Below are 69,053 nucleotides of genomic sequence, written 5' to 3' on the forward strand. Positions count from 1 at the left end.
CTCTATTGCCCCTCGGTCCCGTACGGTTGTGGTTGGATGAGGAATAATTGGTATCCACTCTTAAAACAAGCTTTACCTTTCACGTACAAAATGTTGGTGGTGGATGATCAATTTATTTCATCACCATTTGGTGTAAATTAAAGGTAACGCGTTAAATAAAAAAAAAAAAAAAACTTTTGATTAAATATTATTTTGTGATCGAAAAGTTTTGAATTTATTTCCATTTGGATGCTATTATACTATATAGAGTATTGTTACTTTTAGTTTTTATTTGATAGATTTTTTTTTTTTTTTTTAGGATCAAAAGCTTTATTTAAAGATTAAAATTTTTTTTATTAAAAAATGAAGGTGTTTAATAAGAGTTAATAAATACTTGTTGATTAAAAATTTTTTTTTTTAAACTGTTTAAGAGAAGATCAAATTTTGAGCTCTTTTAAAATATTTTTTTTTAACTTATATAAAAATCCAATGAGCATTTAATGTAGCTCTTGAGTTTACAACTAAATACTTATTATTTTTTTAATAAAAAATTCTTTTTTCAAAAAAAATTATTATAGAAAATTTTATAGTTTAAAACTCTATTTTTATCAGTTATACTAAATTGGCACTTAAGTGAAACAAAGCTTTCTTTTTGCCAAACATTGAAAATAAAAAAGTATTGCATAAAATTGTAAGAGAATTATCACATAAAAGAAGCAAAAATTGTAAACATTTTTAAAAACAAGTTTAGATAAGTAGTTAACATTCAGATTTTTGCTAGAAAAAATAATGATTTTTGTCTTTGCGGTTGTATCAAAATAGACATAACTCGTTGGTTTGAACAGATCATGTAATATTGACACAGAAAAAAGAAAAAAAAATCTCAACTTTTAGAAGAAAGAGAAAAGGAAAAAAGAAAAAGGAAAAGAAAACTTAGGAATATTGAATTAATCCGTTTTTAATGACTAATAAGTTAATGGTTTTAGTATTATTGTACAAATAAAAAAAATATATTGTTGATGACCACATACCGCAATACGATAATAATAAAATAAAAAAATAAAAAGAAAAACCCAAAAGAACTTGGAGGACTGCACATGTTTCATACTTGGATTGGCAACTATTTCCATTGGAAATTTGAATACCTTACTAACTTTTTTTTTTTTTTTTCCTCCTACATTTTGGTTCGTCCTTATCCTTAATTCCTGATCTTTATTTTATTACATTTTTGTTTTGGATATTGATCTTATTTATTACATGTATCTTCTGTCTATATATATCACCAATCACCTTTTTCCTTTCCCCACTGTTTTCCTCACATTTTTTTCCCGTTAATTTTACTCTTCCTTAATTCAGCTCTTTGAAGTCTCTATTTTTTGTCCCTCAATTTCTCGTGGCCTAAAAATCTTAAAGCCAGCCTCCTTCATTTGGTTGAACGAGGAAGTTTGATAATGGGCAGGTCTCCTTGCTGTGATAAAGTAGGCTTGAAAAAAGGACCATGGACTCCTGAAGAAGACCAGAAGCTTTTGGCTTACATTGAAGAATATGGCCATGGAAGCTGGCGTGCTCTGCCTGCAAAAGCTGGTCATTCAAACAGCCTTTTCATCCATTCACAGACAAATATATTATATACATATATATATATATATATATACTATGTTTTATAATAAAATGTCATCCTACTGTTCTTGCTGTGCATACACCAGTAATTACATGTAATTAGGATGAAATATTTTACGGACTACTTGTAGTCAGGCATCCGCATCCATTGCCCAACAGAAAAAAGACTATACATATATATTATTGTTTTTTCAACTTGTTTCCATGATCTGGTTATTGAATTTTGGGTGTAACTATTATGCAGGGCTTCAAAGATGTGGGAAGAGTTGTAGATTGCGATGGACAAACTACCTCAGACCCGATATCAAAAGAGGAAAGTTCAGTTTGCAAGAAGAACAAACCATCATTCAACTTCATGCTCTTCTTGGAAACAGGTACTACTTCTCTCTTCATAAAATTTTGGTATAATGGGCCCAAGACATATAATTTCGATAATATAATCCGTGAATTACGTATAATTGGATGTTAAACAAGGCCATATGCTGTACATTAGGTGGTCGGCCATAGCAACTCACTTGCCAAAGAGGACGGACAACGAGATCAAGAACTACTGGAACACTCATCTGAAGAAAAGGTTAATGAAGATGGGTATCGACCCGGTGACCCACAAGCCCAAAACGGATGCTCTCGGCTCCGGTAGCTGTAACCCCAAGGACGCCGCCAACCTCAGTCATATGGCTCAGTGGGAGAGCGCTCGACTCGAAGCCGAAGCCAGACTTGTTAGGGAATCCAATCTGGTAACCAATCCTCTTCAGCACCAACTCGGCTCTTCCTCCTCTTCTACCACCACTCAGCTCATCAACAAGCCCGCCACCGGAGCTCCGCCGCGGCCACTGCCGTTGCCGTGCCTCGACGTGCTCAAAGCATGGCAAGGGGCATGGACAAAACGGACTAGAGAGAATTGTACTGCTTCATTTCCGGGCATGATGGACATGGATGACCTGGAATCTCCGACATCCACGTTGAATTTTCCGGATAGCTCGTTTCCGGTTCAGACAGTAGGGTTCGGAGAAAATGCCGTCCGAGCTCTCGAGTTCTCCAAAAGTACGGTACTCACGTGCGAATCCTCACATGGTTGGAAATTGAACCAGCAGCACCAGCACCAGCATGTCAATATGCCGGAGCTTAAAGAGAGGCTGGATAACAACACGGCTGCTTTGCACGACATGCCGTTGTCGTATGGGTGTACGGACGGCAATGCATGGTTTATAGACAGTTTTAGGACAGGGAACGACCAGAATGTGAGTCCTCTGCCTCCTATTTCGAACATTATGGAAGGTTTGGCGGATATGTTTGCTTATAACAGTACAGCCGGCGAGCAGAATAGTTCGGTGGTGGCCGCAGAGAGTTCCGACAATGGCACTTTTGAAGAGAATAAAAGCTATTGGAATAGCATACTGAATAATTTGGTGAACACTTCGTCATCTGGGTCCCCTGTGTTTTAATTGGAAAGTATTGTCTAGTCTAGCTTTGGACATGACCGATAACATTAAGAATGATTAGCAACTTTAATTAATTAGTGTACTAATAAGGGAACAAAATATTTTAAATAACAAATTAAGTCACTAAATTTAGATATTCGCTGACTAATTAAAAATAATATATATATATATATATATTTATTGTCGATTTCCTTTCTAGTTTTTATATAACCGAATCTTTTTTTTTTTTAATGTCATATTTATTTATTTATTTTAAGATTAAGCTAAATCCATTTGGAATTGATTAGTGGCTCAATTAATTAATAAAAGCATCTAGCTACTGTCCAATTGGGGGTGGTAATACCGTGTTAGTCATGGCTTTAGAAATGCTGCTTTTGGCAGTTTCTGAAAGTTTGTATTTAATTAGTTTTCTGTTAGGATTTCAGGTTTCAAGAAGAGTTGAAACATAAACAAAAGGCATCTCAAGCAGAACTAACCTCACTCAAGTTTGTTTATGCAATTGTAGCACTAGATCCAAATTTGATGGAATTGAGAGAGAAAGAATAGAGAATAGTGCTAAATAGAAAATATATATACATATATATAGAATTTTGATTTTGGGAGCTTTGATTTTGGTTATGTAGTGCATTTTATGGTAGAAAATATTGATGTAGTATAAAACTAAACTAAATAGAGATAAAGACGGAAATATATAAAAATTTTAATTTCTTTTAAAAATCAATATTATTTAAATACTATATGAAAATTTAATTTATTTTCATTAAATAGTTCATTTTCTTTTACTAAATTTTTAGTATAAAAGAAATAAAACTAAAATTTTAAATTAATATTGCTATAGGTGATTTGCTAATTTTACTTTTATATAGTAAATGTTAAATGTGAATAAGTAATCCACTAAATCACTAAATCATTATTAATATGCATGTATATATATATATATATATTTATGTATATCCCATGTATACGTTGAATTAATCTTGACGCAGTTAATTGAGGGGTCAGCAGTGTAGTGTTATAAAAGGATTGATTTCCATCTCCTCCAGGCTCCGTCAGATGGAAGATATGCAAAGTCGAGTAAAAAACAAGAGAGCCCTTTGTGTGATTAAGCTAAGGGACAGTGGACAGTATATCCTAATTTAGCCAAGTATTTTATATGCAATAAGTGTATTCCAACTATGAGGTGGCTTTTTTCAACCCAAAAAAAAAAAAAAAAAAAAAAAAAAAGACTATCAGTGTAGTGTAGTATAGTGTAGTCTTTTTTTTTTATTTTTTTTTTATTTTTTTTATAATATATATATATATATATTATATAAATGAAAACTATGATTAGGCTTTAATTTGGTTAATTTTACACCAATTTTTATAAAATACTAATAGATAATAATTGCATCTCACCGTTTTTTTGAAGAGATGTACAAGCTACAAATAAATGCATAGAGAGAGCATCCATTGGCACATTAATGTCTCACTGACAGACTGATCGAGGAAAAGAAAACCAATCTCTCCCTGCAAGTGCCAGTCATAACTAGTTAGAAGATGCTTCGGGTTATGAAAATATAGGATAGATATATTAACTCTGATTTTCTGTCCCTTCAGTTGTATCTCGAATTCTGTCCCATATATTATAAATTGAGACATGATTTAAAATCCATTTTCGTCTACCCTTGAGTCATGGCCCATCTTTTTCGAGCTAAGAAAAATAGAATATAAAGTAAAAAAGATTGAGAGATTATGAAAAATATTTGTATTATTAGAATATTTAGATGTGTTATAAATGAGAGTTTAATTTTTTATATAGAGAATTCGTATATTAAAAAAATATAATATTCTAAATATGTATATATGATATACATCTAAATGAGGTTTTAGAATATTTTATTAAATATTTATAAAGATTATTCTAGAGAGAATTCTATCTACATTAATCTAGAATTTTTTTGAATTTTTTAAAATCTTCTAAACTTCTTTTGAATTTTCATGAAGAATGTAGAATTTTCCAATTAAACCTAAAGGTTTGTACCCCTTTTGCACATAACGTGAGACTTGCCTCTCTTTCTCTTACTCCATTTGTTCTCCGTTTCCTAACAATTCTATTGAATGTTAGGAATTTTGTTTTATTTTATTTTATTTTTTTTCAAAAAAGCTACCTTCGTGGTTTTTGTTAATTTATTTATATTTTTTCTCCTTTGAAACCCTCAGCCATTTTTTTCCTAAAGCACTTTCCTCTACCGCCATTATTTGTTAAGTTAACAAAATAATGAACCGATTAGAACGATTCATAAGCTAATAAATTAATTTTCAGTTTCTTAAGACCATTTGTATCCTTACAACAAGAAGAAGAAGAAGAAGAAGGAGAAGAGTAAAAATCAGTGTTAATATGGCTTCACACTGTAACCAAAAAAAAATATATATATATATACATATATATATATATATATAAAAGCTTCAAGAGAAAAAAAAGTGCTCAAGGCTTATTTGATGGCAGAGTGTAATTGAGAAAACATAAGTCTACTGCGATGGATTGAGCTGAAAAAAAAAAACAGTCTACTGTGATGGGATTGTAAATAAACGGAAAGCAAAGTCAACAAGCTGAGTTAAAAAAGTGAGATTAAAAGAAGATGGGGTGGAGCTTTTAAATGAGATTTGCAATTATAATTGATAGGATGGAATTGTAGACAAGAAAAAAGGGATTGAAAATCTCCATTCATATTATATATACTACCTTTTGAAACTTTCACTCAAGTTTCTTTTTTTCTTTTTTTTTTTTTCCTCTAGTGTTGTAATGTATCTCCTAAATTAATTTTGACGGATAGAGTTTGATAAAATTGATTGGATTGTATTGAATTTAAAAGTGAATATAAATAAAATATATCTAAGTCAAAAATTGTTAATCAAATTTGTAAAAATAAAAAATAACACCCAAAGTATATTGTTTTGGTTTTTTTTTTTTAAATGAAATTTTATTCAAAAAAATTGATTTACTAGCAATTTCAAAATAAGCCGATCAATTTTGCTAAGTTCCACCAAAAAAAAAGAAAAATCCTTAAATAAGGGAAAAATCAACATTTGTATCAAAGTTAAGGGGGGGACATCCCTAAAAAAAATAAAAAATAAAAAAATAAAAAAAAAAAGGTGGAGAGCAAATTAACACTTAAGTGAAATTCAGGGAGGTATTGTGTAATTTTTCCCAAGAAAATATATATATGTATATGAAATTATATTTTATCACTAATTCTTTTGATATGTTTGTAATTATGAGAATATGAGAAGCATTAGTGTACAGGATCCTATCAAAATTCTTAAGTTAAATGTGCTCTCGGTCTCGTGTTATACATTTATTTTTTGTATGATCTCATGTTGTGCATTTATCTAGTTTTTTGTGAAATGAGGTTAGTTTAGTGGTATATTTTTAAATAAATTTTCCTTTGAAATTTTATTATTTGCAATTTTTTCCATTTAAAATTCAAGGCATATCGTCCATTAATAGTAATTTGATAAAAAAAATAAATAGATAAATCATAATAAACGATCTCTTGAACTTCCCTTATATTTTGAAAATTTTTCACATTTACCATTCTATTTTTATGTTTTAATTGTAGAAACTTCGCTCATAATTTGGAACTTTTGTACATACTCACTTTTACCTTTTCATTTTTTCATAAACTTTCCTTTAAATTTTTATTAATTATTTGCATTCCTTTTAAAAGTACAAATATAAATAAACTATTAAACTTTCCTTTGAATTTTTATTATTTGCAATTTCTTCCGTTTAAAAATATAAAATAGAAAATTGGATCAAAATTGATGGTTGAACCAAAAATAATAAAAAAAGTAAGAGTTAGAGTTTTTTTTTTTTTTTTAATCATTTTCAATAATTACTCTTTTATGTCGATGTCTCGGATCCACAGCATGATTTATTAACTATGTTAATATCATTTGATAACATCTAGAAACTTAAAAAAAATTAATTTTAATAATATTGTTGTTGTTGTTGTTATTATTATTATTATCATAAAATTTGTATTTCATATTCTATTAATGAAATGGTGAATTTAAGTTTTTCTATAAGCTTTTCCACTTAAAAATTTTAATCCGGTGTTTTACTTTATTCTTAAAAAATGAAGAAACTTAAAAAATGAAGAAAATGTAAAGAAAGCATGCAAAAGATATCAAACCGTACGGGAAGTTTCCCCCCAAAAAAAAAAAAAATATATATATATATATATATATATGATGATGATAGGGCAAAACGTTCAAACTAGAAGTGTAGTTTGTAAAGTTATCTAGCAAGAAAGAGAAAACCTCTAGCCATTAGCGGATTTGGCATGGTCCCGCTAATTTAGAATTATATTAATAGCTCATCTGTTTTCAAAAATTTTTCAGAGTTTTTCTTATTTTGCCTCCACATTTAGTGTTTGTTTGACAGAGTTTTATTTTGGGTCAAAAGCTTTACTTGAAGATTAAAGATTTTTTTGTTAAAAAATAAAAATGTTTGGCAAAAAATTAACAAATACTTGTAGAAAAAAAAAAACACAGCTTTATAAAACTGTTTTAGATTTTATGTTTTTTCAGAAATTTTTATTTTTATTTTTTTTAACTTATCTGGAAATCTAATGAACATTTAATATAGTTATTTCAGTTTATATGGAAACTTATTGAGCATTTAATATAGCTTTTTTATTTACAGTTAAATACTTATTAACTTTTTGATAATAATTCTTTTTCAAAATAATCTATTATATAAATTTCTATGGACTAAAGTTCTATTTTTACCAATTATATCAATCAGACCTTTAAAAGACTATCTTTCAAATTTTAATATTTATTAAGAATTAATCACTCTCTTGTTTGAATTTGATCACAAATTCAATGGTTACTAAATATTTTATAAATATATATACACTGATAATCCTAAATTTTATATGTGTAAGATTCATTCACTTTATTTTAGCACTTGTGCCCTCATTGTTTACAAAACCGCACTCCGCCCTATCTGTAACTATAAAGTTTTGGAACTTGATTGTGTGTCAATTTGACACACTTTATTTGCAGCTTTTTAGCATAACTATATATACTTCGCATGATTAATGACTTCTTTTTTTTTTTCTTTTTTTCTTTTTTTTAAATTTTTATTTCCTCAAAATGGTAAACAGGTTTATGGATATCTCCATATCCCTACACTGTTCATATCTACATCACCGAGTTAAACTATTCATCAGCTAATTCCTTTGGGGAGACAAAAAGAACAGAAGTACTTGGTACAAACACGGCAGATCAATGTCTCATTGGAAGCAGAAAAAGCGAGCTAGCTTTCATATATGTACAGATAATTCAAAGACAGATTCCAAGTTTTTGGCTTTCTCATTCTCACATGGGTTCTTTATGATCCATATGTACAATTATTGATCCCTCCTCTTAATTATTATTGTTGTTTAGTCCACTATGCCTCATTGAGCTTCAGCTTGACTGGAATCATCTAAACAATGTCAGGTTTTGAATCGCTTTAGGCTTGTAGATGGGCTCCTCAGATGGATTTTTCTACTACATATAATTCCTCAATTTTAATGATTATCCCTATCTTCCATTTGCTTTTGATGCACTATAGTACTAGTGAATAGTTCCGGGACCAAATTTCAGTGCCGGAATTTGGCATTGTGTAACTCTAGTTAGCTACTGTGTAGGGGAAGAAATTTGCTTTTGTACTTGCTACTTAGCTTCGTAATTATTATGCACAGAATGCAAATTGTTCTTTTATTATGCTTTTTCACCAATGTACTGGCTTCAACTGGCTTGAGAAGTCAGAAATATCACTGTCTGAGAAGGGTATTGCTAAGCGTCTTAGATTGATAGCCTAGAGAAGCCAATAACTATAATTTCCATTTTAGCGTATCATATTTGAAGAGATAGTTGATTTTGTTTCTGTATAAGTTTAGTTTGAAACGAAATTTCAATTCAGGGCTTTGTGAAAGTATACTTTGCTGGTTGTGGGAAAAACCAGCAAGGTTGCTGGCGGCTTCAACATGGCCACAAATTTTTAAAGCTCTACATAAATCTCATAATAAAAGGATAATTTTAGTAATATGAATACAAAATGAATAACATGTCACAAATTATTAAATCTGTGTTAAGCGTCACTAAATCTGCTGGCATATCAAAAACATCAGCAAACAACCTTTGCTGGTTTTTCAAATGGCAGCACTGTAGACCCTCTCATTTTGGCTGTTATCTTCTACTAATGAAATTCTCCTTTGAAAAATAAAACACTAAGAATGTTAAGCTACAAGTGTTTCTTTTCTTTTTCTCTCCCTTATTTTCCAGGAAAACCTCCAACTGAGCAGTTGATTTTCTTCGGAATAAAGTTCATTATTAATCCAAAGAATTTTTACCAGCTTCCACATGGCAAGATTGGATTGGGCTTCTGTACTTTGTTGCTATTCAGTTCTTGGGCTACACTCTCAAAATCCCAATGCTAGTTCTAAAGCAAGACCAAGCCCATGACCGTTGATGACATCAGTGATGAGATTTTCAACCGATTCATATACTGTGCTAGTCATCTCTCAAATGACTTTTTATGATGATGTTTATGCTTTTAAACCTCTTGGAACCATTATCAATTCAAATTTACACGTCGAAAGTACAATGAGAACTCATACTTTTTCTCAATGAGGTCGAAGTAATTCAAAATATTAACAATCTTGTACTTATGATCTATTTTATGTTAGACAACGATTAAAATCTGTACAGAACAAGTGGATTGAACTTCAACGCTCATTTTCACGAAGTTCACCTAAATCAGCAAGCAATTGACTCGTTACATTCAGTGCCCTTGGGATCACCCAGTTGATGATGACAATGGTCTTTCAACCCGCATATTCTCAGTGACAATGACACTAGTGTTTTAACCTAGATTCTAAGTTCGATCAAGCCCAAATATATATATATATATATATATATATAAATCTTCCCTTCCCAATTTAACATATGTCAAAAAATTAATAAGATTGCCTCGTCACAGTTTAGCTTCAAAGAAAGTGGGAATATTATATTACGATATAAACATGTAACAGAATAAACATTTAAAATCTTACAAGTGGAAACCTGTCCATTTTCTAAAACTTCCAACATCACTTCCTTGAGACAAAGCCATACCAATCCCTGTTCTTCCTCCATTCCCAACACCTCTATAATACATCCTCCATTCATCTTCTTCTCCATCCATATGAACCAAACATGGAGATCCAACCCCTTTGTTGTCCCACCCATTTCCCATTGATGGCTTTAGAACACCCTCATCTTGAAACCTGGTCCAATCTTTCAATCCATCAGGAGACACTGCCAAACCAATACTCCTCTTTCCTTTTGCATCAACACCTTCGTATGCCATCAAATATTTCCCATCTTTTCTATTCCTCACCACCCTTGGATTAAGCACACCAAATTCATCAAAGCAACCACTTTTTCCTCCCCCAATTATCTTCCCCAATTTCACCCATCTAATTCCATCCCTTGACCTTGCAATTCCAATGCCAAATTGCCCATTTTCAATGTCCAATGAATGGTAATACATTCTGAGGTCACCACTGGTATGGAAAACAACCTGTGGGGATGCAATAAACAAAGAATCCCATTCTTTTTCTAATCCTACATCAAATAGAGCTCCACTGTGATGCTCACCTTCAATTCTAGCCCAGTGTCTACCATCTTGACTTATTGCCAAACCAGGCAGAGACTTGAAAATCTTCCCACCAGAACCTCCATCATTGTGAAACCTTTCTGGGTTTTCCAAACTTATTTCCAAAGAATTACCAAAATTCTCAGCTTTTTCTGAAGTATAACCAGTGTAGTAGAGCCAATAAACGGCACTTGACGATCTAACTTTTGTACTGGACATTATCACAACCTCAGAGGGTCTAATGCTCAGAGTATCAAATGCCCACCAATCTTTCCCACAGTTCATCACCGAACCCACATCGCTGCTCGATTGAATAGCTCCCCTACCTCGCTCCCAGTGAATTCCATTGCTTGAAACTGCTAATCCGATTGAATCCAAACCTGGGTTTGAATTTGAATCGGATTTCCCATAGTACCACATATACCACCTCTCTTCCTCATCGCTGAGGAACCTCTTCACAACCGGTGACCCAATTTCTGCACTGTCCCATGAACTTGTCACACCCAAATCGAAAACCAACCCTCCTGAAGAAGAAGAAGTAGAAGAAGATGGTGATGATAAAGTAGAAGAAGGTGTTTCATTCGAATCGGGTTTTAATGCTTCTGGGTCTTTGGAGTTTAAATCCATATCAATGGTGGGATTTTGGTCCTTTACATTGTCAGTATTGGTGTCTGGTTTTGAGGAGCAGCGGGTGAGAGAAAGGTCATTGTTTCTGGGGTTAGAATTTGGGACATAAAGTGTGAGGAGGTTTGGTTTGGTATTGGAAGGCCTTGGTGCAGAGAAGTTAATAGGGTTAGCGACTCTGCGGGTGGTTGAAGTTGCTAGGAAGTTGAGGGCTTTCATTGTTGAAGCTGCTACTGAAGTTGCATCCATGGCTGCGGAGAAGGAGGAAGAAGAAGCCAAGTAATTGTGGATTGAATGGTGTGCAAAAGAGTAGCAGGGTCAAAGCCAATATGTGAGCCTTTTTAATGAGACAAAGACGAGACTGTGGGGACAGTACACCGAAGTACACAAGATATCAAGTAATTGATTGGATTTATTTATTTATTATTTATTTATTCTTTTTCACTCTGAGCTTCAACGCAAGAAAAAAATAAAATAAATTATAGCTGGCACATAAAGAACTTTTCAAAAGTTTTAGCAAATTAATTGTTATTCTCTGAAAAAAAAAATAAAAAGAAATATTAATTTACCAAATCTACAGTCAAAATAACTTTTGCTTTTTTTTTTTTTTTTGGCGGGGGTGCGGGGGAAAGAAAGATTAATTACAATTTAATATTGGAGATTGCACTTTGAACCACATAATTTTAAATATTACAATTTAAGCCTTAAAATTTCCACTTATGGCATTTTTGATACATTCAATTTTATTTTATTTTGCAAATATTGGTTAATGTACAATCTAAATTAGAAGCTAGAAAAATACAAATGTTTGAAACTAAATAGCCTAAATAGTAACAAATTCAAATTCGATAGAGTAAATTGTAACAAATTGTATTATAATATTTGGGAAAGTGGATCAAATGTTAACATTATTTAAAACAAAAATCATATTGGGTTGAAATGCAACAAATTAATATTTGATAGCTAAAAAATATAACATTTTAAACTTAAGTGTCCAAAGTACAATTCTCTCAACCTAGAGAATGTTAAATGCAATTAAAAAAAAGAAAATAATAATAATAAAGGCAAATGAAGTAAGTATACTGAGGCTTCTTTTGAACAGTAACAGTGAAAGTCTTTATTTAAGAATCGATCTTTACCCCCTTTTTTATTTTATGTTTTTTCTCTTTTCCTTCTTATGGAGAATGAAATGAAAATGTTTTCTTACAGAATGGGTAAAGTATATCATATACGGAGCAGAAGGCTAACTCTTGTCAATTTTCATTCCAAGCCCCTTTACCTTTTACTTTTTCATTTCGGCAGGGGAACCCATTTTTCTTTTTCTTTTTCTTTTTTTTTGTTATGATATATATGTATATATATATATATATATATATTTAAACTTTCGGCACCTTTTAACCATTAGATAAAAAGGAAATGCTTCGTTTCAAAAGCATTGAAGGCGGATAATATTTTAAACATTTCCTTATAATCTTGAAAATAGTTAAAAATAAGCGCTAATTCCCCACTTTTCCGTTAACCCTTTGAGGCCCAGTGGACTTTCTAAAAGAACCCAACTAGGCTAAATTTCTTGGACCCAACAATAAGGGGAATTTAACCCAATACCCATAAAAGAATGGGTTATCGATATTTATCATTTTCTTTTTTATTTTTATTTTATTTATTTACCTTCGATCAAACTAAAAAATTATGTATTTTCCTTTTCTCCTTCCGAAAAGCATTCAATCTCTGCATCTCTGCTTTTTTTTTTTTTTTTCTTTTTTTCCCCTTCTTCTTCCAGCAAAATCCACACACAATCCTATTGGAAAAAAAAAAAAAAAAAAAACAAACAATCCTGCTCCATCTGTGCTTTCCATTTATTTTCGATTTCTATTTTATATATTTTTTTATCTATGCATAAAAATTAAAAAAATAAAAACAAAAACAAAAAAAAAGCATGAATACCTATCGAAAAAGAATCCCCAGTAATTCTCAATATCTCTCAATATCACAGTAGCAATAATGGAGGACATTAACATCAACACCAACCATAACCTATATTCCAAATCCCATTCCAAACCCAAACTCACGCTTTCCTCTTCTTCTTCTGCATGGCCTGCTCCTTCTTCATCTTCATATTCATCTTGTTTCTTCTTCCTACTCTCACCCCCTTGCACACTCTCTTCTTAAACTGCATCCCTCTAATCTATGGAAGATTCGGTTTGTGCAAACCCAGACCCATGTCTGCTAGCTTCTGTGTTTTTGTGCTTTTCAGAGAATTTATGGGTTAAAGGTACAATTGGTATATTTAAAAAAAGGTGGGTAGATAAAAAAAAATTTGAAAGCAGAAAGCAGATTTCATTAGAGTCGTTTAAATAGGGATATTGGGCCAAATTCCCTCAACAATAATTAGGTCAACTTATTGCCAAATCCATATCACGTAAAGCTCATAAACTCATAATTTATACCGTTATAAAACCCCATGGATTCAGTATAGTAATCCTAAAGCTTTTGAACCCTTAACATGTGTTTGGTAGGAAAGATGGAAAGTTGGAAGTATAGGTAGGATGAATAAAAAAATAGGAGTAAGAAAAATATTATATTATCATCTCTTCTTGTTTGGTATGAAATGAAAACAAAAAGATATGAATCTTTAAAAATTAAGACTTCAAAAAAGCAAATGACTTTCCATCCTTCTAGTTATTTTTGCTCCTCTCCTTCCTTTCCATTCACTTTTCTCTCCTTCCAAACATAATCTTAGATATTTAAAAAAAAAAAAATTAAAAAAAAAAAAGATTTGCTCACGGGAAAGATTGAAACCCTGCTTTACTTAGGAATACACTATACAGCATTTAACAAAGCAACAGAAAATTACCAATGTCTAGTAAATTACCAAAATAATATCATTCATCTCTCCCGCATTAACAGTGGTTATTTATTATCTTGACACTACCAACTGGTTAACAATTATTGTGAGCCTTATCAATTCGTCCTAACACCTTAATACTTATTGTGAAGTCAATTTGTCAAACACTAATTTAACAATTTTTTCGAAAGCGTGAAAGCAATTGGAAGGTACAAACTCGTACATGGTATTCATAAAGCAGAACAGTATATCCAACATAAAACCAAATTCCTCTGCATATCAGATAAACATATTTCTAACTCTATTAATTTCCAACTGACAGCTTTATATCTTTCCTCTAACAAAGCAGCAGAAATAGTGAGTGGAGCTTTCCTTTCTTTCTGCTTGTCTTCAGGTGTTGTTTGATAGGTTGGGTTCTCAGAAGGTGGTAGATTTCACAAAGGGAAAAGAACAAAATGATGTGGTGCTCGATGAGTTGAAGATTATGCTGGAAAGAAGCAAATCAGAAATCCGACTGTAAAGTGATGGCTTCATGGGCTTAAAGAAGCTACCTATGATGCAGAAGACGTGATAGACCAAATCAACAATGAAGCTTTGCAGTGCCAGATAGAAGTTGAACATGGATGTAAAACATCTCAGGTACTGAATCTCTTCCTAACTTGGTTGTATAACCCGAAAATTGTATTCTTGATAAACTTCAATATATTGTTCAACAAAAAGATGACCTTTGTTTGAAAGAAGAAGTTGAAAAAAGGTCTTCGATCTGATTGCCATCAACTTTGTTAGAAGATTATGATGTTTATGGAAGGGAGTGTAGCAAAGAGGCCACTTTTAAGTTGTTGGTATTGGATGACTTCACTGAGAAGAAAATATCTATGATTTCCACAGGTGGCACAGGTGGAACTGGCAAGACGACTCTTGTTCAGCTCGTTTACAATGACAGTAGAGTAAATACTATGATCCAAAGCATGAATTATTGTATCAGATGACTTTGATGTTACTACATTAACCAAAACAATTGCTCCCAAACATGCTATGTTAAAGATCCATATCAGCTTCAAGTTAGATTGAAGGAGATTTTGGAAGGGAAAAATTTCCTTCTTGTTATGGATGATGTTTGGAATGAAATTGACGATGTGGAGTGCTTTAAAGAGCGCTTTTGATCTCATTGTGACAACAAGAAGAACATGATCATCATGTTTGAGTTTGACAGAGAATTCTAGACAAAAACCTAAATATGACCATCTGCTAGGAGTTTGGCAAACTAGAAAGAACCTCAGAGTATGTTTTCCTTGATGGTGGTAGCAAAACAGAGAAGGTTCTTGGCTCACAAGACTAATTTGTTGGCTTAGCCATCTCAGTTTTAATGTCTTAACACCATGCCCGTCAAGCAGAACTTGCGAAACTTAAAACTATATTCAACTAAATTTAAAGTTTATCAATGAGTATCAGCAATCAAAGAAAGGGAAAGATAGATTACCCTAACCAAGTGAATACTTACCTCAAAACTAGATAAAAGTGAACAACAGTCGCATTTTCATCTAAAATGCAACAACTACTTAAGATATCAGATTATAAAAATACTCAAAAATACATCTATCACCACCACTTGTGGTGGAATATCATTCATCACTCCCACATAAACTGTGATGATCACTACCGTGCACATCAAGAAAAACAAGTGACTCTACCCACAGCATCAAAACTTAAAAATTGACCATCAAAGATAAAAATAAGACGCATAAAAAAATTTGGATTACATCTAAAGATAACGTAACTCTTTATGGACCCCTACTCTGTTCTAAATTATTAGAAACCGTAAAAAGGGCACAAGTGTGAATCTCACATACCAATTTGCAGGTCTACCAGCCACCACCTCTGAATCTGTCCTGTGCTTCAGCTGCTTGGTGCTCTTTCATTTTCTTGATAATTTCATGCATCTTGGGATTGAAGAATCTGTCACGAACAAACTTCTTCTCCTCAGCATGAATCTCCTTGATGGCATTAAGATATGGGCTTGGAGGAGGCTTCTTCCCTTGAGCACGAGCAATTTGCTTCAGCCGAGCATATGCCTTCTTCTTAGCTTTCTTCTCCCCCATATACTCGAACTATAAATTCAAAAACAAATAAAGAGAATGAGAACTACCAAATCATTTAAAAAATAAAAAACAGCAGATACTTACGTCGGCAACTGCCATTGCTTCCTCCTCATTAACTCCTTGCTCCTTCAACTCAAGCACCCGCAAACCAAATACACGGGCTGGAGGAGGATCAAATGAAAGAAACCTGTTCCAACATAAAATTAAGAGCAATGTAAATTCCATATTCACGCACTCCAACCCAAATTACACAAATTCCCTCTTATACAATGCAGAGATCAACATTCACGATAAATGACCTAATCTGGAATGAATCATATAACTTGAAATCTCATATTCTTATGCACTAAACCTTATTCTAATCAACCAGATTAAAACCCACATGTCACTACGAAGATTGGCTATGAATTTTCATCTACATGTATCTTTCTCTTCGTTAAAAACATATACTTATATATAAAATCATAGTTAAAAAAAGTAAAAGGAAACTTCGAATTCAACCATCAAATTAATAAGAGGAACAAAAGCAATACTTGAACGCATCTTCAGGTTTGGATTCAGGATGCTTCTTGAAGAATTTCTTTATATAGATATCCTCAGGGAGACTGATCTTCTTTACTTTCCCATCGCTACGTGGAAATACTGCGGGTGGTGCCCTAGCCAAAAACCACACAATCAATATAGACAGCAAAATTCAAATTTAAATGGGATGAATTTATCGCATAAAGAAAAAAAATTCGAGTAAGAGAGACAGAAGAACCCAACTGTTCCATGGCTTTGAGCCAACGAGGCTCCGCCATGGCCAAGCCCTTCACCAGCTTTCTGGTTCGGTTAAGCAAATCTCCCTTCATGAAAGACATTGCTACCTCCCTGAATATTGTTATTGTCTGAGTGGCCGAAAGAAATCTACCCTTAAAGTAATAAATATAACATTACAAAAACCAAAATCAAAACCCTAAATCAAGAAGAGTAGGGTTAATTTTCGCAAGGATCAAATTGTAGATTTTGATTTTGAAATGATTGTATATAGAGCAGGGACGGTTTGGGCAAGGAATAGGAGTGTAAATTCTTTTTGTTTTTTTTGCTCTCCAAAATAGAAGCTACTTATATTAAAATAGGTGTGGCCTAGGTGTGGCCAAGTGCGATGCACGTGGTTTAATGTGAAATTTGAATATCTAATAGTTTATTTTTCGATCTAATAATTAAAATAATTTTATAATTATTATGATATGATAATTTAAAAAATATATATCTATTAATTATTTTTTCAATTTTATATTAATAGGAATGAGAAAATTTATTTAAATAGAATAATTATATAAAACATTTTATCAAGGATGATTTATTTGTAAAAAATAGAACATTCTTTCATTAAGTAAAAAAGTAAAAAAGATAATAAATAGTAAAAATATAAAATATGTGCATTATAAATGATGATGTCTTAGCATCATTGGTATTTTTCTAAAATAATTGTAAGATTTAATAGAAATATAATAAATAATACATAAACTATTTTTTATTACATCCTGTAATTTTCTAAATATCAATGTTAGTGCTACTATTGTCGGATAAATTGAAAATAAAGTATTTTGTAATAGTTTATAAAAAGTTATAGTTTTCTACCATCCTAATATAAATGAAAAGTATGTCCCATGATGGTGAATTAAGTATTCTTTTTTGTCCTTATGCTGAGCAAACTTTCTCTTGCTGTCCTCATCATACAGGAGAGAACTTTATAGTTTTTGTGATTTCTTCTCAGCGTCATTTGATTGTGAAAGGTCTACATTGCTTGTCATTTTTGCCTCACTTTCACAACCTTATTATTTTCGTTAACCTGACCAAATATTACTAATTATGATTCTCCCTTATTTCCAAATATAACATATTCTAAAAGTTGTAAAATACATGCATTAATATATTAAACAAAAGTCTACATAATTTTATAGTTTTTAAAAAGGAAATCTCTATGTATTGAGTTACTTTTGTTAATTAGATATGATACAAAATTGAAAAGAGTGAAATAATTTCTTCCTAAAATGAGTTGCACCTATATATGTTGACCTGGTAACATTTATGTTTCGTTAAAGAATGGTATTACATATAAATAGTATAACATTTTGAATCTTGAATTCCATATGAACCAATCTAATAGAACTTACTCGTATAAATATTAATGAATATTCCATCACTGACAATTATAATTTATTTTAATTTTCGGATTGAAGAGAAGGAAACAAATTAATATTAATTACTCTAAACTAAACAAAATAGTGAAGAGTTGTCAATAATATTAATATAAACCATGCTATTTACATTTTGATCATTTCTATCAACCAATAACAATGTACTAACAGAACAACTCAACAAAATTAAAACCTTGTAACAAATTTTTAAAACTTGAAAAAACATATCTAACAAAGTAACAAACATATATATAAGCTTACCAAACTTCCCAACTAACAAAAGCCATGCCAAATTTATGTTGTAGAAGCAACAAAAACCTAAAAGAAATTATTTACAATGAAACATGAGTAAAAGAACATAATTACAAACAAAAAAAGGGGTAAAGAAAAACAACCACACTTGCCACTTAAAAAAAAAAAAATTCATAATGTTCTAATATCCAACAAAAATAAAGTTTTAACATCCAACAAAAATTTAAGTAAAAGCAATACAGCAACATCTGGACCACATAATAAATAAGAAAAACAACATTACAAAGTTAACAAGTCAATTTCCACGGACTTACGGTTCAAGTTTTTCTTTGTTATTATTTTTTTTAAATCTTTGTTAGGGTGGCCAAAACCAGTTTAGCCGTCTAATTAATACCAAAAAAAAAAAAAAAGTTGAGAAAATACAAAGGCAAAAATTATAGAAAAGATTGAAAAGTATAAAATGGTGATTTGATAAGTGAGGAGAGGACTAATTAAGAAATGTAAGCAATTACACATTTCTACATAATCAAGTTATATATATCTTGACTCGATTTTTTTAGAGAAAATGAAATCAGCAATTACAGAAACACATTTGTACATTATAAGTATAAGAAAGGCTGTCTAAGTTGCATACATATGCAATTCAGTGAATCTTTTGAGAGAGAGAGTACAATGAAAGAGGGCAAGGTAGAGGTTAGAAATAAACAGGTGATTCTCAATAACTATATGGATGGCGGGTTTCCTAAGGAAGATTATATGCATGTGACCTCTTAAGCTACTTTAAGCTTAAGCTTCCACATGCTTACACTGACGTTCTTGTGAAGAACCTCTACTTGTCCTACAATCCCTTTCAGCGACTTATTATGCAAAGCCAATAGATGGTCGACCAGACTATACCCCTGCCTCTGTATGTTTCTCTATTTTTATTTTTATTTTCTTTCTTACATGTTCAAGCTATATATTACCAATTATTACATTTAAACAATAATGTTATGGTTATTTATTTTGCATATATATATATATACACATATATATTTGGAGACGTAATAGTTTAATTTTGATAATATTAATTAATATTGAAAACTACTTAATCATTGCACATATATGCATATGCAGCTTTTAAGTGGGTTCTACGTGTCTAGAATGTTGGATGGTGGACATCCAGACTACAAAGATGGTGACTTATTTCGGAGAACAACAAGGTGGGAAGAATATAGCCTTATCGTGAGACTTGAAAACCTCATCAAGATCCACCATACTAATGTGCCTCTTTCTTACTTTGCTGGAATTCTTGAAATTCTTGGTACATGCTCAATTTCTTCCATTTCCATTCATTAATTATTAATTATTTAGTTTTCCAAATCAATTAGCTATTAATATATAATATATATTATGGATTACTAGTATATATATAGGTATGCCCAGCTTGTCTGCTCATGTTGGATTCTCCAAGGAGTTTAATCTTAAGAAAGGAGAAAAGATGTTCATATTAGATGCATCTGGTGCAGTGGGTCAACTTGTTGGCCAATTCACTAAATTATCAGGCAGCTAGTTTTTTGGCTACTTCAAGGCTTAAACTAATCATCTTTTCCAATTACATAAAAGAAAAACAAAAAGTGATTATTTTACTAATTTCTTTATATGTATCTATTTGAATTAGCTCCCGAGTAGAGCTTGATTTGTCGAAAGAAAAAGAGTAATAATTACAATCAAATGTCCTTTGACCTTCGGAAAATTGGAAAAGGCAGTTCTCAGGTTGGTTTACGATTATGGTTCATGTAGTTTGTTAAATTGTTGGTTGACAAATAAAACAATTCACAACAAACACTAAAATCCATTTCCTTGTTCACTAAGACAATTTCACAAACACATACTCTTCAAACACAGAACCCATCACTTTTTTACTTTAATTTTCGGGTTATAGATTTATGGCAGCACAAATTACTTTCTCTAGTAATTTTTAACCATTTACAGTTCAATTGATAATTTTTTCAGATAAAATAAAGTTTTATAGCAATAAAAAGAAAACCTTGATTGATCATAATCATAAAACAGCCAAAAGCTAAATCAATAATAGTTAAAAAAAAAAAGGAAAAAGGGATGAGAAATTAAAGAAGAAATAACAGTCACTGTCAAACAAAGGAAATAAGCTAGAAGATTTGCCGGACCGACAGAAGCTTTGGTAGGAAAATGAAGACCCAGTTCGTGAAGGCTTCAAATCTCTTTGTCGGAGAAGTTAGATGCCAAACCCATTTATATATATTGGCCAAGTCCTCGACGAATTCAAAGTCACAGTTGCGGAAATGTCATTTATATGTCCGCAAAAGGGGAGATGAGGGATGCCTTTGATGAGAATAACAGTTTGAAGAAGACCTTTGAACAATGTTGTTTTTTATTAAAAAAACTTACACATCTCTTTATTTATTCTTGTGCCTCTTTGCACCCGTGACTCTTCCTGTTGACTTTTTTTACACATAGCAGCAGCAACAGTTTCCAACAGCTACCAACAGCAACAACAGCTACAAACAGTAATGACCAGCTCATGGCAATAGCTACCATGTCTTATCAACCTTTTCACGGAGTCGAGGAAGGGAAAGCTTTCAGTGATTTCCTACCACTTCCTATCTAGAAGAAACCAGTTGTTTAGATTATGTTAAGAGTGAGCAATCATCCCTTGACACATGGAAATAAGGGGGGCAAAAATGCATGGGAGAGTACCGTTTTTGAACCAAAATGAATAGTAAAAAAGGATCAAAAACCGCTGTTCTCTTCTCCTTTATATTATAGACAAAGGATAGGAGCATGAAATCACAACCATTGAATTGAAATTGTAACAAAATAAATAATAAATTTGCATTGATACCCTTTTATTACTATCGATAATATAATAATAATTATTATTTTTTTTATTTTTACTGTAATTATCAATATTAATTTATTCTTTTTTTTCCCTAATTTTGAATAATTATTATTTAAACAAAAGCACTATGAATATAAATATATATTTAACCAAAAGAGAAACATTTATAATTTTCAAATAAAACTCTTGTTTCTACCATTCTAGAGTTATTAGTATACCCTGCTATCATAGCATTTCAAAAAACTATATTCTTCACTGTCATTGGACAAGAACCCGCCTTATTGTTTCTAAATCACCATTTCTAACCAACCCAGCAATCATTAAATTCCAAGAAACAATATTATTCTCTAGCATTGCATTCAACAAACTCCAAGTCGCATGAATCGTTCCAACCCCTACCAATCTAAAGAGCATTGAATTCCACGACACAGCATTCCTCTCTGACATCTTCTCAAAAGAATTGGCAAGCTTCATACAAACCTCCCAGATTGCACATACACCAGATAACATAGCACTGTAAGTAACAATATTCCTCTCAGGCATGATATCAAAGAGTATCCGAGCCTCATCGACACATCCACTTTTGGTGTATCTCGTGAGCAATGAAGTCCAACGAACAACACCACCATCTCTCTCAAACAATTTCTCAAGTAGTTTATGTGCCTCCTGAAGTCTACGTTGAGAAAGGAATTGAAAGAACCATGAATCATCGCAAGTGACTTTGGAGTAATGGATAGTGAAAACGCATATGCGTTCTTATAGCATTGTAAAAAGCAATTCACAGCATGGAAGTTTAAAGAATTTACACCTAAAAAATAAAAATAAAAATTTGCATTGATACCCTTCTATTACTATCGATAATATAAATATTATTATTATTATTTTTATTTTTACTGCAACTATCAATATTAATCTATCTTTTTTTTCCCCTCCAACTTTGAATAATTTTTATTTAAACAAAAGCACTATGAATATAAATATATATTTAAACAAAAGAGAAACATGAAGAATTTTCAAACAAAACTCTTGTTTCTACCATTCTAGAGTTCTCAGTATACCCTGCTATCATAGCATTTTAAAAAACTATATTCTTCATTGTCATTGGACAAGAACCAGCCTTGTTGTTTCCAAATTATCATTCCTAACCAACCTAGCAATCATTAAATTCCAAGAAACAATATTCTTCTTTGACATTACATTCAACAAACTCCAAGCCTCATGAATCTTCCCAACCCCTGCCAATCCAAAGAGCATTGAACTCCATGACATAGCATTCCTCTTTGGCATCTCCTCAAAAGAATTGGCAACCTTCAGAAAAACCTCCCAGATTGCACATACACCAGACAACATAGCATTGTAAGTAACAGTATTCGTCTCAAGCATGATCTCAAAGAGCATCCGAGCCTCATTGAGACATCCACTTTTGGTGTATCTCATAAGCAATGAAGTCCAATGAACAATACTACCATCTCTTTCTGACAATTTCTAAAGCAGTTTACATGCCTCCTGAAGTCTACGTTGAGAAATGAATTGAGGGAGCCATGAATCATCGCAAGTGACTTTGGAGTGATGGGTAGTGAAAATGCATATGTGTACTTACAGCATTGCAGGAAGTTTACAGAATTTACACCCAAAAAATAAAAATAAAAATTTACATTGATACCCTTCTATTACTAATGATAATATAAATATTATTATTATTATTATTTTTATTTTTACTGCAACTATCAATATCAAGTTACCTTTTTTTCCCCTCAACTTTGAATAATTGTTATTTAAACAAAAGCACTATGAATATAAATATATATATTTAAAGAAAAGAGAAATACGAAGAATTTGCAAACAAAACTCTTGCTTTAACCATTTTAGAGTTCTTAGTATACTCTGCTATCATAGCATTTTAAGAAACTATATTTTTCATTGTTATTGGATAAGAACCAGCCTTGTTGTTTCCAAATTACCATTCTTAACCAACCCAGCAATCATTAAATTCCAAGAAACAATATTCTTCTCTGGCATTACATTCAACAAACTCCAAGCCTCATGAATCTTCCCAACCCCTGTCAATCCAAAGAGCATTGAACTCCACGACACAGCATTCCTCTCTGGCATCTTCTCAAAAGAATTGGCAAGCTTCATACAAACCTCTCAGATTGCACATATACCAGACAACATAGCATTGTAAGTAACAATGTTCCTTTGAGGCATGATCTCAAAGAGCATCCGAGCCTCATTGACACATCCACTTTTGGTGTATCTCATGAGCAATGAAGTCCAATGAACAACACCACCATTTTTCTCAGACAATTTCTCAAGCAGTTTATGTGCCTCCTGAAGTCTATGTTGAGAAAGGAATGGAAGGAGCCATAAATCATCGCAAGTGACTTTAGAGTAATGGGTAGTGACAACGCATATGTGTTCTTACAGTATTGCAAAAAGCAATTCACAGCATGGAAGTTTACAGAATTTACACCCAAAAAATAAAAATAAAAATTTACATTGATACCCTTCTATTACTATCGATAATATAAATATTATTATTATTATTTTTATTTTTACTGTAACTTTCAATATTAATTTACCTTTTTTCTTTCCCTCAACTTTGAATAATCGTTATTTAAAAAAAAGCACTATGAATATAAATATATATTAAACAAAAGAGAAACATGAAGAATTTTCAACCAAAACTCTTGCTTCTACCATTCTAGAGTTCTCAATATACCCTGCTATCGTAGCATTTCAAGAAACTATATTTTTCATTATCATTGGACAAGAACCAGCCTTGTTGTTTCCAAATTACCATTCCTAACCAACCCAGCAATCATTAAATTCCAAGAAATAATATTCTTCTCTGGCATTGCATTCAACAAACTCCAAGCCTCATGAATCTTCTTAACCCCTACTAATCCAAAGAGCATTGAACTCCACGACACAGCATTCCTCTCTGGCATCTCCTCAAAAGAATTGGCAAGCTTCAGGCAAACCTTCTAGATTGCACATACACGAGATAACAGAGCATTGTATGTAACAATGTTCCTCTCAGGCATGATCTCAAAGAGCATCTGAGCGTCATTGACACATCTACTTTTGGTGTATCTCATAAGCAATGTAGTCCAATGAACAACACCACCATCTTTCCCAGACAATTTCTCAAACAGTTTACGTGCCTCCTGAAGTCTACGTTGAGAAAGGAATTGAAGGAGCCATGAATTATCGCAAGTGAATTTGGAGTAATGGATAGTGAAAACACATACGCATTGCAAAAAGCAATTCACATCATGGACGTTTACAGAATTTACACCCAAAAAATAAAAACAAAAATTTGCATTGATACGCTTCTATTACTATCTATAATATAAATATTATTGTTATTATTTTTATTTTTACTGCAATTATCAATATTAATTTATTTTTTTCCCCCCCAACTTTGAATAATCGTTATTTAAACAAAAGCACTATGAATATAAATATATATTTAAACAAAAGAGAAACATGAAGAAGTTTCAAACAAAACTCTTGCTTCTACTATTCTAGAATTCTCAGTATACCTGCTATCATAGTATTTCAAGAAACTATATTCTTCATTGTCATTGGACAAGAACTAGCCTTGTTGTTTCCAAATCACCATTCCTAACCAACCCAACAATCATTAAATTCCAAGAAATAATATTCTTCTCTGGCATTGCATTCAACAAACTCCAAGCCTCATGAATCTTCCCAATCCCTGCCAATCCAAAGAGCATTGAACTTCATGACACAGCATTCCTCTCTGGCATCTCCTCAAAAGAATTGGCAAGCTTCAAACAAACATCCCAGATTGCACATACGCTAGACAACATAGCATTGTAAGTAACAATGTTCCTCTCCGGCATGATCTCAAAAAGCATTCGAGCCTCATTGACACATCCACTTTTGGTGTATCTCGTGAGCAATGAAGTCCAATGAACAACACCACCATCTCTCTCAGACAATTTCTCAAGCAATTTACGTGCCTCCTGAAGTCTATGTTGAGAAAGGAATTGAAGGTGTCATGAATCATCACAAGTGACTTTGGAGTAATGGGTTGTGAAAACGCATATGTATTCTTACAGTATTGCAAAAAGCAATTCACAGCATGGAAGTTTACAGAATTTACACCCAAAAAATAAAAATCAAAATACATATTCATATGTTCAAAAGAAAAAGCACTTCACCCATTTTTCAACACCAAAAACTAAGATTATCCAGGTACTCAAGATTCTAAATTTATCAAATAAAACTTAAATTTGACCTCAAGATCAATTAGAACGATGAACCCACACAACAAAAGATCAAAATAGATCTTACCGATTGAATATGAGCCAAAGAAATAGTGCGCAAGAGACTGAAAGACATTTCCTTTTCAGCGTGGGAGGAGGAGGAGCAGACCACAAAAAGATAAAAGAGAAAGTGCGGGGGAAAGAAGAGAACGGGGGATTGAGAGAAGGTGAAGGTGATGACAACAGCTCTTTCTTAGGTTTACATCATTTTACATAAATTAAATTATATAAAAATAAATAAATAAATAAATATATATATATAATCATTTTACATAAATTAAATTATATAAAAATAAATAAATAAATAAATAAATATATATATATATATATATCAAGGCGGGGTTTTTATTCCCGGAATCTGACTTGGTCCTGATCCGAATTTTAATCTATTGCTGAGCCTGTCTTGTGTCTCTGATGTTTTGGGGAAAAACCGCACCATTAAGGATGGTGCATCGTGGATTTCAATTCGGGTAAATTGTTATTCCTAGGCATAATGAATTGTATTATTTTAATTTTCTTTTTTTTTATTTTGAATGCGATTAATTTACAAGAAAAATGGTGAAATAGATTATATTTTTTAATTTAGTTGAATTTTTATAGTTTTTATTTATTTTTATGAAATTTTAATTTTTAAAATACAAATTACTATTTTTTTTTTAAAATGTTTAGAATTTGTATTCTTAAAAGTAGAGAAGCACAAAAATAAGCTATTTTATGTTTTTTTTATCAAACTTTCAAACTTTTTACCGTTTTTGACTCTTTTTTTTAATCTTTTTTCAATATTGCTGCCTTATTTAAATAACACTAATTAAATTATTCCACCATTTTTTATTCTTAGAAATTACAAATATTTATTTTTTAGGTTTTATCTTTTTCTAACCAAATGTGAATTTTTGGTTAATCGCACATTGTTATTTTAGGTTGTCAAATTTGAACTTTTAATTTAGAATTCCATAAATTGAATTATAAAATTTTAAATTTGATACAAATTGTTCCAATTGACTAATGAGCTTAAGGGTGCCGTTAAATGATGTCAAGGTGTTTCATGTGCTGATGTTATTCTAACATTATAATTCATTAATCCCCAAAAAAATAAAAATACATTTTTTTTTTGAAAAAAAATTTGTTATTTTTATTTTATATTTATGACTTTTATTGAAAAATTGCATTCATTTTTATTTCATTTAAATAAAAATTCCCAAAAATTAAAGGTCTATTTAGTCATTTTTTTGTTTTTTATTTTCATAATAGTTTACAGAAAACTATTTTGTCTCATTTTATAAGATTATGGGGTGTTTGGCCAATAATGATAAAAAAAAAAATATTTCATAAGAAAATAATAGAAAACATGTTTGGATAAACACATTTTCTTTTCTTCTTCTTTTTTTTTTTAATTGTTACAATCATGTATCTATATGGAATTTTTTATATACATTCTTTCTTCAAATTTTGCATCATATATTATAATTAAGCTTAAAAAAATTCTTTAATATAAAAACTAACATGATATTTTTCTTTTTCAATCCTTAGATCACATCAATGATTGAGGTTTAAAATTACATTTATTAATCACTAAGTTTTGACAAAGTTTACTTTTTTTAAATAGAATTTTAGTATATCACCAAACTCATATTTAATCATGTTTTAAATTTTAAATCTTAAATTTTGATGTGATCCAATAATTATTAAAAATGAATCTTAATTTAATAAAATAAAACAAATCTTACTTAGAGACTAACTATATATATATGTGTGTGTGTGTGTGTGTGTGTGTATCTTCTTTTCATTGATTGTATATATTCAATTTTATAATGATTCATAGTTGGCTTTCTAGAACTATATCTCTCTACTCCACGTATGAAAGTGAATCCCAGTTGCTATATCAAGTTATCAATCAATGATTTTTTTATTATTTATTAAAAACTTAATTGATATTAATAATATATATTATTAATTCTTAAATGTGAGCTTCAAGCAAAATATATATATTTATATATATATATATATATATATATAAATATATATAAATAAAGTGTTAATTAGGAAATTAAATTTTGTAAGTCTAACATAATATCTCAAACTACAAACATCCATTGAATTTCATGTTACCATAATAATTAAACTAATTTTTACATGTTATTAACATAGAGGCAAACACGAGTTTGATATATAATACCAGACTAGTGCTGTCACATTTTCAATGGGAGTGAGATGGAGAGGTAAAAATTGGACTTAGTAGTAAGAAATCAGAAATCAGAGAAGATTGAACATCATTTTAGCTAGCTACATGATTTCTTCCTAGAAGAACATTAAGAAGCAGGAGCTTTGAAACTGTATTTCTACTGACTATCTCCTTATCACAAAGCTGAGTTTTTCAATAAAGAAGTCAAGGAGAGGGATAAAAGATTGAATGAAACAATTCTAAATTTGGATAGTGTGTATATACATGTATTGAAGGGTCATCTAGTATTGTTTGTTTTCTCATTAATAAGAACATTGTACAAAACTACCTTTGGTTTATAAATTTTTTCTTTTTCCCTAAACCTATAACTTGTTAATAAATGTTCTAGAAATTCCTATAGGTTAGTTGAATTGGAAAATATAAACTCAAGTCAACATAGGTAAAACTGAATTCAAATAAACATATATATATATATATATATAGAGAGAGAGAGAGAGAGAGAGAGAGATTAGAAAAGAAAGCTTTCTCTGTTGGAATATTTTAATTTGTATTAATTAATTTTTCAAATGAAATTAAAAGGTGCTTTTTTTAGCAATTAGAAGATGCATTGTTTCACAAGATTAATATTGTTTATAATAATTTGAAAATAGTCATTCATCTTTGTAACTTTTCACTCAAGACCTTATTTCCACTCTCTTGAAAGTTCCATTTTTAAAACATTTTCATAAAATCCAACTTGTATCATAAATCAATATCATAAAATGAACATTTTATAATTAATAAATTTAAAATATTAATAATCAACTAAAACATAAATTTAATGTTGGACAATAACTAGTATGATTATAATCATAAAAGTGATAATAAAAACATAGCAAAATCACCAATATATGTATATCTGCCAAAATATTATACAATATACCATACGATATAATAAGAATTACCAGTAAAGTGATACAAAGAAGCCAATATCATGAAGAAGTGGCATACAACTCATCATTATTGTGAGAGAATGACACAATTTAATTATCATTCTTTCATATCATAACAACTTGTCAGCCTATGGCCACGAGGGAATAGCACACAACTTATCATCACTCTAAGAAAATGACATAACTTATCATCATTCTCTTATATTGTGACTACTTATAGGATGATTAAGCCTACACGTAGCTAACAACATATAATAGAACCACTGATACTATATGGTACATTCTTTAAAAACAACAGTGCAATACTCATAAGTAATCCCTTTCAAGAACATACTTTCCACTGTTCCCAAACAAGTACAATACATTAGATCGGAATTTAATATTCGAACCCAACAATTTATTTAAATATTCTAAAAATTCCACATCATCATTTCATGCCAAAACATAAATGCCAATAGTGAAATAAAATTTACCATAGATAACTTTTTAAGCACCTTGAAATGCAAAACACTTTTACATGCTTCAAAATATCAAATTTCCAATTTTCTATTTTAAAACCAAATATTTCCCAAAAAGACTACATCATTAACTCAAATACCAAAATATTTAAATAACAAAATTTTCAAATTCATAATGAAATCATTATAATTTCAAATGGTTTAAAAACTTGTCAAAAATAACATGAAATTATAACACATATATTCATATATGTGTATGATAAGCATCTAAAACAAACCATATATATAAAATATTCTAACCATATACATATATTATTTTAATATGTCCAAAATCATTTAAAAATATAAACCACTTACAAATACTGCTGATGTCTATTCTTACTTCTCCATAGGATCGTCTCCAATCTCAATATTGATGTTTATAATATAATAAAATATTTCTTAAGCTCTAAATATCTGACCGAAACATTGGTGCTTATCAAATATCTTAAAATACTTTATATAACTCTAAACTTATGTAAATTGAACACTAAAGAGGCCAATTATACAGCAAACCCTTGGAACTTGGTACCTGAAATTGAGGTTTTTCACTGAAAGACCAATTTAATGAAACTGTATGTTCTCATGGGTCTTATTAACATCTAATTTGATTGTGTCCAAACATAGTTCAATTTCATCCGGTATTAAACTAATTCATCTAAAAATGGAAAAATTATCAAATGATGTCCAAAATTTGTAAACTTCATATCAACAGAAAGTCCATAAGACGAGGAATGCAATGGTGTACTCGCTTTAGCTAAAAGCCTCACCTGTGGCTGAAAAGTCTCCTCCAAGTTTTGGCAAAATTTAATATTGATGGATCTCTCAAACCATATGGAATTTCAACAAATGGAGGCCGGATTCGAGCTCAGAGGATACAATAAGGGAATGAATGTATAGCATAGTCTGGAATGGTTAGAAAACACACGAACTTTAGCAACCTAGCCAAACCAGCACTGCTTGCTTTGTCGGCCCCATACGAGCACATCTGGTGGTGGATTAGCCTAAATTTGGTGGCCAATGTCACCCTGGGATGGGCAATATGGGTGGCTAGTGTGTGTAGGGTTTCAATGGTAGGAGATGGCAAAATCCAATTGACTTGGTTATGGGTGAAAATGGGTCGGGTCAGGTTCCACTAGTTTGCAGGGGTTTTAGGGACTTTTTGGATATTTGTTGAATTGTTCTTTGCTTGGCATGCTTCCCTGTGTATTTATAGACTTTTTGGTCACTATAGAATAAAAATTTGGGACTAATTTGGAAAATGATATAACACTAACTTTTAAAAACTTCCTAAAACTATAACTTTTTAACTGTAATACAGAAACGAACTTGTATCTATGAGTTATATGCTATGGTATAAGAGTGAAAGCCAAAATCAATCTCTAAGGAAAGTCAAATTTTGTTCTACTTAAAAGTTTCATTTTGTCAAACTTGGTCAAACTGTCCAAAATTCCAAATTTCAAGTGTTTTCTTGGGACGGGATGTTATAGGTCCATAGTCTACTGATTGTGTTGGTATTATGTTCGTCTTTACCCATTAAACCAATTTTGAAATATGGTTAATACTGTGTTAAGATTGCTACTTGTTGATGCTTTTGAAATGGTTAATTTGGATTAAAAAAATAAAGAGAATTGGAAATTTTTTAATATTGACCAAGCAATTGTTTATAATCTGGAAAAAAAAAAAGAAAAAAAAGAAACTTGTTATCTAAAACAAACCATAGGAAAATTTGTTTTGTTTTCTAGTATTTGGAACCCTTTAATTTGTTGTCTAAATGGCTTGAATGGAACAAGGGTTTGTTTACTGTAAATACCAAATTTGACAAATTTTGGTGTAAAGCATGTTATTTGATCAAACCAATATACAGATTTTGTTAATGAAGTAATCTGAATCCATTAAAGGAGCTTAATTGATTTAGTTTGGCATATGAGAAATTAAAATTTATTCACCAATACAGCCAAACAAGGGTTTGATCTCAGAATTATTATTTGTGGCCAATCCGATACGAACTTAGGTCAACTTGCTCCTAAATCCGTATTATATTAGTCCAGATCACAATGAAGTTCAGGTTCTAATGATCACCTTAACTCCTAATCAACTTGTGATTAGAAACCTTGGTATATGATGAAGATGCCACCATAGGTGATGAATTTCCTATTGATAAGTCAAACTAAAATACTTGATTTCTATTCAATGTTTTAGGTGTTCAAAAAGAATAAACAGAATTCTTCTCACAAATAATTTTTGATTAATAATCTAAGCTGCCGTTCCACTGAAAAATAAGCTCTTAAATAGGCTAAAGTTACAAAACAAAAAAACCCTAAATTAACTAAGGTGAATTCAGCCAACATGGATTAGGAAACAAAGGTGTGGCCGAATTTCCTAAACTTTCCTAAACTAATTTGGATTAATTAATTACTTAATTTTAAAATATGAAGTAATTAATTTACAATCAAAATAATAAAATATCAACCTTCCTAAAGTAATTTGTTTAGCAATTAGATAAATAAAAATCAAAATAAAAGACTAATTTCCTAAAACAAAAGTCAAATTTCAGATTAGAAAACTAATTGACTAGTTTTATAACTAAGCTGTCTTTATCCAATCACCAGCTAGTTTAGACTCCAAATCAGCAGTGATATTCCATTTAAGATGCCAAATAGGATTAATATTGGTTCCCATACATGGCATTTGATTGGAATAAGAAAAACTTGCTTGATCCACAAGAAAGGTCAAAGTCAATTCCAAAACCATGCATTTTCGGCAAAATTGAAAATGTATGCATAAATGTGATGAATGACCAGCCTTGCTTTTACCTTGGCATGATTTTATGGCCCTTTAGATTGTTCAATCACATTCATAAGTCAACAAATTCATTCCTTGCTGCCCAGAGTCCATAGAAACACCAAAACAGTTTGTCGGGTCCATTTCCGCCTTCATAACCTGGATGCATAAGATGGGCTTTGAATCTTCGAGTATTGTCATGTTGTCTTGAGATTTAACAACACCTTAAATAAAGCTAACCAGGTTATCCTTAAATCTTTTAGCTTGTGCCATTGTGGTTGGTCTCGTCTTTAATTGTACAGGATCATCACCCCAGTGGGTAGTCGGTTGTACGGGTACTGGTAGATTCTCATCACAATCTTTGATCAAGTTGATGTTGATTATTTATCGGAATAGTAATATGAGAGAAAAATCTCTAGTCCCATTGAAAATGGATGATGGATGAGAAAGAATAAAGAAGACAAGTCACTCGACCTATGGATCTGTAATCAACATCTAGCTAAAGGTGAAAAGTGATGGTGATATCATCAAATCCAACATGATGATGTCTCCATAAAAAATTAAAAAAGGAAAAAGAAAAAATAGAATTCTTCTTTTGAAATTCTGGTTTTATGTGGTAAAATATGTTTTTTTCCCTATTTTTTAAGGGTGTTTAATCTCATACATTAATTTTTATATAAATAAAAGAGATAGAAAAAGGGTGTTTTATTTCAAGCATTAAGATAAATGGAAATGATAATTGAAAATTATCTAGTGACTCATAATTAGAGTTTTTGTCATGTCATAAAAATATGTGCTGTCAAATCATTATGGAATTTGAAACTTTGGAAAAATTAGAAGTAAGCTACATGACTTCGATAAATTTAAATCTATGAAGAAACAATATCGTAAAGTAGCTTACTAATTAAAGAAATTTATGTTAAACTATAAAGTTTAAATGACAACATTATGGATCCACTTATTATAGAATTGTCAACAGATAAGTAAACTATTCATTGAGGGAAATGAGATTACAACAATTAATTTAGAGTTGTTTTGATGGAAACCCTACCTAGTTGACTAGAGATCCTAAGAGTTAGGTTTAAAAGGATAACCGAATCTTGACGGACTCAACAAAACCACTAAAGAATTATATAAATTTATCCTTTTCTATGATAATTTTGTATTGCTTGTAATCTATGTTAGGATAAATTATGTTTTTAATGATTCTTATATTTTGGAAATCCAAATGGAGTTTTACAATAAACTCTTAATAGAAAATCACCTATATAAGTGTGAAGGGGCCATTTCAGTGAGAATTTTTATTGGCAGGAATTTTCTAGAGTACTCATGAAAAATCAAAATCATTCAAGGCTAAAATGAACCCAATTGTGAGAACCAAATTTGACCAGAAAGCCATCGTATGAATTATATTGTCTTGGTTTACAACAATGGCTAAAAGTTCAAGACATCATATTCACTTGTTAGCTTGTAAATCTAATAATCTATTACTAAAGAAGATTTAAAGCCAAAAGCTATACTTCCTAAAGCAATTAGTTTCCAAATAAACTCTCTCTAATTTCTAAATTGTCATTTGTTGATTTTTGAGCAATTTCCATTCACGAGGGGAATTGTTGTAAAATTTTTAATTTATATTAATTGTTTTTTCAAATTGAATGAAAATTAAAAGGTGCCTCTTTCACAAATTATGAGTTGTATTATGTCATTAGGTTACTACATTTTACAAGGTCTTAATTCATAGTGGGTGTTACTTTTAGAAATGTATCCTTTCATTAATTAATGGCAACTTTAGAATAAAAAGTATCTTTATATTAAAAGTCATCTTTATGAATGGATATGTCCTTTTGTTACTTATCTGTTCCAACTTTATAAATAGAGTCATTTCAATTCAATTACTAGAGTTTCAAAAATTCAATTCATTTATTCACAATATAAAGTATTAAGTTGCATTTATTGTGGGGGAGTTCTAATCAGATTTGATTCGCTGATCTTGATAATTTGGAGTGCTACTATTGTCAAGAGCGATTATTGTATCTTGGGAGATGATTTCCATAAAACCATGAGTACCTAAGTGGGGCGAATTCATTTTAAGAATATAAATTTCAACTCTAACCTTGATCTTTTAATGGTTTTTCAATAATCTCTACTTTACTTTTATAATTGTGATCTTTATATTTATGTTATTTGAATGAATTTTATTATTTTTGTGGTTATATATTATTTGGTGTAATATACAAATAATATACACTAAATTTTTCTAACATTCTCTAGATTGAACCCAATGCCAATAAGACAAAAAATGAGAAAAGCATTGTAGAGAACTTGCACTAGTCGATTAGAGCTTTATAGCTTAATTTTTGTTATCCTACATGACAGACAAAGATCAACAACTACAAATTGTACCAAGAATGTATTGATAGACATAAGAAGATCATATACCTTGAACGATAAATCCTTTCTAGTAATAAAATTGATTGCATAGGATGGATGAGGAACAACGATATATGCCTTAAACTTAATTGGTGGAAAAGATTATAAACTTGCAACGTATCAATGAGCAGTAATCTATAAGATATTTAGGCATGACATAAAATAAGAAAAAGAGTCTCACTTCAACAGATAAAAAATAACTTTTGTCATAAACATATTCAAGGACAATACATGAGTAATAATTCAAAAATAGGCAAGACCTAGGAACATTTCCATGTTATCTAAACTAAGATGTATATCTTCTACAGATATTCCTTTGCCAAAAGTGGTTTCACAAATTAAGTGAAATAATGTTTGAAATGCAAAGAAATCTATCAAATCCTAGTGGAGCAATATGGCAACAGACTAAAAACTAATTTTAGATCAATTACCTACTAATAGGATTGTTCGAAATTTAATGTGTGTGTATATATATATATATATTAAAATTTTGTTTTGAATGAAAATTAAGAGCCACCTTATACAAGTATAAAGGCTACCTCTTTAATTCAAAAGGTACCTTTATGTTTGGAAAGATAACTCTTCAATTTAAAAGGTACCCATTCAAAATAAAGATATATGTGAATTTATGAAGGGGTATATGTAAAACTTTTTTGATTTAACAAGTACCTATTCATTTTGAAACGTACATTTTCTAATTAAAAAGGTATGTAAGGAGAGGTATGTTTGTGCCTATAAATACAAGCCCTCCCAAAGCAATCATAATTCAATTTCTTTTTATTGATATTCATATCTTGTATATTAGAGAGCATTAGCATACTAAAGTGAGAGATGTTTAAGCATCATTTTGGTTTGTTGGATCTTGTAAATTGGAGTATTACTTTATAAGACTGAAGTTGTTATATCTTGGGACCAACACCATCTATCTATAAGCACTTGTATGAGGTGTAATTTGTTTTATGGTCATTGTGTGCAAGACAAGCCTCAACTTACTAAAGTTTTTTTTTTTTTTCCTATATACTAAACTTTTATACTTATGTATACATATACATGTTGGTCTTGTTTGCATATTTTTCAAGTTATAGTTTCTTATGAGTATGCATATATATATTTATAGTTAAATATATGTCATAGATATTTTTTCAATTATACTATAGCAATATTGCACCTTTTTTTTTTTTTCTAATAATCTTAAAACAAAATATTTGTGTTTTGTTGCTGCAGTATCTTTATAAAGTTATTTTATTTCTTTGTTACTATTTTCTTTTATTGAAATTGCTCTCTGAATTCTTATTTAAGGTAAAATGAGTTCTTTAAATAATGAGAGTGGGAACATGGCTTTCATGACGATTAGTGTGGATGGGTGCATGGTATTAGCAGGTTACTTGGTGTCCAATCTCATATCATCCGAGTGTAGATCAGGGGATGATTCAAATGTAATAATATCACTCTCATTACGTCGATGTCTTTTCAGAGTGGTTGGCTTCAGGATTCGAAAGAACTTTAAAAAACATAATCATGCCAGAGCAATCCTAGGATAGGTGACATCCTGTAAAGCTCTGAACAAAAAACCTCATACATAGTGCAATGGTTAAATTAAAAACAATATCAATAAAGAATGATAGGTCCACTAGTGGAGGTGAGGTGTTATAAATGGTATTAAAGCTTGTGCTTGGCTAGAAGTGTACCAACAAAGATGCTGGGTCCTAAGGGGTGTGGATTGTGATGATTGGAGTCGGTATGTATAGGACATTGGTAGGCTACCTAGTGTCAATTCTCACATTGTCTGGGTGTAGATCAATGGATGATTCAAATGTAATAATAGTCATTCTCATAATATGGAGGCCTTTTTAGAGCAGTTTGCTTTAGGATTCAAAAGAATTTAGAGGTTAAATGTGCACAGGCGAGAGCAATCCTAGGATAGCCGTTCTCCTTGGAAGCTCTAAAAAAAAAAAAAATCATATACTGAGTGCAATGACTAAATTAGAGACAATATTAACAAAGCGTGATAGGTTTGGTGGCTAAATTAGGGACAATATCGACAAAGAGTGATAGGTCCACCAGTGGAGGTGGGGTGTTACAGGTTTGCCTAATCCTATTGTGACTATGGATAATTCATCTATGCTTTCAAAAATTACTCATGATAGTCATGGGGAGAAGCTGAAAAAGTTCAAAGGAATTGAGTTTAAAAAGGGGCAACAAAATATCCTTTTTTATTTTTCTACTTTGAATTTGGCTAACTTTTTAAAAGAAGATGCCCTTGCACCTAGCACATTTATAGAATCTATGGTTCTTGTAGATGCTTAGTGTCATGTAGATTTTTTATGCAAAAATTTATATCCTTAATGGATTGGACAATGCAATTTACTATGTGTAAAGTTCAATGAAAATTGCATAAGCCTTATGCGAGTCTTTAGACAAGAAGTATAAGACTAAAGATGTTGGAATGAAAAATTCATAGTGGGTCATTTTTTTTACTACAAAATAGTGGACACCAAATTGGTCTTCAATCAAGTCTAAGAGTTGCAATTGATTCTATATGAGATTCATGTAGAGATGTCGTTTTAAGTGAATCTTTCCAAGTGACTACTGTCATTGAAAAAATACCACCATTTTGGAAGCATTTTAAGAACTACCTTAAGCATAAGCTCAAGGAAATAAGATTTGAAGATTTGATTGCGAGGTATAGGATTGAGGAAAGCAATTGTAATTTTGAAAAGAAATTTGGGGGATATCTGATGGAGGCCAAGACAAATATTGTGGAAACTAGAGTAAAAAATAACAAGAAAAGGAAGCATTTTGCAGAAGACTCTAAAATAACAAAAAATGTAAATTTATTGGAAAATGTTTCAACTGCAACAAGCCTAGCCATAAAGCACAAGAATGTTTAAATAATAAGGGATAAGGAAATCCAAAGATGAAGCCCGAAGTTTAGGTAAATATAATCGAAAAGGATAAGCTTTCTATTGATATATTTGAAATGAATCATTTTGTAATCATATTTGAGGTAATTTAGTGGGCAATACAAAAGAATGGTGGGAGGATACTAGGGTTACATGCCATGTGTGTGCAGATTGAAATATGTTTCCTACCTATCAAGAATATGATTGTGAGGAGTAACTTTTCATGGGAAATTCCTCCAGTTCTAAAGGTTGAATGCTAAGGAAAAGTGATTTTAAAGATAAAATTAGGAAAGGAAATTACTTTCAATAATGTGCTACATATTCCTGATACTTGCAAGAATCTTGTATTTGGATCTTTGTTGCATTGAAGGACTTTTAGTTTTTGATTTATGCTTTTAGGTATTGAGCTTTAATTTTGGGTAAGTTTGGAACTTTATTGAAACGACTACTCTCGGGGCCCATTTAGAACATCCAAGATGGCCTTACTTAGGAAAACCCCATTGAACTGGTATCGAGAGTTCAATAAAACCTCCTCATAAATTGGATATAACTTAATGGCATAAAAGAGAAAATAACTATTTTTAAAAGGAATATTGAATACCCATTAAGGGTTCTAACTCAAGAGAAAGAAAAAATAAATAAGCATATTATTAGGTAAATCCACCAAAATATACTAAAAGAAAGTAAGTGAGTTCAAAGATAAATAAAACAAAATATATAATAGTCTCATAAGAAAGCAAAAAAGAGACAGTGCATTAGCAGTAGAAAGGTGTCCAATGTGAAAATGCGATAATGACGAAATATACAAAGATGATAATGATGAAATGGTGCCTAAACATAATATGCACCAACTATCAGTTGAGGTCTACGTGAAAGAGTTTAAAAATACAGAACTATTAGACGAGCTCAGTGAGTGAATAAGTATGGTATTACGAAAATAAATATTCTTCTTAAAAATCATTTATCTCAATACCTCACTTTTACTTTTTGAATGTTCCTCTATTTTGACAAACAATTTTCACAAAATCTTTAATTATTCCTAACATAATAATTTCATAAATCATGGGATAAGGAAATTAAAATAAGAAAATATCCTATACTTTATAATAAAATAATAATTTTATGAGCTAAAATGTAGAACTATCGGTAATAAAAAATATAAATAACTATATACTATAACCGTAGTATAAAAACAATAATCTTGTATACCATATCTATTATCATAACTTATAGCACGACCACACTAGCATTCCAGTGCGACGTCGGCTACTGGGAAGGCAGAAAATGCCAATATAACGCTCGGTATCCTGGAGGTGTTATAGATTGGGATCTCCCATCCAACCTTAAGAATCATGTGATTAAGTAGGAGATGGTCAAATAAGCACATGTAACCATAGTCCAACAAATCCATATCAATGATACAATATGATAACACAATAATCTACAACCCAATATATTTATATACTATATGATACCTATAATCATCGTATTGAAATGTTCCCACTTATATCAACATAGACATATGTACATATATATACAGTTGTACCAAAATTAATTTAAGTCAAACAATTTATTTTTATATACTATAATATGATAAATTAAATAATTATTTCGTAACATGAAATAAACATATTATTCAAAAGATTCTAGAAATAATAATAGAGTAATTTGTATATCACATATAATCAAACACATAATTCCATAACCATTTCCAAAATAAGTTTATTCATAGATCACAACTCAAACCAGCTCCTCCATTAGATCGCCTCAAATATCAATCCGGATACTTAAAGTAATAATAAAATATTCCTTAGGGTCCAAAAGTTAAAATAAAAATATTAGGTGTATACCAATATCACAAAATAACTTTTATAACTCTAAAATTTCTAAAAATGGATAGCGAACAATCCAATTATATTGTGAGCCCTAAATACCCGATAGTCAAAATTCGAGTTTTTCACTTAGAAGCCAATTTATTGAAATTCAACCTTCTATTGGGTTCCATTAACACCTAATTGTATCTAATTTGTCAAATTATATTCAAATACAGTCCAAATTTATTTGGTGTTAAATTAATTAATCCAAAAATAAAAAATTATCAAACGACATCCAAAATTTACAAACTTTGTATCAATGGAAAGCTTGTAGAATCGGTAACAAAAATCTAAACTCAAATAGGTCTAGAAACGTCATTAATGGCTGGAAAACACATTGAAAAATTTGATCAAACTTAAAGTTGATAGATATTTCAAACCACGAAAAGTTTCAGCAAACGGAGGTTGCTAATGGATTTAGAGGGTCAAAAATAGGGAGAGGGTATACGGGGAGGCCTAGAATGGTTGGAAAATGGCCAAAATCAATAAAACATATACGTTGCCAACATGGGCGTTAGAAGGTAAATCTCAACGTGTTCACCAGCGGCCGACCATGGTATTTGGTGGGTTTTATCCTCTAAGCATTAGCAATCCTGATGATAGGTGGGTGTCATCATCTGATGGTCAAATATGGCTCAAATTGGTGCTGACTTGGTTCATTGTTAAACATGTCTTTAGTAGGGTTGGGTCGAATTCGTGGGTTTAGAGGGTTTTTGGATATTTTATGATTTGTTTGTTGTTAGGCATGCGCCTTAATGCATATATATAGGCCTATGGTTAACTAAATGACAAAATTCAAGAGTGTTTTGGACACAGATAAATACTAATATTTAAATTTTTTTGATAAGCATAACTTTCTAACTATAACTCAGAATTAGACGTGCTGCTAATCTACGAGCTCGTATCAACTAGCTTTGTGCTATAGTGCACTGGTTAAACCAAAATTTTTAACCAATAAAAAATCAAATTTAGGATCAATTAACAACCTGACTAATCAATCTCAACCAAAACAAATAAAATTTAAATTCAAACTTGTAATCTTGGGATGGATCGTCATAACCTAGCCCTTTAAAGAAATTTCATGCTTGAAACTTGTATCTTAGTGCTAGAAAATGTGAGGATGTTGACTCTACATCTGATCTTTTGGCTCCTATGTAGCCTCCTTTATTGTACAGTTCCTCCACAAAACTTTCATTAAGGGTATAGTCTTGATACAATGCTTCTGACCTTTAAGGTCAAGGATTTGTATTGGCTGCTCCTTATAAGATAAGTCTTCCCTTAACAGAATTTACTTAGCCCAACACATGTAAGGGGTCCGGTTTATACTTTCGAATTATAGACACACGAAAAACATTATTAATCTGGGAGAGCCCTATTGATAAAGCAAGTCACTAGGCAATAGGTCTAATCCTCTTAGTGATTTCGTATGGCCCAATGTAGCTTGGACTCAGTTTCCCTAGGTTCGCAAAATGCAATACTCCTTTTTAAGGTGACAGGTTTAAGATAATTTATCTTCAACCTCAAACTTTTCTGTTTGTCTTGAGCTTTTTGCATCCTTTTAAGAATTATCCTGAATTTTTCGACTGTCTATTGCATATAGTTAGGATCTCTGGATTGCCAACCTCTAACCTCACTCTAACATATAAGTGTTGTACACTACCTCCTATACAAGGCAAGGCCTTATAAGGTTCCATGCCAATGCTCGAATGATAACTATCATTGTAGGTGAACTCTTCTAAAGCCAGATGAGACTCCTAAGCCTTTTGAATTATAGTACATAAGACCTCAACATATCTTCAAAATTCTGCATAGTCCTTTTTGACTTCCTATCTGTCTGTGGATGGAAAGCAATACTAAAATGTAGACTCTCCCAAAACCTAGATGTGAACTGCGTGTCCGCTAATGGATATAATAGACACAGGAACTCCATGAAAACTCATAATCTTCTTCATATAATGCTTGGCCAAATCTCAGAATGTATAAGTACAAATTGGTAATAAGTGAATGGACTTCGTGAGTCAATTTACAATCACTTTAATAACATCGTGACCTGAATAAGTACAAGGAAGCTTGAATAAGAAGTCCATGGTGATATGCTCTGACTTCCACATAGGAATAGGTAAAGGTTGTAAAAATCATGAATGCTTTTGCTTCTCTGCATTCATTTGCTGACATACTAATCACTTGGATACATAACCAGTAACCTCCTTTTTCATTTTTTGCCACCATAATAAAGTTCGATACATCTTGGTGCTGCTAGGATGAAAAGTTCGATACATCTTGGTGCTGCTAGGATGATGTTATATATTGAGCTGTGAGCCTCATCAAGAATCTCCCTCTTAAGTCACTCATATGTAGGAACACAAAGTCTGGTACCTATAACCAAAACTTTATCATCTTTCATTGTGAAAACTGTAGTCAAACCTATGCAACTATGCCTCTTAACTTCATCAAAAAAGAATCATGAAGTTGGAAATCACAAATGCGATCAATTAGCATGGCCAAACTAAAAAACTAGCTACAAGAGCCCCCTATGGCTCCATCGTTAACATAGTTCCTAACTTTCATAACTCTATCATCAAAGAAAGCTGCACTGTCTACACGTATGCTGAAGAACTTGTTGCTTTTCTACTTAATCCATTGGTTACCACATTTGACCTACCAAGATGGTAGTCAATAGTGCAATCAAAATCTTTAAGCTGTGCTATCCATCTCCTTTGCCTTAAGTTCAACCCCTACTGTGTAAATAGATACTTAAGGCTGTTGTGGTTGGTGTACATTTGACATGTAGCTCGACACAATTCATGTCACCAAGTCTTCAAAGATCACTGCTGCAAGTTCCAAGTCATGAGTTCCTTAGTTCAACTCATGCTTCTTTAATTGCCAGAAGCATAAGCCATTACCTTCTTATGCTGCATCAATACACATCTCAAGCCTTGATGAGAAGCATTACTATAAATCTTAAACCTTTCGTTGCTTTCTGGTAAAGTTGGAATGAGTGTTGAAGTCAACTTCTTCTTCAACTTTTAGAAACTCTTCTCACATTTGTAAATCCATACAAACTTAACTCCGTTCCTGGTGTTATAATGAAGTGGTTTTGCTATCTTAGAAAACCCCTCATGAACCTATTGTAATACGCTGCTAAACCTAAAAAACTTCGCACCTTAATCATTATAGTAGGCTGGTCCCAATTCGACACTACTTCTACCTTTTGAGGATCCACACAAATGCTATCAGAAGAAATGACATGTCTGAGGAAACCTATTCTATCCAACCAAAACTCGCACTTGCTAAACTTAATATACAATTGATGCTTCCTTTAAGTTTGCAACACCAACCTCACATGCTCCTCTTTACTTAAAGAATACACCAAGATATTGTCAATAAAAACTATGACAAATCGATCCAATAATGGGTAGAAAATCCTATTCATAAGATCCATGAAAGTTGTAGGATCTTTGGTAAAACTAAAAAACATGACCAAGAACTCATAGTGTTCATATTGAGTCTTAAAATAGGTATTAAGAATATCATATTCCTTAATCCTTAACTAGTGATATCTTGACCTTAAGTTAATCTTGAAAAACACCTTGACACCTTTTAGCTGATAAAATAAAACATCAATATGAGGCAAAGGATTCTAGCTCCACTAGGTAATCTCATTCACCTAATCAATACACAATTGCATAGTGCCATCATTATTATTCATAAATAGAACTAGTGCACCCCCAATGAGACACACTCAACCTCATAAACCCTTTATCCACTAACTTCTACAACTGAGTCTTTAATAAACCCTTTATCCACTAACTCCTGCAACTGAATCTTTAACTCCTTCAACGCTGTTGGAGCTATCTAGTATGGTGGTAATAAAATAGGACTAGCATCAGGAACAAGATCAATAGTGAGGTCTATCTTTCTCTTCAAAGGTAACCCAAAAAAATCCTCAGGGAACACATTTGAGAAGTCTAACATTCCCTAAATATCCTCAAGCCTCACCTCATTGGCTTAAGTATTAATGACATGTGTCAAATATCCTTTACACTCTTTCCAAAGCATGTGGTAGGCAATCATAGTAGCTAAAGAATGAATCTTGCATTCTCCATGAAATACAACCTTATGTAACCTAATAGCCTAAATATGGCCTCCTTACTGAAACAATTTAGAAAAACATAATTAGTTGTAAGCCAATTCATTTCCAATATAATATTTAACCCCTAGAGCTCCAATAGAATCAAATATACCTTGATCTCTTGGTCACCAGTGGTGATCGCACACCTTTGCACACCTGAATCGGCCATAATGACTTATCTATAGGTGTGGAAACCTCTATGGTCAGTATAAAAGAACATGATCTTTACCTACCTGTACTACTGGACTATGTACTACAAAAGAATGCATAGATTTAGGATCAATAAGAATGCGGGCATTAACCCCAAGAATTAAATATCATACCTATAACCCCATCAGGTTTCGCTAGAGCCTCCTATTGCATCATTGAAAAGACTATGTCACTAACTAGTGGTCATTTTTGCTAACCACTGCCTTAACCTCTAGGTGCTCTACTATTATAAGAAGAAGTGTCAACCTATCTTGTTTGTGCATCCTGCCTGCCAGCGCCATTAGCTTGCTACTGTGAGTAGTTAGAATTGGTTTGCTGATATGACCCTATTTGTTGACAAAATCTAGCATGCTGATATGGATAGTTGGACCTATAAGCCCTCATACCACCTCAAAATCAAATAGGGTACTCCTTTTTAAAATGGCCATGTTGTCCATAATAGCAGCACCCCTCACCACTTTGGCACACCCCTATATGAAATTTGCCACAAAGATTATAAAGTGTAGAGGTGATCCATTAGATAGACCTCCTTGATGGCTATATACTACCTAGAATAATGAAATCCACTACCACTGCTAGTAGACTACTGACTGGTACTATAATTGGGAGTGCCCCGATAGAATGTACTACCACTAGCACTAGGTCTACTTGCTTTAAAACCATTTCTGGTAGCTGCCCAAAATTGAAACTACCTTTTTTGACCCTTGATTAGGAGTGCCCATGGACATACCTTTCAAAGGTCATTGTTGAGGCCTACACATCTCCATTTGAACCTCAAACTAGAAGGCTGCCTCTATAGAGCGACATGTAGGATGGTGAGCTCTTTGGATGCCTATAGCTATATGCTCATTTAACCCATTCAAGAACCTCTACTTTTTCGTAATGTCATCAAGAATCATGAGAAGTCTAAACTGTGATAGCACTCTAAACTTCTTATACTTTGTAGTAAACATGGTCTCTTGAGTCAATCTCTCAAACTCCAACCTTTTGGACTCCTTATAAGTTGATGGACAAAACTTGGCATTAAAAGCCTCCTTGAACTACTCCCATCTGTGATCCTCTACTGCTTGCTCTTCAACCTACCAAGTGCAAGCATCATTCTCTAAAAGAAAATCGATGATCCCAACTTTGTCATCATCTCGACACTACATGTCGTTATCAAATCTTCTCACCCAGCTAACCAAGCCAACGCTGCTAATGGATCATTGGTGCTTTTGAATGCCACTGCACCTAACTTTCTAGCTTGCTTCACTATAGGGCCCAAAGGGTTAATATGCATATCCTTTACCAAAATCTTAGCCAAACACTTTATATGCTCAATCCTAAGGTTGGCTTCACCTATACTCTCTACTGGCTCCTGCTATTGCCTATGTCTACCATGTCTAAAACACATCTTTGAATCTAGATATGAAAGATAAATTCAAATCAAAATGATATTTAATCCAAATCAAATAAAGGAATGAGAAAATGTCTGTGAAGTAGAAACATTGAAAGGGTAAAATGCATATAATAGTGCAAGTTCATAGGAATCAAGAAAACCTAATGCTTTGATACAAAGTTTACCGGACCGCTCCCAAGGCCTTTTTCGAGCATCCAAAATGGCCTCACCTAAGGAAACCCCACAAAATTGATACCGAGAGTTCAGTGGGACCTCCCTATAAATTAAATATAATCCAGTAGTATAAAAGAATAAAATAATTACTTTCTGTAGGAATACTAAATACCCATCAAATGTTCCAATTCAAAAGAAAGAAAAATAGTAATAAGTATATATATTAGGTCAATCCTCTAGAGCATACTAAAAAAACAAAATGAATCCAGACGTGAAAAAATAAATTATATAATAGTCTCATAAGAAAGTAGAAAATAGACAAAAAATGGTGTCGAATGTGCAGATGCGATCATGATGAAATATATGAAAATAATGATGATAAAATGGCGCCCATACGTAGTACATACCAACTGTAAGCCAAGGCTATGAGAAACGATTTAAAAATACAAAACTATGAGACAAGCTCAGTGAGTGAACAAGTATGGTATTATAAAAATAAATATTATTCTTAAAACTCATTTCTTTTAAGACCTCAATTTCACTCTTTGAAAGTTCCCCTATAATAAACAATTTTCACAAAACCTTTAATCATCTCCAACATACTAATTTCATAAGTCATAGGATAAGTAAACTAAAACTAGATAATATCCTTTACGTCATAACAAAATAATATTTTTATGAGTTATGAATTATAATTATTGGTAATAAAATATATAAATAATGATATATTGCAACCGTAGTATAATAACAAGAAACCTGTGTAGCATATTGATACGAATCTAGTTCGACTTGCTCCCAAACCCATATTATACTAGTCTGGATCAAAATTAAATTCAGATTCTAATGATCACCTTGATCCCTAATCAATTTGTGATTAGAAACTTTGACATATAACGAATAAGCCACAATAGGTTATGGATATCCTATTGATAAGTCAAGCTAAAACACTTCATTACTATTTGGTGTTTTAGGTGTTCAAAGAGACAATAATTTTTCAATCAATAATGTAAGCTGCTTTTCATTGAAAAATAAGCATTTAAATAGACTAAAGTCATAAAAGAAATAAACCCCAAAACCAATGGGTAAAATTCGGCCAACATAGCAAAAAAATAGGAAAGTGGCCGAATTTCCAAGTCTTTTCCTAAACTAATTTGGATTAATTAATTTCTTAGTTTTGAAATAGGAATTAATTAATTTACAATCAAAATAATAAAATATTAGAGGTAGTGGTTAGTAAGGACGACCAGTAGGATGGGGCTGAGTTTTGCCATGACACAACAACATGATCATGCTATTTCAAATGTGGTTACAAATATATAATCATGGCTAGTGGTAAAAGATAAAGACAAACTCAATTCTGGTAGACTTTTAAGGCTTATATTTAGTTAAAGGATAAAATGGTTTGCTATCAATTATGCTTCTTTGATTTCTTTACAAGGGAATTATGTTCAGATCATCAGCCAACCTAAGTGTTACCCTGCGAAAGGTATATAATTCTTCCTCCACAATTTATACATGCATGTTCTACACAATGTTTACTTTGTATGAGGTGTATTCAATACTTAATTCTTATCTGGGATAATTTAAGATCTTCAGCCACTTTGTGACTTTAAAAATGAAGTCCTAATGACATTTTAAGTTGCCATTGGAATGAGAAACATATTTTACAAGTAATTTTATTTCAACTTGCATGATGTTGATACATGAGGAGCAATAAGTAAAGATTCGCTACAAAAAATATCATGTGTTTCATCTCGAGGCCTTGCTATTAAGAAAAATAATGTGAAAAAATCATTCAAATGAAGAAGCTACATAGAAAGCTGAGGAGCAAATATAAGCATAGCATTCACAAATTTTCCATCTCTGTAGATATGAAATTTCTAGTACAGTCCAAATGGGATCTTTATATTTCTTATAGGTTATGTGGTGGACATCACTCTGGAGTTATCAAAGGTGGAAAGATTGTTTCTATTGTAGGTAGTAAAGCCATTTCATATAATGTTGTTCTCATTCAATGTATAGCAATATTGGAGCTCCTAAAGTTAGCAACAGATTATCGATGCTAAGAAACATGTGGCATGGGCAAGATTGTATGAGCTTCCATTAACACTGGGCAACATTTTACAACTATCATTAGAGGTAAAGTATTCGTCATTACTTAGCATGACATGTAAATTATTTTGATAAAGTGATAGAGGTTTTCATATCCAGTGATGAAAATATTAGTATCGATGGAAATATCGAGAATATGATTTTATGAAAATATTGATGGAAATATCGATATCGATAAAAATCTGATACTTCAAATATTTACGAAAATACCACTAGAGCATTTCAGAAGTGCGGACCATTAAACTAAGTAGAAGCTTGTACGCACCCATGTCTGCTCTTGTGCACACTCACTTTACTGTCCACTTGTAGCACATCACTTGACCACATAAACACCCGTTTGCCTGAACCATGTGCTCATTTGACCAAGTCTGTCCAACCCCATGTACACATAATCTAAGCCATGGTTGGTTGCTGACCCAAGCAAGCCCTTGCCACTATGTGCACCACCACAACAACGCTCATCATGGCTGCCACTTATGACCACGATACATCATCTAAATAGCACACTAGCCTTTGTTGCCCACGTGGCTTGCTAGCCTTCCTCTAGCATGCCTAGCATTTTTAATTCTACAACCAAAGCCCATACTAACCAACCATTGAATGCTTGTATGCCTTGCTTCACAACATGTGCCATCTCCAAAGGCACACAGCCACACCAGGTCCTATATATGGTGCAAGGCAGCCACCATCCTTGACCTATGCGAAGACCTAATGATCTAACACCTCCCTGGATTGCATTGTTGACCAAACAAATAAATAAATAAATAAAACATCTAAATTTAATGATTTTAAATTTTAGAAGAATTCAAATTGGTTTACCTGATCAATATGAAACATCTATTTAGAAGTGTAAATGAGTGAAACTGAGCCGAACTGAGTATTAGGAATTTCAATCCCAGCTTTGCATAATTAAATCCCCATTTCCATGAGGTTTTGGTCTTTGACAAATGCTCTAAGCTTCAAATTTCATCACATTCATAATCTGTTTTTTTTTTTTTTTTTTTTTTTTTTTTTTTTTTTTTTTAAATAAAAAAAATTTCTCAAATTTAGGGACTCCTATCGATATTATGCAAAATTGGCCATATGATTTATACTATCATACATGATTTATTTTTTATATAATAAAATTTTAAAAAATCCTATTTTGTTTTTTCGACTCAATGTTCTTGAAATTGCAATTTAACGCTTTTACATTTCATCCTTTCTTTTCCAGTGTTTAGCGCTAACAATGAAAAAAACAGTTATTAATGCAAAAATTTGGACAAATTAACAATTATCTATATTTATGTCAAATGATTGTTTCATTGCATAAGAGTCAAAAGTGTCGTTCTAAAAAATCAGTAATGTTAAATTATTGTTCCTGTAAATTCTCAAATTCTCTATTGCAACTGTCAATTATTAGCAAAATTTGAAAAGCAATATTTTGAAATGGAAACAAATCATAAACAAAAATAGAATAAAACAAAAGGATAGTATAATATTTCTACAAAACTCAACCTCAACAGCAAAATTTACTTCTCTATTTTTTTTTTCTCTTTATTTTTTGTTCCTTTATAGTGAATAATTTACTTCCATTTTTATATCAATGTTTATGTGCAAAATTGGTGAAAAGAATGTCCAATAATTCAAATAAATCCAAGCTATAATTCATCATGACTGTCAACCAGCTTAAGCCCCCAGCTCATATCCTCACAGTGTCTCACATGTGGTACTAGCTTGCCTGTATCAATTCCAGTCTTTGCCTTGCAGTCATAAAATGGTGGAGCATGAAAACAGGGCTCCATCGACATGACGCGGCGACAAGGTGGATCAGGGGCCGTTTGATTTTCAGGCTTATAGAGAATCCATGGCTTCAAACCTCCAAGACCTTGGGCTACATATCCAAATGTTGACCATGCACTGGAGACCAAAACATCACTCAGACTGAGGAGAAATATCTCTGCCCATGCTTTCCTGTTATGCAACTGCTTTTCTGTTTGTTGATGTCCTTCATGGCTTGGCTGGTAAACTCCAATTAAGTCCCCAGTGACTGCTGGATTTTCCCAGTAAAGATTTCTAACAATCTCAAAGTATCCTGAACTTAAAGAGGTAATAAGAACAGCTTTGAGTTTTGGAGTTCCTGATGAAGGAGGCACTGATGAACTCTGTGTATCTACTTCAGGCAACAACTTCTCCTTTACAGTACAGGCCAAAACTTGATCCATCACATGTTGGAACGGACCAGGGCTGGTTTCGAAAGTTCTGATTTGAATGCCAATCCTCTCATCTGCCTTGGCCAAGTAAGCTTGATAATACCTCACAATCAGACCCCATACTTGATTTGAAGGGTGGAAAAGATACCGACCCAAGTGGTGGAAAACAGTTCCTTTCTCAGGAAACAATTTGTTCAGTTCTTGCTCGAAAGAGGGGATCAAGAACAGAGATGGGACAAAGTAGTTGTCTGTTTTCATCATCAGCCAGGTGACTTTTTGGAGGATACTTTGATCTTGATCGCAGAAAAAAAGTTTATCTTGATCATCGTAATCATGAACTAAGTGAAGATACAAATATGATGGCAGTGATTCTGTTGAGGTGTTCAACTTGTTATTCTTCAGCATGTTCCCATAACAACGAGTAGATTTCTGATCCAAGTCACCGAATTGGTCTTTAATAGGGAAGTCAAGAGGTAGAAACCATGATGTTTCTGGAAATGGCTCACAAAATAGATCTGTCATGTCATTTCCTGGATCAACAAGCAGAACTCTGTTTGTAAGCAGAGCATAAAGAAATGCTGATGCTATGGTTAGTATCCTGTTTCCCAAGCCACTAAAAGATATCCACACAACGTATTTGCAGTCAGTGGGACCATCACTACGACCAGAATTTAGCTGCTCTAGTGTTTCATTGTACAATTTGGTATATGGTCCACAGCGTTTATGGAGTTTTTCGTAACTCCTTAGCCTGGAAATGAGATAAGACGAAGGTTTAAAGGGTACCATTTTGCGATATATACTGGCTTGGTACTTGCTTAAGCAAGAATTTTTGTCAAACTCAGAAGCAATAAGTCCATTTTTCCAACCATCTTCACCTAAAAGTTGGCCAGGCAAAAAAACAAAAAAAAAAAAATTAATTAATTAATATGGAAAAAAAATAAAATTGAAATGCACAAATTCGATATGTTGTCTAGGATTAAAAAGGTGGTTATACACCACAGAAGCCTAAGTTATGAATAAACCATTTGCCCACCTTCATAACACAGAAGGAAAAAGTAACACAAAATTCATTGTTATAACTAGGAATTAAGCAAAAATATACAAAATTTGCCGTTGTTTTGTGAATAGAAACATAAGCATATTGAAGAACGTATAACTCCTATCCAAAATACAATTTTTTCCCCTCCATGAGCAAACCAATGATTCACTGACCAAATCATTGACCAAAGAACCTGATTTTAGCCCAGAGACTATTATAGGTGAATAATATCAATGAAACTAACCAGTCTAACAATAATAAAGCAAAGTTCATCAAACCAGCAAGTAACACAAGAATTTATTCAAATTTTCAATAAATCTAAAAGCAACAAAATACACATATATATACATACATATATATATATATATATATTCCATCACTTTTCTGATCATTAAAATATCTTACCCATATATATATATATATATATTCCATCGCTTTTCTGATCATTAAAATATCTTACCTACACCAGTTGAGGTTGCGTTATGAGCATTTTTTTCTAAAATCCTGGCGTCAACGAATCCATTGACTTGATCAGCAGGTGGGTTTCGAAGAACCAAAGAGAGAGAGACCAGAACTGGAAGAATTACCAAACAAGCAGACAAGATCTTTATCACCTTCATCGTATTGAACCCAGATTTCATGTGGGTGAGCCAAGTGGCTTGGTTGTTGACTCGCGGATTCGAAAGCTTTAACGGAGACAGCCGCTTCCTGAATGCATACAGATCCATTCAAATGCACTCATGTGCATTACATTTCAGAGTGATCAATAATCGAATATCACTCACTGTTTGTTTAGCGGTAAAATAGGATTCGCTCGAAAAACAAAAATGAAAAAACGAAACCCCGCCGATTGAGAATGGTTTTGCAGGACTGAGAGAAACAGTGGACTGGAATTTGGTAACAACAATGAGGTTTTCGCCTTTTAACAGTCCTCATAAACCCAAACATGGTTAAAATTTTTTTGCAATTTATTTTACGGTTTTGCCACTCTGCCGACTGCAATTTGTTTTTTATTATTTTTAATTAAGATTTCGAAGAGTGGAGATTTTCAATCAGTTTTTTTCCTTTTAAGTCCATTGGGCCAACGAATATTTCTGCAATTTATTTGTTGGGCTAGCTTTCGTACGATCTTTTTTTTTTTGTTTTTTGTTTTGTTTTTTTTTGGGGGCCGTTTGTAGAAGAGAGATTAAAACGTACCGTTTGGATCACTATTTGATTCTGCTTTTAACCCACCGCTTCTCTACGTCTGAACTTTGGCTGTACTGAAACACATTGCGATATGGCGTCGTCGTTGAGATTAGCTAAGCTAAGGACCGCCGGATTCAATGTATCGAACATGTTAGGTTTCAACGGCAACCATATAGCCGCCATGTCTTCTCCGCTGGATAAAGCCGTAGGCGGCAATATTTTCTTGCCGGAGTTTGATAGGAAGCCAGTTGAGGATCCCAATACTAACGTCGAAATCGGATTGCCCAGCCACTTATATGGTGGATCCATGGAGCTTATGGCTGTCCCCAAGAAAAAGGTATTTGCACTCTGTAACTCGATTTTCGGAAATGCCTATTCGGCGGTTTTGGTTTTGGGTTTGGGTTATTTATTTTGCCCATGGTTGACAGGTTTATGAAACTGACTGAGAGCTGTGAATGATGCAGGTTTCTCCCCACAAAAGAGGCATAAGAAATGGCCCAAAGGCTCTAAAACCTATTCCAGTTATTATTCGGTGCAAGTAAGGGTTTTTGCAAGGTTTTGCCAGTTTTTTTTTATGAAGTATTGTTGGCATTTTATGTTTGATGTTCACCAACTGTTTGTTCGAAGTCCTCAATGAATTTTGGTTCGGCAATTGTCTAAATCTTTGAGTCATTGTTTTACTTTTTATAAATTAATTGTGGGTTTATCATATCTGACTGAGACCAACAACATCTTGATGGATGGATAGACACTTCAATTATAATTCTAGACTTCTAGTATCCAAGTTCAAGTCTGTTGGATTAGTGGGAATTTTTTAAGCCTTGGGTTATGATGTAATTTTGAAACCTTAATCATTTGGAGGTCATGTGGAGAAGATAGAATTGAAATTTTGATTCTGTTTTATCTATTTAGATGCTATTGTTATTACTGCTCTTTTGTAATCTTGCACTTCATGTTTCTAATAGGAAATTAATACTTTTGCAATTGTGTGCGCATGCTGGTGATCAAATATATATGGCAAGGAAATCTGCAAAAATGTTGATACATGTTCTGATGTATATTATACAATGTTTGCAAGCAGGGTGTGCGGTCGTGCCAAGTTGCCACATTTCTTTTGTTGCAGTGGAGATAGGGGAAATACTGGTGAGCAGAATGGTTCAACAAGATGAGTTAGTTCACTGTTATGAAACAACTGTGATAGACTTGTAAAACAAAAACTTCTAGATTTTAATATTTGGGTTGAAATTTTGTTAGATTGTTAATGATCTAATTACATTAAAAATATGTATTTGCTTTTTGAAATGCTAATTAGTTGAGAGCTTATCTGTTTTTGTCAGTAACATCAACATTAAAAATTAGTGTTTGAACATTTAAACATGTTGTGGTGTCTAAATAAAAAAGAAAGTTTAGAGAGAGATTTGCTGCAAATCCATCATATATAGATGGCTGCCTGACCTGCTTCTCAAGATGTTAGATATTCAAGCCCAGGAACTGTATAAATGATTTTAGTTTTGTTCAAAATTTTTTTTTTTTTTTATTTTAATTTTTTTTTATTTTCTTATAATGGTTCTAGATGGCACTTTGATCATAAGTGAAGCTTTGGGAAGAACTGCCTGGTAAACATTGTTATTTTATGGGAATGAGTAGTAATGTAATTTTAATTGTATTATGCACAGATGCATCAGTATTTGGTTCAATTTTACAGTCTGGGAATCATTCATATTAGTCAAAATAATGATGCATTGAATGTGTTAAATATTGAGATGAAGTCTCGATGCTTTGTTTTGTATCATTGGCCTGTTTCTTGGTAAAATGGAATCTTGAGAAGGCAATGTAGAGCACTCATCACTGAAGGTTTGTGGTTGAGGAAAAAAAGTATAGGGTTCTAGAGTACCTGGTGATTCAGTACTCTCACCTATGGTTGTAGGCCATGTGAAAACTTGTTCCATGTCAGAAAACACAATTTGATGACTTTTTCTCTCTCATGTGCCAAAAACCCAAGTCTGGAATTGAAGCCCAACCTTGGCTATTGAATTGATCAAGATGTAGAGGTCTCAGGTTTCCACATGACCTTAAAAACTACCTAATCAGCAGCTCATCTCTATGAACACTGCACAATGGGAATGGAGCTCTTGAGAGGATGAAAGAGGTGAATGGTTTTGGAATTGATTGCATAATGCTTATATCGGAGGCAATAGATTTTTATGGGAGAATAGAGTTGGGTAGGTATTAGGAGAGGAATGTCATTAGACTTTGGGTTGAAGAGTCAGTGACTAAAAAGATTCAAAAGCATGATAACCGTTGGTGACCTAAAGGTTGCTAAAACTTGAGCTTGATTCCGGATGTAAATATTGATTTTTGGTGCAGAAGAGGGACAGTTGTTCGTGTTTTGAAGATTTAAAACCCTATATCTGGAATTGAAGCCCAAGCTTGGGTATTGAATTGGTCGAGATGTAGAGGTTCCAGGCTTCCACAAGATCTGAAAATCTCCATAATCAACAGCTCATCGGTGTGAATGCTGCACAATGAGAATGGAGTTGAGAGGACGAAAGAGGCGAAGTTTTTTAGAATTGATGGAGTAATTCTTATATTGGAGGCAATAGATTTTTATGGGAGAATAGAGTGGGATAGGATTAGAAGAGGAATGTCATTAGACTTAGGATTGGAGAGCCAATGACTAAAGAAGATTCAAAAGCATGCTAACCATTGGTGGCCTAAAGCATGCTAAAGCTTGAGCTTGATTCGGGATATAAATGTTGATTTTTGGTGCAGAAGAGAGACAGAGTTGTTTTTGTATTCTAATATGGAAAAAGAATATCCACGTGGCATAAAATGACATTCAGAGTACTGAGGCCAGTGACCAATTCGGGAGTGCTAAGACTTTTTTCTGAGTTTTTTGTGTGGTCTGGGTGCTGAGTTTTTTGTGTGGTCTGGTCAATTCTTATGTAAGTATGGTATAAGTAACTTTCAATGTGTGAAATGAAACTAAGGGCTGGTTCGGAATGTTTTTTGAAACAAATTTTACAAAATTATTTGTAAAACAGAAACGAAAATTTAAATTTTGTATCTGTAGGATTTAGGAAGGGTTATTTGGATCAATGCCTCTTGAATTATGAGTTATGTTGTAAATTCTCCCTGAACTATGAAACCAACAGTAGTATCCCTTCAAGTTTCCAAATCGTGCTATGCAAGGAAAATTGTTAATGTTTCTTTTTTAGATTAATTGTTATTGTCCCTTTGGGTTCTTGTTTTGCTTTTAAGGCTGAGTTATTAACTGTTATTCATGCTGTGGAGTTTGTTAAGTTGTATTCTTGGGATTTTATTAGGTTGGAGTGTGATTCTCTTTAGGTGGTTATTGTTTTGAAGAATCAATCTTTAGATGGTCCTTGGCACTTGAAGGCTTGTTGGGCAAATTGTCTTACGTTATTATCTTCTATTACTTATATTGTTTCACATATTTATAGAGAAGAAAGTGGTGTGGTAGATGCTCTTTCCAAAGTGGCAATCAATGAAGCTTCTCTTCGGTGGCTTTTCATCTTCCTAATTTTTGTTTTGATCACCATGTTAAGGATTTATTGGGTGATAAATCTTTTAGATTTTGTTATGTTTTGGACTGTGGTACTCTTTTTCGTTTATGGTTTTCCTCACTGGGGTTTTAACAAAGGTTGTAAGGAAGCCAAGTTTTGGGTATTTCTATGGTTTTACTTGTTCTCTGGATTGGTTTCATGGATTTTGTATATGTTTCTTTTTATTTTTAATTTATTCTACTTTGATGGTTCGGGGCTTTCAAGGGGTGTCAACTTAGTTGAGATGTCTTGTCTATCTTCCTATCTTGGTGGCTTTTTCAAATTATAACATTAGATAGCTTTGAAAAAGGTCAAGTTTTTAACCTCATACATAGGGAATATATATCGTTTATATCCCTATGAGGTTTGGAATAATTACAAAATCATCTTTTTAAGTTTTATAAAAATCAATCACACTCCTTACTATTATAATCTGTTAAGTAAAGGTATAAATGAGATACATCAAGCTGAGTATTGACATTCTCAAGCTCGACTTGCTTAATTTTGCTCATAAATTTTGAACTTGCTCAAGTTTGGTTCGGTTCATTTCTGAGAAGCTTGAGCTTAGTAAGTTTTAGCTCGTTACATTATAAAAATAGGGAAACTTGTGTATTTATTTCTTTAAAATAAAAATTTCAACATTAATAGTTAATAAATTTCGATTATTCTGTTAATTTTATTATAAAATAATTTTAAAAAGTTTATAAACTTGAAATATAAAATATATATGTATATATACATTGTTTATGCAGTATAAATATTCAATATACCTAACTATATGATATAATTTTTATATAAATACATATAAATAATAAATTTGAATTATTTATGAGTTATTCATACCTAACTTCATGATGTAATTTTTTTATAAATACATATAAATAATAAATTCAAATTATTTATGAGTTATTCACGAGTTTAATTTATTTCGTAAAATTGATTCACAAGTTTTATTTTTTGTTCAAGCTTGGTTCGTTATTTTTACGGGTCAAGTTTGAACGAGCTAAAATCAAGCTGAGTTTAAGATGATCATAAGCTACTCGAGCTTATTACAATCTTGTTGTTAAATATAACATAAGAAGGATATATTTGTAAATATGATTCATTTCAATATTTTTTTAATTTTTTCCTCATGCCTTCTCTCATTTTTGCAACATGATTATTTCTTCCCTTCATTTTTCTAATTTTCATAGCTTTAATAAAATACTAATCTAAATTTACACGAAGAATGAAAACAACTTAGTTGAGATGTCTTGTCTATCTTCCCATCTTATAGAGGTATAAATGAGCCAAGTCAAGCCAAATATTAACATTTTTAAGCTCGACTTGCTTGACTTTAAGAATGCTCAAATTCGATTCAAGCTTACATAATTTTGAATTACTTGTTCAAGTTTCGCTCTGTTCATTTATGGAAAGCCTGAGATTAGCTTGGTTCGGCTTGTTACATTATAAAAATAGGGAAACTTGAATATTTATTTTGTTAAAATAAAAATTTTAACATGAATAGTTAATAAATTTTGTTATTCTATTAATTTTGTTATAAAATTAATTTAATTCTTCAATGTTTTTGAACTTGAATTATAAAAAATATATATAAATATTATTTATACATTATAAATATTCAATATGCTTAATTCATGATATAATTTTTATATAAATATATATAAGTAATAAATTTGAATTACTCATGAGTTATTTACAAGCTTAATTTATTTCTTAAAATTGATGCACAAGCTTCATTTTTTGTTTAAGCTCGGCTCATCAAGTTTGAACAAGCTAAAATTAAGTCGAGTTCAAGCTAATCACGAGCTGCTCGAGCTTATTTATAATCATACTCTTAAATATAACGCATGAAGGATATATTTGTAAATACGATTTATTCAATATTTTTTATTTTTTCCTCATGCCCTTTTCTCCCGCTTCTGCATCCAGATTCTTTCTTTCCTTCATTTTTCTAATTTCCATATCTTTAATGAAACACTAATCTAAACTTACACGAGGAGTGAGAAAACCTACCTTCCAGTTGTAGAAGCTAGAGGAAAATTTTTTAAAAAAAAATGTCAAGCATTTTTTTGAAAGTTGAGAGTGAGAGAAAAAAAAGCCCAACATTTTGGTATCTCTACTTTTATGGGTTCTTGTATATAGGGGTGGGATTCAAAAGGGGGCAAGCAGGTGAACAAGATGAGAGATAAAATAAAAAAAAAAACTTTAACAAAATAATTTATTATAATTTTTATTTATTTTAAAAATTAAATTTTAAAGGTAGTAAAAATAATTTAAATAATCATATATGAGAGAGTGATGTATGATAAATAGTATTATAAAATAAAAAGGGTGGTTGATTTTCACAAAACTTAAGGGAATGGTTTTGAAATTATCCCAAAATTTAAAAAATGTAAATGAAATATTCATTATGTATAGAGTTATTGGCACGGTTGTGCCTCAACTTTTACCCTCTACCCTTAACCCCCTTTTTTTTTTTTGGCACTTTACCCCCCAACCTTATATTCTATTTGCATCTTGGGATATAACCTATTTTTTATCCATTAGTTGTTAAAATAACCTATTTTTTATCCATTAGTTGTTAAAAAAGCACATGCACAAAACATGCTTGTCAAATATGTCCAAATTCCTCAATCACATGCCCAGCATGTGGTCGAAATCTGGACATATTTACTTTATTTTGCATCACAATCACAAATGTCCTAAAATTAGGAAAAATTTTAATGCAAACAAATTGATTGCTGATTAAGCATTACCATTCAGTAGAGCATTATGAGCAAGTTGACTGTTGATTCTAAAGAGCAAATCAATGCGGCTAGAGGATTAAATCAAGAAAAGTCAAGCAATTGATCGTTGAGATTGAAGATGAGGGATATTCGATGGCTGGGGAAGTTTGAGTAGTTTTACTAAAAATTTTGGTGATTATGTTGTAGTATAGGTATTGGATAAATTGAAATTGATGATTTTGGTATATTATAAGCACTAATTTGTATAAAATATGTTGAGATTGTATATGACTGGCATTGAGTAAACGAAAATCTAGTTGCATGTATTAAATAGTTATGTTTGTAATGTGTTTTGTGTGGTCCACGGAATGTTGTTGATATTTGTTCATTTTGACATTTTTAAATGATGAAGTGATAAAAGTGGCAAGAATGGTTATCTGGTTTACGTCATTTTATGTGAAAATGGTTCTTTATGGTGCTATAAGTGGTCCATTGCTATGTAATGCCTTTCTCTGTTCCCTTTTTATCATGAAATTAACTTTGAAAGAGTTAGTAGATGTGTCATCCACCAAACCAATTAGATAGTGAATATTGGACAATGCATTGAACATTATAATTTTTTAATTAGTTTCGCCTACCTTTTTTTTGCATTGAAAGTGTATGAATAGTATAACAAAATCCGTTTGATCTTGTTGTGGTCCAATAAAATATGATAAACATGTTTGGTCCACTCTATGCATCTATATGTTTTTTCCTAAGATGATAGTACCAAAGTGGTCTAATAAAACATAGTACATTGGTTATAATAATGTTCAGTGATGAAAATATTGGTATCAATGAAAATTTGAAGGGTATGATTTTATAAAAATATAAACAAAATTATAAAAATTATAAATATTTAAATTAAAATATAGAATTTCGAATATGTTGTATTTAATAAAGTAAAATAATGTAAAAAAAATAGAATAATTAGAATACAATAATAATAAAATAGCTCATAAATAATAAAAATTATTGTAAATAATGAAAATACAGTGTTTATTAGCATTAAAATATAGAAAATTTGATAAATAATATTAGGATACATGAAATTCTCAAATATAATTTATAACACATCATCAATACCAAAAATAATTATTTGGTACTTCGAATTGATGATCATATTAAGATGTTTGGTACTATAACAATAGGCAATCTAACTTATCATATTAGAGAAATTTTTCATATAATTGTGATATACCAAACATATCTCTCGTTATCAATTCCAACCAATTGTCTAAGGATAATATGGATTTACTTAACAAGGAGTATAGTATTTGGTTGGAGATATGGGATAACTAAATACACTAATACTAAAATCATTGTTAGGATTATGTGATCCCATTTGACCAATTAGATACACAGTTAGAATCTCATAAATTTTATGTTGAGAACTAACTTGTGTACTTAAATTCATTGTATCCCAAAAATTAGAAAGATAATATTTCTCAGTTTAATTCATCATGAAAATTTCATAGTGCCTTTTTGAACCAATACCTACTATTCTAGCCTCATGATCAAAATCCTATGTGGCATGTGTATTGATCTTCATTAGATCATGAGCTTAGTAGTCATTGGTTTGGTTATTTATAATATATTTCACCTTCACCTCCACCTATATTATATTCTCCTTCTCTATCATTACCATAACCATTACTTCCATCATCATCATCATCATCCTTGTCGTTATCTTCATCAACATCAACAACATCATCATCATCATCATCATCATCCTCATCCTCATACTCATTTGGTTGAGCATAACTGCCATTAGATGTTTCTAAACTAGAACTAAATCGCCTAGTTGAAGGCTTTATTACTACTTCAAATAAATTATTACCCCCATCATCACTACTTATAACTTCTTTAACAATAACATTGTCATCTTTTATCTTTAATTATGAAGGATGCATTGCAATTTGGGGATTTAGATTACCTTTGTCATCATATAGTGTGATCTTTTTAATTATTAAATCATAAAATTATCTTCATTTTTAGTAGGGTCAGCTTCAATTTCAATAAGATTCAAATATTTTGAATCTAATTGTGATTTATTTGCTAATTCCATATCATGAATCCACAATTTCATATTATAGTAGCAAAAAGACACTTTGACGTTTCTCATATGCAAGCTTATTTTGTTGCTTTAGTGTATCAAAGCAAATGTAATCCAATTACACTTACATGTAAATGATTATGCAGCTTATGCTAAAATATGCATTATCGGCTTTCTGAGTGTTAGAGTGTTATTCCCATACATTGACCACCATTCAACTGTATATTTCAACATTATAAATCAAAATATATCAAAGTTTAAAACTCTAAATATCCGATATATGCAATAGATTTTTGAATATGATGTGTTTAATATAGTAAAATAATGCAAAAAAATACAATAATTAGAATACAATGATAATAAAATAATTTATAAATGATAAAAATTATTGTAAATAAAGAAAATACAGTGTTTGTTAGCACCAATATATAGAAAATTTGATAAATAATATTAAGAAACATGAAATTCTCAAATATAATGCATAATACATCATTAATACCAAAAAAGAACTTGTTGGTGCTCCAAATTGATGATCGTATCCAGATATTTGGCATGTATAATAACATGCAATCTAGCTCATCATATTAGAGAAATTTTCTATGTAATTATGGATATGCAAAATATAGTTCTTTCTATCAATTACAACCAATTGTCCAAGTAAAGAGTAATGTGGATTTACCTAAAAAGAAGTATTGTATTTTGTTGAAGATATGGGATAACTAAAAACACTAACATCATAATAATTATAAAGATTATGTGATCCTATTTGATCAATTAGATACATAGTTAGAGTCCAAAAATTTTTACATTGAGAACTAACTTTGTACTTAAATTCATTGTATCAAAAAAGTTATAAACATAATCTTTCTTAAGTTAATTTATCATGTAAATTTCATAGTACCTTTTTGAATCCATGCCTACTGTTTGAGCCACATTGTTAAAATCCTATGTGGCATGTATTTATTGATCTTCACTAGAAAATGAACTTAATAGTTGTTGGTTTGGTTTTTGATAATATGTTCCACCGTCACCTTCACCTATATTATGTCCTCCTTATCCATCGCTACCATAAATATTACTTCCATCATCATCATCATCATCATCATCATCTTCATCCTCATACATATTTGATTGAGCATACTACCACTAGATGTTTCTAAACTAGAACTAAATTGCTTAATTGTAGGCCTTGTCACTACTTCAAATGAATTATTACCCCCATTGTCACTAATTATAACTTCTTCAGCAATAATATTGTTAACTTTTATCTCTAATTATGAAACATGCATTTCAATTCAAGGATCTATATTGCCTTCGACATCATATAGTGTGATTTCTTGAACATTTTGGATAATAAAATATCTTCATTTTCACTACAGTTAGCTCCAATCTCTATAAGATCCAAATAATTTGAATCTAATTGTGGTTGATTTATTAATTCCATATCATAAATCCATAATTTTATATTATAGGAGGAAAAAGGCGCTTTCTAAAGTTTCTCATATGCAAGCTTATTTTGTTGTTTTAGTGTATCAAAGTAAATGTTCTCCACTTACGCTCACACACAAATAATTATGCAGTTAATGCCATATATGCATTGCCAATTTTTTGAGTGTTGAAGTGCTATTCTCATACATTGTCCACCATTCAATTGTATATTTCAACATTATAAATCAAAAATATTAAAGCTTAAAATTTTAAATATCCATTATATGATTTTTATATAAGTATCAGTAAATGTATTCAAATGTACATACAAGGTACAATTATTACTTGAGCTGCAACTGTTGCATGATCACTAAATCGTTTCATGCATTTTTAAAGCATATTATCTATATGTAATTGCGATAAATTATTGAAAACTTCATTAATATGTTGGTTTGATTAAAAAATATCTTCATTTCAAAATTGATATACATGATATGAATTTAGATATAATATTGTGAAAACATCATGAATAGCTTGTGTAAGATTTGGATCAGTGCTAATCCCTTATTTATATTGGAATCATGGGTTCAGAAAGTATGCAACATAAATTTTTAAAAATTAAAGCTGAAATATAAAATATTTGATAAAATAAAAATTAATTGCAAGTAATTGGCATAAAGTTACTAGCCATATGGAAGGGATGCATAAGTGTATGATCCCATTGAACATTTGATAATGCCTATTGCCCATTACATTCCTTTTTGGTTTCTAATTGCACCTTTCATTTTTTGAAAACAAGCATATAGTATTGGCATCGTAGTTGCTCATGTGCAAATAGTATACAATGGCCCATATATATATATTGACAACATGAGCAACAAAATTCCAAAAGTGATTGTCAATGACAAGTTTCTTAATTTCTTTACCCGGTTTTGTTCGATTCAATTGGTGCTCAGCCCATGCATTTTTAATAAAGATTTGTTTTAAAGAAGATTTTTCTTTAAAGAGATTATTTAGAGTAATGTAATTGGCTGCAAATCTATTTTTCCCACTTGCATTATATTTCCTTTACATATATTTAGTAAAGAAAGTAACCAATTATGATTTTAAATTTAAACAGTTATCATTCTTGCTCATTAAAAGACTCTTGCAATATTTTCTTGCTTTCCTATATCTTCAAATCTAATATATATATACAATGTGCAGCATATAGTGTCCAACATAAGTTGTTCTTTTCCATTAACTTCTTTCTAACCTTTACATATGTAAAACCATTGTCCATGACTATTTGAACAACATTGTTCTTACTAACTTATAGATATCATTCTCTAAAAGCTTATATATGCACTTATAGTATTTGGTTTTAATATTAATTGACTTAAGAAACATTGATGATCCTTTGCAATAAACCATAAACTTTAATATGAATAGTACTCTTGGTCCTGTCCATCCATTGTACAACTATATGTCTTCTATTTTTCTTTAAACCTTTCAATATATTTTTGCATATCTTTATACTTCATATCTAAATGTTTTTCTTTAATTTCATATAGAGATGGAATTTCAACTACCTTGCTTATTTGCTGAACACCAATGATGATGTTCTTAAAATGGTGAAATTTTGCCTTTGTAGTTGCAATATCATCATAAATAAAGAACATTCCTACTAAACTTCCCAACCTTTCTCTGACAGCACTTTTCGCCAATACATCTTTTATATATTTTTTTTGTTTTGTACCGGATGACTAATATAATGAAGGTGCAATTGGAGGAAAGTATTAAGATTATTATCCATGAGTTGGCTCTCTTACACTTTTTGTGCGAAAAAATTGAGATTGCAGTTTACTACCACCTTCTCTAGAAGATTCTAAGCATTGATTTCTTAGGTCAAGATTTTTTCTCCTTTATTATTTTGCTCACTTGTCTTATTGAGATGCACGTACCGCACCTCTATATGAGTGTTATTTATTAGGATAAATATCAATTGGATATGTATATTCATCTTCATCTTCATATTATCATCATGATCATTATCATAATTACCTCAAGATAAAGCAAAATTAGCTCGCAAATGAGAAATATATTCTTTCATTTCTTTTTTTTTTTTTTAAATTCAGGCTCTTTTTTTTTTTTTTTTTAAAGAATTACAAATCTCTTTCTTCATTTCAAGAGCTATATAAGAGCATTTTTTGAAATTATTTTTTAGATCATAATGTGATAAATGATACTTTAATCTTGTTGTTTCACCACTTCGCATTTTACGGTTACAAAATTTACAAATTTAACTATAGTTGTTATCTTCAATTGGAATACAATGTGGCCAAGCTGAATCTCCTCTTCCATTATAATTTTCCATTTTTCATCATAATAATCATCAACTATTAAGTTAGTTTCTAATAATATTAATTGATAACAAAAAAAAAAAAAAATCCAAGTTTACATATTAAAAAAAAAGAAAAAAGGTCTATAGTATTACAATCACCCAAGTTAGTCTTGATGAGTATAAAAAACATACATGATGGTGTAAAATCATAGAAGAATCATATATCGAAACCTCTCAATATATATATACACACATATATCATAGTAGTTGGTTTTAATTGGAGTTTTATATCTTATATAATCTTTTATATGATGTAAACTTTTGTTTCACTTAAATGAGTTAAAAAAATATTTATTTACCTTTTATAAATTTTATATTATTTATTCATTACATAAATATTAAAATATTAGTAAATATCAAAATTATTAATTACATAATATATTACTTTTAAAGAAAAATTAATTCTATACTAAATTAATTCTATATTCCATACCTTATACATATAATCAATTCTATACTAAATAGTAAGCAAAATTTATGTGATATTTAATATTAAAATATTTACCTTTGAATATTGCCACACTTGTCAAGAATCTATGCAAAATTGAGACTTTGGACTACTTGAAGATGATTGGCTCATCATTTTAGGAACATAAAAAGTGGAAGGAAAAAAATAAGGCTACGCTTGGTATATTGAATAATCATTTTTTTAAAAATAGACATAGCTATTCATGAGAATAGAAAATAGGAAAATGAATGATAATTCCTATTTATATTTTGGTAAAAATATTGACTTAAAATCAAAATTTAGCGTTTATAATTTTTTTTTCCAAAAATGTTCAAATTTGATAAAAATTAATTAAAAGTTAAATTTTATATTTATTTATATATTTTTAGTATGTGATAATAAATGTAAATTTAAATATTGTAAGGATATTTTAAAATTTATACAAGTTAAAACATAGGAATAGAAAGTCTGAGATTTTAAAAAGAAATTGCTATTCTTTCAAATGGAGGTATATTTATTCCTACACAATAGTTATTATCAAATTTGAAAACTTTCCAAACATAGGAAAAACAAAATATGTGGTATAGATACTCTCTTACTATATTTATTTCATAAACCAAACATGTCCTAAAAGAATATTGAAAACTAATCACCTTCACTGAAAACAAATCCTTCATTATCTTTCATTTTTTAAAACTTTCAAAGTTACTCTGTCTCCACAGTTATTTACTTCTTCCATTCTTACTCTGCTATGGTTTTTCTCACTTCCCTAAAAACCATTCAAACCAAGGCCAATTTCCTCACAAACCTAGCTATTACTCATCCACATTTTCCTCTTGTTCCTTCTCCAACATTTCTTCACCACTATCCATGGAAACTAACATGTCATTCCACATTCACAATTGAAGGAAAAATTGTTTAAGGAACTTGAATGCTTTATTTTTTTAATTTTAGATTGAAGGAACATTTTTTTTTCTTTTCTTTTATTTTTTGAAATGGACTTAAAGAACTTGAATGTTGAGATGGATTTAAAAGAACTTGAATAGATAAAAATGAGTGACTCAGAATGGAGGTTGAACTTTGAACTTTGACGAGAAAGGAAATCTAATATTAATTATGAAAGGCAAACGCTGATGAATTATTATAGTTCATGTTTAAGCTTGTAAAAGCCATGGTAGATGTATTCACTTCAAGCTACAAAATTCTATGCTTAGGGAAAGAGGGTTCAAAACATTAGAGTAGGATTTTGTATGAGTAATGGGTCACACGTTTCTAATGTTGCATTAGATTCTCATATTAATATAAATAAATAAATATTTTAAATGAGAACTTATTCAAATAATAAAGGATATTTTAATTTTTATGTACATATATTCTTGATTTATTAAAAAAAAAAAGTACATATATTCTGCTTTCTATCTCAATAATTCAAAATTAAATGCAAGTATTAATGTCTTATAAGCTGGATTTCCCTCATCTTTCAATGGCTTTTTCTTCTTCCTTCTCTTGTTTTTATTTTATTTTATTTTTATTTTTATTTTTCCATCTATTGCTTCTAATATTGACTGTTAGTGGTGAAATTTCCATTGATATCCTAAAAATTCCTCAACACTTCCATAAAAACCTATACGAAAACCATTGTTTCCATCGACAATCTCCAACAGCGTTGACTTTTTTCGACAACCACAACATTTCCATGACTATTCGGATAGATATTTCTTCCCCCATATCGGTGTCAAGCCACTGAAAATCCAACATATTGGGAACTTTTTCATAACTGGTGATGTTGTTTTATTATTATGTTTAGTTAGTCACTACATATATCTTTTTTCATTTCCACAGTTACTGGATCCGAGTTGTTTACTATAAAAGTGTAACAGGGTTATGAATTTTATAATAAGTATGTGAAGACTGTATACTTAAAGGGTAGAGTTGATTTTTTTTTTTTTTTTGGTCATATTGATTACATGTCATTGCTTGAGCTTCATAACATATCTAAGGTTTTAAGATACAACCAACCAATTAAAATGTACTTTAAGTTGCCTAAAATAGGGTTAACTAAAGGGCGTGCAGGAATTTTGACTGATAGTGATGTAATGGAAATGACATTACACCTACTTAAAAATAGAGTAGCTGAGGTATATTTTAATAGTCCCTAATGCATGTACGTAATCTGAATCACAACCTTCAATAAAATCCTAAAGGCAAACTAATTTAAATGTTAAAGCCAGTCCTCAACCAAACACAAAATCCTAAATCGATATTAAAACCAAAACAAGGGAGATCATCTTTGAGGCTTCAAATTTTGATGTAAACTTTGAAGACTTTCAATTACATTGGTTTACTTGTCTGAAGCCAAACACTGCTCCTAAACCAATGGAAGTTGAAGAGGGAGTTCAAATGGGTATTGGAGAGGGTACGGTAAGTGAGGTTGGGGATGAACACAGTAGTAACAGTGGTGATAGTGATGTGAATGATATTGATTTCTATGATATAGACTATGTGCAAGATAATAATGATATTGCTTTTGAAAAATCTGTTGATCAAATTATGGAATGGGTCGTTTAGATGTGAAAGAGGAAAATGATGCAAAATCTAAAATTAAAGCTAATAATGATGATGAAGAGGACAAGATGAATTATAATAGAGTGAAGTTTTCAAAGTTTAATGCTACAACTGACATAAGTAACCCTAAATTTAAGTTAGGAATGTTGTCTAGGAATGCAACTTAACTTAGACAAGCAACGAGGAAACATGATATCAAGCATTATAAAGGTATAAAGTTCACAAAGAATGGTAAGGATAATATCAGTGCTATGTGCATTCCACCACATGAGTGCATCATTAGTTGTAGGTTGCAACCTAATAAAAGGATTATTTAAGTTATGTGATGAGTTCAAGAACAACAATGTTAATTCAACTTGGTTAGCTAAGAAATACCTAAACAAACCTAGATCTGATCCAAAGTCCGAAAAAAAAAAAAGTCATTTATTGATACTATGAGAGAAGATTTCTTTGGTAAAGTTTTTAAATCACAATATTACAGGACTAAAAAAAAAAAACACTGAGAGTTATTGGAAATCCACTAAAGCTGGAATGTTATGGGATTATTGTGATGATTTGAGAAGAACCAATAAAGGTAGTACAGTGGTAATCAAGAGTGAGTTACAAAGGGGAAGTCTTTCAATTCCAGAGAATTTACATTTGTTTAGGGGCATTGGAAAAAGGGTTCATGCGAAGGTATAGGCCAATAGTTGGAGTTGATGGTTACCACATCAAAGGACAATATCGAGGCCAATTAATTTCGACAATGGGTATTGATGCAGAAAATGCTATGTACCCCATAATATGTGCAACAGTAGAGGTGGAGAATCAAGAAACTTAGTCATCGTTAATGGAAATGTTTACCAAAGATATAAGAATTGTGAATTCACATGGCTAGACTTTCATATCTGAAAAGCATAAGGGATTATAAATGCTTTGGATAAGATAGTGCATAATGTTGAGCATACACATTCTTTTAGGCATATGTAAAATGATTTTAAACTTCAATTTGAAAGATTGTTGTTAAAACAAAGATTATGGGCTACTGCTAGGGCTTCAACAATACCTAGATTTGAGGTAGAGATAAGTAAAATCAAAGAGGTAAGTGTAGAGGCTTTTAATTGGATTAGTAAGAAATCACATAAGCATTGGTCTAGGTCACATTTTATCACCGTGCTAATGTGACATGCTTCTCAATAAGCTTTGTGAAGTTTTTAATGTAGCTATACTTGAAATAAGAGATCAACTAATCATCACATTGTTGAAAACAATCAGGTGTTATCTTATGAATACGATAGCCAAGAAGAGAGAAGTTCTTTTTAAGTGAATTGTGGTTGCGGGTCCCAAAATAACAAATATTTTAGCAAAAATAAATGAAAATGCTAGGTATTATCATTGTAAATTGAGCTATTGACTACAAATTTCAAGTTAGAATTCTAGATGGTGCCTGCCATGTTGTCGATCTGCAACAATATAGCTATTCATATAGAAATGTAATCAAAGTGATATCCTATACATACATGTAGTATCTTACATGCATAGCGAAGATGTAAATCGAGATAAGTTTATCAACCCATTGCATAAGAGATCAGCATATATAGCAACATATGCTACAATTTTATACCTAATGAATGGACTTCAATTATGGAGAAAAATATGAATGCCACCTTTGTAAGGGCCAAAGTTCCATAAACAACTAAGAAAAGCTAAAAAACTAAGAAGAAAAGAGCTTCATGAGCAACCTTCAACAACCAAAATTAGGAGAGTTGGAATGGTAATGACATGTTGGAACTGTAGACAAGCTGTGCATTAATAGTGGGAAATACTCACAGCTACCAAATCCTAACAAAAAGATTAGATTCAATTCTTTGGCATTTGTTCTTTTAGATAAAGTTTCTTTCTTATACGTTCAAATAAAATAATTTATATAATTTTTTTTATTGTGTATTGTTGTATTAC

At 31.3% G+C, this 69,053-nt stretch overlaps 7 protein-coding genes across 11 annotated transcripts; 2 read left to right on the forward strand and 5 right to left on the reverse strand.

Annotated features, from left to right (window-relative positions):
• Window positions 1–1,304: 1,304 nt before the first annotated feature.
• Window positions 1,305–3,155, forward strand: LOC107428944 (transcription factor MYB16). Its single transcript, XM_016039548.4, has 3 exons — window positions 1,305–1,563; window positions 1,844–1,973; window positions 2,093–3,155. The coding sequence occupies exons 1-3, from the start codon at window positions 1,431–1,433 to the stop codon at window positions 3,042–3,044; spliced, it is 1,215 nt and encodes a 404-aa protein (XP_015895034.2). The 5' UTR covers window positions 1,305–1,430; the 3' UTR covers window positions 3,045–3,155.
• Window positions 3,156–10,062: 6,907 nt separating this feature from the next.
• LOC107428941 (uncharacterized) lies at window positions 10,063–11,876 on the reverse strand. Its single transcript, XM_016039544.4, has one exon. The coding sequence runs from the start codon at window positions 11,584–11,586 to the stop codon at window positions 10,126–10,128; it is 1,461 nt and encodes a 486-aa protein (XP_015895030.3). The 5' UTR covers window positions 11,587–11,876; the 3' UTR covers window positions 10,063–10,125.
• Window positions 11,877–15,701: 3,825 nt separating this feature from the next.
• Window positions 15,702–17,357, reverse strand: LOC107428932 (uncharacterized). Its single transcript, XM_016039529.4, has 4 exons — window positions 17,047–17,357; window positions 16,815–16,937; window positions 16,366–16,468; window positions 15,702–16,290 (listed from the first exon to the last, which is right to left on the reverse strand). The coding sequence occupies exons 1-4, from the start codon at window positions 17,139–17,141 to the stop codon at window positions 16,045–16,047; spliced, it is 567 nt and encodes a 188-aa protein (XP_015895015.2). The 5' UTR covers window positions 17,142–17,357; the 3' UTR covers window positions 15,702–16,044.
• Window positions 17,358–21,834: 4,477 nt separating this feature from the next.
• On the reverse strand, window positions 21,835–25,319 carry LOC107428921 (pentatricopeptide repeat-containing protein At4g02750). Its single transcript, XM_060813145.1, has 7 exons — window positions 25,183–25,319; window positions 24,606–24,753; window positions 24,377–24,563; window positions 23,742–23,996; window positions 23,538–23,636; window positions 22,727–23,051; window positions 21,835–22,249 (listed from the first exon to the last, which is right to left on the reverse strand). Exons 1-7 carry the CDS (start codon window positions 25,317–25,319, stop codon window positions 21,835–21,837), a joined length of 1,566 nt encoding a protein of 521 aa, XP_060669128.1.
• LOC132800139 (pentatricopeptide repeat-containing protein At1g32415, mitochondrial-like) lies at window positions 25,064–43,777 on the reverse strand. The gene is made up of 4 exons (XM_060813146.1): window positions 43,721–43,777; window positions 43,248–43,331; window positions 25,903–26,066; window positions 25,064–25,578 (listed from the first exon to the last, which is right to left on the reverse strand). Exons 1-4 carry the CDS (start codon window positions 43,775–43,777, stop codon window positions 25,326–25,328), a joined length of 558 nt encoding a protein of 185 aa, XP_060669129.1. The 3' UTR covers window positions 25,064–25,325.
• Window positions 43,778–48,919: 5,142 nt separating this feature from the next.
• On the reverse strand, window positions 48,920–51,710 carry LOC107428923 (galactoside 2-alpha-L-fucosyltransferase). Of its 2 annotated transcripts, none has more exons than XM_048462780.2 (2): window positions 51,174–51,710; window positions 48,920–50,204 (listed from the first exon to the last, which is right to left on the reverse strand). In XM_048462780.2, the coding sequence occupies exons 1-2, from the start codon at window positions 51,439–51,441 to the stop codon at window positions 49,123–49,125; spliced, it is 1,350 nt and encodes a 449-aa protein (XP_048318737.2). In that variant the 5' UTR covers window positions 51,442–51,710; the 3' UTR covers window positions 48,920–49,122. The 2 variants fall into 2 exon arrangements, with proteins under 2 accessions (XP_048318737.2, XP_024934312.3); XM_025078544.3 differs by having other exon boundaries at window positions 48,920–50,549.
• Window positions 51,711–51,858: 148 nt separating this feature from the next.
• LOC107428956 (uncharacterized) lies at window positions 51,859–55,614 on the forward strand. Of its 4 annotated transcripts, none has more exons than XM_060813589.1 (5): window positions 51,859–52,238; window positions 52,366–52,439; window positions 52,983–53,044; window positions 53,475–53,517; window positions 55,228–55,264. In XM_060813589.1, the coding sequence occupies exons 1-5, from the start codon at window positions 51,993–51,995 to the stop codon at window positions 55,247–55,249; spliced, it is 447 nt and encodes a 148-aa protein (XP_060669572.1). In that variant the 5' UTR covers window positions 51,859–51,992; the 3' UTR covers window positions 55,250–55,264. The 4 variants fall into 4 exon arrangements, with proteins under 4 accessions (XP_060669572.1, XP_048318738.1, XP_015895047.2 ...); XM_048462781.2 differs by lacking the exon at window positions 55,228–55,264 and adding an exon at window positions 55,366–55,614 and having other exon boundaries at window positions 51,860–52,238; XM_016039561.4 differs by lacking the exon at window positions 53,475–53,517 and having other exon boundaries at window positions 51,860–52,238; window positions 55,228–55,280.
• Window positions 55,615–69,053: the final 13,439 nt, after the last annotated feature.

Source organism: Ziziphus jujuba, chromosome 12, assembly GCF_031755915.1.
Source record: "Ziziphus jujuba cultivar Dongzao chromosome 12, ASM3175591v1".
Taxonomy (NCBI): Eukaryota; Viridiplantae; Streptophyta; class Magnoliopsida; order Rosales; family Rhamnaceae; genus Ziziphus; species Ziziphus jujuba.

Bases quoted from the DNA above. Each gene is read 5' to 3' on its own strand.
- LOC107428944 (XM_016039548.4), top strand. From the start codon at position 1,431: ATGGGCAGGTCTCCTTGCTGTGATAAAGTAGGCTTGAAAAAAGGACCA. The intron at 1,564-1,843 runs GTCATTCAAACA...ACTATTATGCAG, and splicing joins TGCTCTGCCTGCAAAAGCTG to GGCTTCAAAGATGTGGGAAG. The intron at 1,974-2,092 runs GTACTACTTCTC...GCTGTACATTAG, and splicing joins CATGCTCTTCTTGGAAACAG to GTGGTCGGCCATAGCAACTC.
- LOC107428941 (XM_016039544.4), bottom strand. From the start codon at position 11,586: ATGGATGCAACTTCAGTAGCAGCTTCAACAATGAAAGCCCTCAACTTC.
- LOC107428932 (XM_016039529.4), bottom strand. From the start codon at position 17,141: ATGTCTTTCATGAAGGGAGATTTGCTTAACCGAACCAGAAAGCTGGTG. The intron at 16,938-17,046 runs GTTGGGTTCTTC...GTTTTTGGCTAG, and splicing joins TGGCTCAAAGCCATGGAACA to GGCACCACCCGCAGTATTTC. The intron at 16,291-16,365 runs GTAAGTATCTGC...TTGAATTTATAG, and splicing joins AAGCAATGGCAGTTGCCGAC to TTCGAGTATATGGGGGAGAA.
- LOC107428921 (XM_060813145.1), bottom strand. From the start codon at position 25,319: ATGCTCTTTGGATTGGCAGGGATTGGGAAGATTCATGAGGCTTGGAGT. The intron at 24,564-24,605 runs GTTACATACAAT...TGTGCAATCTAG, and splicing joins TCATGCCTGAGAGGAACATT to AAGGTTTGCCTGAAGCTTGC. The intron at 22,250-22,726 runs GTTGGTTAGGAA...TTCTCAACGTAG, and splicing joins TGGAATTTAATGATTGCTAG to ACTTCAGGAGGCACATAAAC.
- LOC132800139 (XM_060813146.1), bottom strand. From the start codon at position 43,777: ATGGCCGATTCAGGTGTGCAAAGGTGTGCGATCACCACTGGTGACCAA. The intron at 43,332-43,720 runs GTATATTTGATT...CCACCATACTAG, and splicing joins CTGGTGACCAAGAGATCAAG to ATAGCTCCAACAGCGTTGAA. The intron at 25,579-25,902 runs GTAAGATCTATT...TTCTCAACATAG, and splicing joins CTTTGGCTCATATTCAATCG to ACTTCAGGAGGCACGTAAAT.
- LOC107428923 (XM_025078544.3), bottom strand. From the start codon at position 51,441: ATGGATCTGTATGCATTCAGGAAGCGGCTGTCTCCGTTAAAGCTTTCG. The intron at 50,550-51,173 runs GTAAGATATTTT...GCCAACTTTTAG, and splicing joins CGCAACCTCAACTGGTGTAG to GTGAAGATGGTTGGAAAAAT.
- LOC107428956 (XM_060813589.1), top strand. From the start codon at position 51,993: ATGGCGTCGTCGTTGAGATTAGCTAAGCTAAGGACCGCCGGATTCAAT. The intron at 52,239-52,365 runs GTATTTGCACTC...TGAATGATGCAG, and splicing joins TGGCTGTCCCCAAGAAAAAG to GTTTCTCCCCACAAAAGAGG. The intron at 53,045-53,474 runs GTGAGCAGAATG...TAATGGTTCTAG, and splicing joins TGGAGATAGGGGAAATACTG to ATGGCACTTTGATCATAAGT.